The 60,948-nt window shown below is 44.7% G+C and overlaps 1 pseudogene; it reads left to right on the top strand.

The window, feature by feature from the left end:
- The first annotated feature begins 663 nt into the window (after positions 1-663).
- LOC120022299 lies at positions 664-21,938 on the top strand (annotated as a pseudogene).
- The last annotated feature ends 39,010 nt before the right edge of the window (positions 21,939-60,948 follow it).

Raw genomic sequence — 60,948 nt, 5'->3', positions numbered from 1 at the left:
AATTATAAGTGAAATAATCTGTCTGTAAACAATTGTTGGAAAAATGACTTGTGTCATGCACAAAGTAGATGTCCTAACCGACTTGCCAAAACTATAGTTTGTTGACAAGAAATGTGTGGAGTGGTTGAAAAACGAGTTTTAATGACTCCAACCTAATTTAACAGTATAGCTTCCGTCCCTCTCCCCGCCCCTACCTGGGCTTGCAGAGCGTTATCCAAAGACACATTCACCGCTAGAGGACGCTAAAATAAAACATATGCATCTTGAGGTTTGATCATCCAAGTCGAGAGTCAAAGAAAATTCAACTTTCGGGAATAAACAAGGGAACGCTGTTCTGTTCCGTTGAATAACTGTCCTCGTTGTAATATGACTGTAAATTTGCCAAAGCTGCAAATCTACAGAGAGACTTGCTTTTTATGTGAATGAGTATTTATCACGAAAGGACTTGCCTTACATAGTAGCGAACGCGTCGCTTGGCTTGAAGATGTGAGCTCGAGCTAGGAATCACACTACTAATTATAGTTTAATTAGCATTCACCTGTCATACAATCGGCTACCAAGTTGTCTTTAAAAAAAAGTTAAGTAAGTAACCGTCATATACATAGTTACCTAGCTAGGATTCTATATGTATTTGTTTTACGTGTTTCTCTTACCAACGACTTTATGGCGAATCCTTCCCATGTATCGAGAGTTTGCTCATTGTACAAGAGGATTTTGCTGTTGCACTAGTTCCTGCCCATGGATTTGAGAGCGCTGGGAGACCAGTATGTGAAAGATGAATTCAGAAGGAACAAAACGGCGGCGCCCGAGGAGGTTAATGTCTTCATGAGGGAATGGGGGGTACGTTGGCAACAGTACATAATCGCATGTCATTGCAAGTGCACGGTCTTTGAGGAGACAAGGGAGATTTAACCAGTATGGTTGGTCACTTTTATTATAGAAGAACATGTGGCTTTTTCAAACCCTCGCCGAACGATGGCAGTGTTTAACATAATTTCAGAGCCTTAATTAACTGCACCTCTGATTCAAGATTTTAGCACAGCACACAATGAAGATACACAACAAAAGTATGTGGACACCTCGTCGAACATCTCAAAAGTCATGGGCATTAATATGGAATTAGTCCCCCCTTTGCTGCTATAACAGCAACCACTCTTCTGTGAAGGGTTTCCCCAAGATCAAATCAAATTGTGTCACATGCGCCCGAATACAACAGGTGTAGAGTTTAGCGTGAAATGATTACTTACAAACCCGTAACCAACAATGCAGTTTAAGAAAATATTTACTAAATATAAAAAAGTAACACAATAAAATAATAAGGCTATATACAGGGGGTACCCGTATCGAGTCAATGTGCGGGGGTACAGGTTAGTTGAGGTAATTTGTACATGTAGGTAGGGGTATGTGACTATACATAGATAATAAACAGCGAGTAGCAGCAGTGTAAAAACAAAGGGGGTGGGGGGGGGGGGGGGGTCAATGCAAATAATCCGGGTTGCCATTTGATTAATTGTTCAGCAGTCTTCTGGCTTGGGGTAGAAGCTGTTATAAGGAGCCTTTTGGACCTAGATCATGTCCTTTCTCTTGCTCACGTTGAAGGAGAGGTTGTTGTCCTGGCACCACACTGCCATGTCTCTGACCTCCTCCCTATAGGCTGTCTCATCGTTGTCTGTGATCAGGCCTACCACCGATGTGTCGTCAGCAAACTTAATGATGGTGTTGGAGTCGTGCTTGGGCACGCAGTCGTGGATGAACAGGGAGTACAGAAAGGGGAATAAGCACGCACCCCTGAGGGGCCCTCGTGTATAGGATCAGCGTGGCAGATGTGTTGTTGCCTACTCTTTACACCCGGGGGCAGCCTATCAGGAAGTCCAGGATCCAGTTGCAGAGGGAGGTGTTTAGTCCAAGGGTCTTTAGCTTATTGATGAGCTTTGTGGGCAATATGGTGTTGAACGCTGAGCTGTAGTCAATGAACAGCAATCTCACATACAGTACCATTCAAAAGTTTGGACACACCTACTCATTCAAGGTTTTTTTTTTTTTTTTTTTTTCTAAATTGTAGAATAGTGAAGACATAAACTATGAAGTAACTCATATGGAATCATATAGTAACCAAAAAAGTGTCAAACAATTCAAAATATATTTGAGATTCATCAAAGTTGCCACCCTTTGCCTTGATGACAGCTTTGCACACTCTTGGCATTGTCATATTGTTTTCCTTTATTCATCCATATTGTTGTACTTTATTCATTTTTTGGTCCACCACCTGTACCTTTGTAATACAACAATCGAGAGGGAGATTTTAAACTGTCTTCACTCTTCAGGGTCATTCCATGTCATTTCAGTATACGATTAGTATTTCTGCAGCATTATTTTTATGAAATATAATTTGATCTCTGAGAAATTAAGCTAATATTTAGCACCCAAATCAACAGATACAGTACATAACATCCGATTTGGACCAAGCAGTTTTCTAACAATGAGTAAGGCATGAGGAATCCACAGAAATGGTCAAAAGCCGCCCACGGACCCCCTACACCCCACACCAATCCCACCCCAACAACAAGTGTATAGTATCAGTTCTCCATGTCTTACAAATAGTATGGAGCTGCGGCTTGGAGTATTGTCTTTTCATCATATGTAATGTATTCTCAGTGAATTTAATTATAGCAGTATATTTTTTTATGTCTAAACTTATATTTTGGTGGGCTTAATAGGTATAGAAACTCAAATTCAAGTTTGGTTAATGACATTATAAACCTTTGTTGAAAACTAAGCAACATTTTCAATTCATAAATTGAAGTTATACATGTTCTCTGCTTTTCCTCACGGAGAAATACCACAAATTTCAACAGCATAGTTAAGATATCAAGTCAACCAAAGATGAAAACTGCACTATTCAAACGGAACATTTGAAACTCCCACACGGGTTCCCAGGTTCACTCAGTCTTCATTGAGTGGAGCATGACAAATTAAGTGGTGAGAATCATCAGAGCATCTTTCCCCCTATCAATCTGCCATCTGTACGCACACCAGAGACTCTGATGCATTTGATCTGCCAAGCCTCCTTTGTGATGTCCCTGAGGTGGTTCAAAAGTCCTCTGGTTTTCAAAAGCAGTCATAAAGCATGATGTTGTTAGATACACACACAGACACACAAGCAAAAACATAATTACTTTTACGATACGTGTTTTTGGCGTCATGTGCATTAGTAGCACAATTTCTAACTTAATTTACTGACAAATTAATGGAGTGTAACACAGATGGTGCTGTCTGACAGTGGCACTCAGTCCTGTATCTGGAGTGAGACTAGACTACTTATTCTGCCATTCGATATGGGTCTTTTCGGATTCTGCTAGTAAAATGACTTCACAGGCAGACTGGCATAGGCCTGTGTCCTGATAGCTTCCAAGGATTCATTTATCAAACCATTTATGTATTATTTATCCAACCAAGAATGATTATGTAGGCTTTCGACTCTGTCAATCACCGCATTCATATCGGCACACTCAACAGCCTTGGTTTCTCAAATGACTGCCTCGCCTGGTTCACCAACTACTTCTCAGATAGAGTTCAGTGTGTCAAATCGGAGGGCCTGTTGTCCGGACCTCAGGCAGTCTCCACATGGTTCAATTCTCGGGCCGACTCTTTTCTCTGTATTACATCAATGATGTCGCTCTTGCTGCTGGTGATTCTCTGATCCACCTCTACGCAGACGACACCATTCTGTATACTTCTGGCCCTTCTTTGGACACTGTGTTAACAAACCTCCAGACGAGCTTCAATGCCATACAACACTCCTTCCGTGGCCTCCAACTTAAATGAAAGTAAAACTAAATGCATGCTCTTCAACCGATCGCTGCCCGCACCCGCCCGCCCGTCTAGCATCACTACTCTGGACGGTTCTGACTTAGAATATGTGGACAATTACAAATACCTAGGTGTCTGGTTAGACTGTAAACTCTCCTTCCAGACTCACATTAAGCATCTCCGATACAAAATTAAATCTAGAATGGGCTCCCTATTTCGCAACAAAGCATCCTTCACTCATGCTGCCAAACATACCCTCGTAAAACTGACTATCCTACCGATCCTTGACTTCGGCGTTGTCATTTACAAAATAGCCTCCAACACTACTCAGCAAATTGGATGTAGTCTATCACAGTGCCATCCGTTTTGTCACCAAAGCCCCATATACTACCCACCACTGTGACCTGTATGCTCTCGTTGGCTGGCCCTCGCTTCATATTCGTCGCCAAACACACTGGCTCCAGGTCATCTATAAGTCTTTGCCAGGTAAAGCTCCACCTTATCTCAGCTCACTGGTCACCATAGCAGCACCCACCCGTAGCATGCACTCCAGCAGGTATATTTCACTGGTCATCCCCAAAGCCAACTCCCGCTTTGGCTGCCTTTCCTTCCAGTTCTCTGCTGCTAATGACTGGAACGAATTGTAAAAATCACTGAAGCTGGGGTCTTATATCTCCCTAACTAACTTTAAGCATCAGCTGTCAGAGCAGCTTATCGATCATTGCACCTGTACACAGCCCATCTGTAAATAGCCCACCCAACTACCTCATCCCCATATTATAATTTTTTTTGCTCCGTTGCACCCCAGTATCTCTACTTGCACATTCATTTTCTGCACATCTATCACTCCAGTGTTTAATTGCTAAATTGTAATTATTTCACCACTATGGCCTATTTATTGCCTTACCTCCCTAATGTTACTACATTTGCACACACTGTATATAGATTTTTATATTGTGTTATTGACTGTACGTTTGTTTATCCCATGTGTAACTCTGTGTTGTTTGTGTCGCACTGCTTTGCTTTATCTTGGCCAGGTCGCAGTTGTAAATGAGAACTTGTTCTCAACTGGCCTACCTGGTTAAATAAAGGTGAAATGTATATATATATTTTTTAAATGTATTATGTAAAGGTTCTACAGCTGCACCATCGAGAGCATCCTGACTGGTTGCATCACTGCCTGGTATGGCAACTGCTCGGCCTCCGACCGCAAGGCATTACAGAGAGTCGTGTGTTCGGCTTCCTGCCATCCAGGACTTATATACCAGGCGGTGTCAGAGGAAGGCCCTAAAAATGTCAAAGAGTCCAGCCACCCTAGTCATAGACTGTTCTCTCTGCTACCGCACGGCAAGCGGTACCGGAGCGCCAAGTCTACGTCCAGGAGGCTTCTAAACAGCTTCTACCCCCAAGCCATAAGACTCCTGAACGTCTAATCAAATGGCTACCCAGACTATTTGTATTGCCCCCCCCCCCTTTTACGCTGCTGCTAATCTCTGTTATTATCTATGCATAGTCACTTTAATAACTCTACCTACATGTACATTTTACCTCAATTACCTCGACTAACCGGTGCCCCCACACATTGACTCTGCACCGGTACCCCCTGTATATAGCCTCACTATTGTTATTTTGCTGCTGCTCTTTAATTATTTGTTACTTTTATTTCTTATTTTTTGTAGGTATTTTTTTAACCTGCATTGTTGGTTAAGGGCTTGGAAATAAGCATTTCACTGTAAGGAACTAGAAGCACAAGCATTTCGCTACACTCGCATTAACATCTGCTAACCATGTGTATGTGACAAATAAAATTAGATTTTATTTGTATTCGACGCATGTGACAAATACCATTTTATTTGATCTTCCTATTCATGAATTAATCATAATTGATAGGATTGATGTAGCCTTGTTTTTCTACCAGGTGCTCAATATGCTTCACATGATATGGGGCTAAACTGAACCCAGATATGTCCCAGTTTGTATTACTATGGCTTTATGTGAGCAACCTATAGAGTGTTTTTCCAGTGTAATGATGAATTGGAGAGGAAGGGATTCCATCTACCAGCAGTAATGAGTCTAATGATGTAGTGATGGGATGGCAGCTGGATGCCAGAGCAGAGAGAATGTAGTCCTTTTGTCTTTGACCACGGCGGTGGCCCTGACTGACGTAGAATAGGAATCCATGGGGGATGGAGCTGCTGCTTACTATTCTATTCTTCTTTTTCTTCTTCTTATTCTCTCCTGGCTCCATACAAGCCTCTCCTTTACTTGCTGTTGTTTTGGTCCAGATGCTCTTGCGAAATAAAATGTTTCTGATATAATAACCTTGGTTAAATAAAGGTGAAATAAAATGTTTAAAATAATCTGTAGAAACGGCTTATGTTTATCTTTAGGCCTAGGCCAGGGTTCCCCAGCTGGTGATTTTTTTTGGTGGGTGATTTTATCTGTCACCCCAAGTTGTCTGAGCCCCAAAACATATATATATATAATAATGTGTGTGGAATTTTTGTTGTTGGACATAAAAGACTGTAAAAACACCAGGAAATCAGCTCTGTGGTTTTAATTTAAGAAATGTGTTCCCTAGTATTGCCATGCATAATAGAAAGACACATGGTCATATACAAATGTGTGCAAGGTTTTAAATTATTACGTTTTCCTCAAACATTATATCCGTTTGGGCTTCTTGCGTTCAATTTGCAGTCTACAAATTATTTGTAATTATGTTGTCCCCCGACCATCCGCTCCATTAAAAAATTGTCCCGGGCTTAATCTAGTTGATGATCCCTGGCCTAGGCTATGTCAGAGTGGTTTGGAATGTACTCTTGATTGTTGTTTTTTTATAAGGAGCTCATGTGCCACCAATGAAGGAAGAGTGTTTTAATGATAAGAAATTACAAAAAAGTTCAATAATACAATGATTTTGCCGTGTTCCACAATGTTCCCTCAAATATTTAAGTAATTAAGTTGCGACGATGTTCAGCTGCCCCTTTAAGGGCTGGAGGTTGCCGTGGTAACAGTGAAACTCGCATGTCTCTAAGTGAGACTGAATTTCCATTGTATTTTTGCTAGCACTTGCAGCGCATTGAAAAATAACTTAGCCTGTGAACAAAATGATGTAAATAGCCAAGAAACACGAGGACAAAGTTACACTTTAGTAGACTTTCCGGTAAATTAGACCAGCTTCTATGCCTGTGCTGTGAGGTGGGCTTTCAAAAAATGAATCTTTCAGCACTTCATCCAAGATGTTCTCATTTATCTGTGACTTTTCGCTTAGGCACACAGCATAGTCAGTAGCCATGTTTCCATCCAATTGACGACAGATTTTCATGCGAATATTCTCAAATCTGCATAAAAACAATATGTGCATTTTCCCACCAGAGATGTTTCAAAATAAAATTGACTTGTTGCGATTAAAAGGTATGATGACGTAGTGCACATAAAAATACCTTATGCGGTTAAATTCCCATGTACCGAATAAAAAATACAAGTTAAATGGGTTTCCATCACATTTTCAACTCTACTGATGGTTTTCTCACCAATATGTTTGTGTTATGTAGCGAGTGTACCCACTGCTATTGTCACGTGTACTCTAGCCAACAGTGCTAGAGAGTGTGGCTAGAGCGCAGGTATACTAGCCTACATGGTGAGATTATTATTATGGACAAAAGAGTGAGATCTTTTGTATTTGTCAAACGGCCGTCAAGCATCAATCATGATGTCACCAAAATAAAACCCTCAATATTTATTAGAAAGCAGCATCAAGCCCATCACCGTGCACTTTCACCACCCTTTGAAATGTATCATAATTTATTTAATCTGTAGCCTAATAAACTACTGTTGGTTTCCCAAGTCATAGTGGGATGACCACACACCATATCATCGCGTGACTCCAAATTTACTTCGATATGATGGTCATTATATAAATATTTGTGCAGAAAGGCGTTTCCACTGCCATTTCCCGCATAATTTATTTTACCAACACAAAAAGATCCCACCATGTCGAACAAATAAATTATCTGTTGGCATTTATAAAATTTTACCTAAACTTCCTGTTTCCATCAGAGCTGTCGTGATTTATTTTTTATAAGAAGATATGACTTTACTCTGATAAAAACTGTAGATGGAAACGTGGTTACTGATGGCATTATGGGTGGACTGGCAGCCATTGTGAGGAGCAAAGCAGGAATTGTACCCATCAACATGTGCTGTGATTTGTTGATTCAACTCAACTGACATTACAAAATGTTGCATGAAAGTATTGCATGAGCCACATCATTTGAATGAACATTCTACATGTAACTGCCAAAATAAAGGAAACACCAACATAGTGTCTTAATAGGGCGTTGAACAGCTTCAATGCACCTTGGCATAGATTCTACAAGTGTCTGGGACTCTATTGGAGGGATGCGGCACCATTCTTCCACGAGAAATTCCATAATTTTGTGTTTTGTTGATGGTGGTGGAAAACGCTGTCTCAGGCGCCGCTCCAAAATCTCTCATAAGTGTTCAATTGGGTTGAGATCTGGTGACTGAGACGGCCATGGCATATGGTTTGCATCGTTTTCACGCTCATCAAACTATTCAATGACCACTCGTGCCCTGTGGATGGAGGCATTGTCATCCTATGGGGGCATGGCCACGGTAGCCAAAATAATTGCATGCCAAATTCGTATCATATGTTATGAATCCAATTCGTACAATTTACAATTTTGCTACATTTTACTTTTGCAGTTCGCACACATCTATTTTTAGTCGCAAATGCGATTAAAATGGTTGCACTGTAGAGCCTGATGTAACCAATGTGCCAGAACGTAGAATCTCTCTATCTTGGCTCTCTCTCTCTCTCCTTCCCTCTCTCTCTGGTGAATCACCATTCCCTCCCTCCTTCCATGCTGGCTCTGAGAAGTGTAGAAGGGCGGCAGGCAGAGCCCAAAGAACAGACGAGGAGAGAGACTCCTAAATGTGATTAAACACACACACACACACACACTCACATTCTTTCTCATGCGCACACACACACACAAAGCCTCCTAATCTGATTATAAGCTCTACGTGTTCATTCTGATCCAGTTACACAGGCCCCCTTAAAATAGAGGGGGGGGGGGGGAGAGACGCCACAGAAGCAGGGACCAGGCCTGCTTTAATACGGCCGGCATGGTAGGGACTCAGTACACTGAGAGGGTGGAATGGGAATTACCTTGACTTTGACCAAGAGATGCAGAGTAAGGGAGAGAGAGAGAGAGGTGTGTGTGTCATTAGTTGATTGGCAGCCGACCATCTGTTTGAGTCATGTCGAGAGTCAGAGGGAGGTCTTGACCTCAAAGTACCATATTTTGCATATCCAACTCCCAAGTGTAAGGGCAGAACTAACCAAAGCTTCCCTAACAAGACTAGGGAATACTTTACCCAAATTGCTTTGGTAGCAAATCCAGTCATACTAGAGAAAATAGGTTTATTGAAGTGATGCGTTCAAAATGTACCATGAGAAAGTAGAATTGATAGATCAGCTTTATACTGAATTTACAACAAATGTATCTCACCAATGCACAATAAAGTTGTACTGTAACATTGAGAAAGATATTTCTGCATGACAGCCTGAAAAAAAGGGAGAGTATAAATATGACATTGAAATGTCGGTGTCGGGTCTCCACGACAACCCCAAAGTGTTTTTACTAGTGACTTCAGCACACAACTGCTCTCCTCTGTCTCCAAGAAATATGACCGCTTGGCTAACACTCAAAATAATTCCATTATGTACATGACAGGAGAAAGTCTTTTAGACAAATGGCCTGTTATTTCTTTAAATTGAGCCACTTCCAAAACCTTACGATGTGTTTGTGAATTGCTCCTTGCGAGGTCGTAACATTTGTTACAACTCCAGACTGTGATTTTTATTTCCTTTTTTGTTTGAATGAAAACTGATGTTGTGTTTGCTCTTTATCTCCTTGTTGTTGTGATTCAGAAGTGGTCTTGACAGATTTGGCGGGTCTGTCTGGCCAGAGTCAAATGACACACTGTTTCCTAATGTTGTCTTGGACATGGTCCAGCGGAGATGATGCTAGCTTGATGGACGTCATCTGTCCCAGTATCATAGCAAGGAGGATACAAGGGAAAAGGAATCATTGAAATGAAATATATGACTGTTCTGTTACCTGTATTTGCCAGACAGTGCACTCCACGGTTATAGTGATCAACCGCTTATATTGATCAGCTTGACCTGCACAAATGTGATCACTCTGCAGAGTGCACTTACTGCACTGTATTAGTTAAGTGGTTTGGTCCTCTTTATGCAGTAATGTGTGCTTAGAGAGCTGAAAGTGAGAGAGCATACTCTGAAGGGTTGACATTTTAGGCAATAAAAATGGATTCCCGTCGCCCATATCTCTTATAGTCAGCCTCAGCCCAAGACTCTTGCCTTGCCTGATATTGTACAATGTAGTGTGACAGACTGGCATATTGGATGACATCTTTGAATTGTAAAAGTATTTGCTGCTAGCCATGAACAGTTCTGAAAGACAACTCTCTGCAAATACTCTTTAAATTGCTTCTTCGATGCAGCAATCTCTATGTATGACCTGCACTCCATTGCAGGTCAATCTACATTTCTGACCAGGTCTGACTGGCTGTGTTGCAGGTCAGGTGTGGGATATGACCTCTATTAGCCCTTGAAATGAGCTCAGATCTTCTGCCAGTGACCCCTGTAGTGTCCGTGTCAATCCCATGATAGGTTCAGGAATTCCGAGATAAGAATTAGGAAAGACTCCACGGGACCCTCTTATACCCAATCAACCTTACAAGGTGCTATTTAATAGATTCATGCTATAGAATGGGTTGATTCATGCATATCATATTTTCCCCAATGAGGGTGGTACAGCAGGCCAAAAATTTGACTGGAGATATGTGCTTTCCATATTGATGTGATAGGCTATGTATGAATACATGTATATCTGTGTACAGTCGTGGCCAAAAGTTTTGAGAATGCCACAAATATTAATTTTCACAGTCTCCTGCCTCAGTTTGTATGATGGCAATTTGCATATACTCCAGAATGTTATGAAGAGTGATCAGATGAATTGCAATTAATTGCAAAGTCCCTCTTTGCCATGCAAATGAACTGAATCCCCAAACAACATTTCCACTGCCTTTCAGCCCTGCCACAAAAGGACCAGCTGGTATCATGTCAGTGATTCTCTCGTTAACACAGGTGTGAGTGTTGACGAGGACAAGGCTGGAGATCACTCTGTCATGCTGATTTGAGTTCGAATAACAGACTAGAAGCTTCAAAAGGAGGGTGGTGCTTGGAAGGAGGGTGGTGCATTGTTCTTCCTCTTATCATTACTTTGCACAAACAGGACTTCACAGGCAAGGATATTGCTGCTAATAAGATTGCACCTAAATCAACCATTTATCTGATCATCAAGAACTTCAAGGAGAGCGGTTCAATTGTTGTGAACAAGGCTTCAGGGCGCCCAAGAAAGTCCAGCAAGCGCCAGTACCGTCTCCTAAAGTTGATTCAGCTGCGGGATTGGGGCACCACCAGTACAGAGCTTGCTCAGGAATGGCAGCAAGCAGAAGGGGATTCATCAGAGAAAATGACTTTACCCCAGTCCTCAGCAGTCCAATCCATGTACCTTTTGCAGAATATCAGTCTGTCCCTGATGTTTTTCCTGGAGAGAAGTGACTTCTTTGCTGCCCTTCTTGACACCAGGCCATCCAGGGCGCAGTGAAAAACACTTGCCAAACACCCAAAATACACACACGTAACAAAAACAATCCCGCACAAAACAAGGGCGGGTCAAACTCCTAATTATAGGGAAGCTCATTACGAAACAAAAACAACAGGTGCAACTAATAAGACAAAACAAACAGACAAACGAAAAAGGGATCGGTGGCGGCTAGTAGGACGGTGACGACGACCGCCGAGCACCGCCCGAACAGGCAGGGGAGTCAACTTCGGCGGAAGTCGTGACAGTACCCCCCTCCTGACATGCGGCTCGTGCAGCGCGCCGCCACCGGCCTCGAGGACGACCCGGAGGGCGAGGTGCCGGGCGATCCGGGTGGAGGCGGTGGAAGTCTCTCAGTAGAGTAGGATCTAAAATGTCCCCCACCGGAACCCAGCATCTCTCCTCCGGACCATACCCCTCCCAGTCCACGAGGTACTGTAGGCCCCTCACCCGGCGTCTCGAGTCCAGAATGGCACGTACTGTGTACCCCGGGGACCCCTCGATCTCCATAGGGGGTGGAGGGACCTCAGGCACCTCACCTTCTTGCAGGGGACCAGCCACCACCGGCCTGAGGAGAGACACATGAAACGAGGGGTTAATTCGGTAATACCCAGGGAGTTGTAACCTATAACACACCTCGTTTATTCTCCTCAGGACTTTAAACGGCCCCACACACTGCGGCCCCAGCTTCCGACAGGGCAGGCGGAGAGGCAGGTTTCGGGTCGAGAGCCAGACCCTGTCCCCCGGTGTGAACACGGGGGCCTCACTGCGGTGCTGGTCAGCGCTCCTCTTCTGCCGTTGTCCTGCTAACTTTAGCGATTCCTGGACGGCTTTCCAGGTGTCCTTGGAGCGCTGTACCCATTCCTCTACCGCAGGAGCCTCGGTCTGACTCTGGTGCCATGGGGCCAGGACCGGCTGGTAACCTAACACACACTCAAACGGGGACATGTTCGTTGAGGAGTGGCGGAGGGAGTTCTGAGCGAGCTCAGCCCAAGGAACATACCTCGCCCACTCACCAGGCCGGTCCCGGCAATATGACCGCAGAAACCTGCCCACATCCTGGTTTACGCGCTCCACCTGCCCATTACTCTCGGGGTGAAAACCCGAGGTCAAGCTGACCGAGACCCCCAGTCTTTCCATAAACGCCCTCCAAACTCTGGACGTGAATTGGGGGCCCCGATCAGAAACGATGTCCTCAGGCACCCCATAGTGCCGGAAGACATGGGTAAACAAGGCCTCCGCAGTCTGCAGGGCCGTAGGGAGACCGGGCAACGGGATGAGACGGCAGGACTTAGAAAACCGATCCACAACGACCAAAATCGTAGTACTTCCCTGGGACGGGGGAAGATCGGTAAGAAAGTCCACCGATAAATGTGTCCACGGCCGTTGTGGAACGGGGAGGGGCTGTAACTTCCCTCTAGGCAAGTGCCGAGGAGCCTTGCTCTGAGCGCACACCGAGCAGGAGGAGACATAAAATCTCACGTCCTTAGCCAACGTGGGCCACCAGTATCTCCCTCTAAGACTCCGCACTGTCCTCTCGATGCCAGGATGACCCGAGGAGGGGAGAGTATGAGCCCAACGGATCAGCTTATCCCGGACCCCTCCCGGCACGTACTGAACCCCCGCTGGACAGTTAGGAGGGGTCTGCTCTAACCGTGAGGCTCTCTCTATCTCCGCGTCCACCTCCCATACCACCGGTGCCACGAGACATGAAGGTGGAATGATGGGAGTTGGCTCAACGGACCCCTCCTCGGTACCATAGAGACGGGACAGCGCGTCGGCCTTGGTGTTTTGGGAGCCTGGTCGGTACGAGATGGTGAACTGAAACCGGGTGAAAAACATGGCCCATCTAGCCTGACGCGGATTTAGTCTCCTCGCTTCCCGGATGTACTCGAGATTACGATGGTCAGTCCAGATGAGAAAAGGGTGTTTCGCCCCCTCAAGCCAATGTCTCCACACCTTCAGAGCCTTGACTACAGCTAACAACTCCCGGTCCCCCACATCATAGTTTCGCTCCGCCGGACCGAGCTTCCTCGAAAAGAAGGCACAAGGGCGGAGCTTGGGTGGTTCGCCCGAGCGCTGGGACAGCACGGCCCCGACCCCCGCCTCGGACGCGTCCACCTCCACTATGAACGCTAAAGAGGGGTCCGGATGCGCCAACACGGGCGCATTGGTAAACAGCTCCTTCAGACGACTGAAAGCTCTGTCCGCCTCTGCTGACCAACGCAAGCGCACCGGTCCTCCCTTCAGCAGTGAGGTAATGGGAGCAGCCACCTGACCAAAACCCCTCCGGTAGTAATTGGCAAACCCTAAAAACCGCTGCACCTCTTTCACCGTGGTCGGAGTCGGCCAATTACGCACGGCTGTAACGCGGTCATCCTCCATCACCACCCCGTAGGTGGAAATACGATAACCCAGGAAGGAAACGGCCTGTTTGAAGAACTCACATTTCTCCGCCTTGCAATACAGGTCATACTCCAGCAGTCGCCCAAGTACCTTACGCACCAGAGACACATGCGCTGCGCGGGTGGCAGAGTAGATCAAGATGTCATCAATGTACACTACCACTCCCTGCCCGAGCAGGTCTCGGAGAATCTCATCTACGAAGGATTGAAAGACAGCTGGAGCATTTTTCAACCCATATGGCATGACGCGGTACTCATAATGGCCAGATGTAGTACTAAATGCGGTTTTCCACTCATCTCCTCCCCGGATACGCACCAGATTATACGCACTCCTCAGGTCCAATTTTGTGAAGAAGCGTGCCCCGTGAAATGATTCCACCGCCGTAGCGATGAGAGGTAGTGGGTAACTAAACCCCACTGTGATGGAATTTAGACCTCGATAATCAATGCACGGGCGTAAACCGCCATCCTTCTTCTTCACAAAAAAGAAGCTCGAGGAGACAGGTGATGCGGAGGGCCGAATGTATCCCTGTCCCAGTGATTCAGTAACATATGTCTCCATAGCCGCTGTCTCCTCCTGGGACAAAGGATACACGTGACTCCTAGGAAGTGCAGCGTTCTCCAGGAGGTTTATCGCGCAGTCCCCTCGTCGATGGGGTGGTAATTGGGTCGCCTTCTTTTTACTGAAGGCGATAGCCAAATCGGCATATTCAGAGGGAATGCGCACGGTGGAAACCTGGTCTGGACTCTCCACCGTAGTCGCACCAACGGCAACTCCTATACACCTGCCTGAACACTCCTCTGACCACCCCTTAAGAGCCCCCTGTTGCCAGGAAATCACCGGGTTGTGCTGAGCTAGCCAGGGAATTCCCAACACCACTGGAAACGCAGGTGAGTCGATAAGGAACAGACTAATCTGCTCCTTATGACTACCCTGCGTTACCATGTCCAGTGGTACCGTGGCATCCCTGACCATTCCTGACCCGAATGGTCGGCTATCTAAGGAGTGCACGGGGAAAGGTAGGTCTAACGACACAAGGGGAATCCCTAGCCTTAATGCGAGCCCCCGATCAATGAAATTCCCAGCTGCGCCTGAATCGACTAGCGCCTTATGCTGTAGAGAGGGAGAAAACCCGGGGAAATAGGTTAACACATACATATGACTGACAGGAAGCTCTGGGTAAGTCTGGTGCTGACTCACCTGGGGTGATCGAGTAGTGTTCCGCCTGCCCTCCCGACTCCCAGAAGAGTTCCTCCAGCACCGGTCGGCCGTGTGCCCTCGCCGACCACAACTGGTGCAGGAGGACACTCCTCCTCCGGTCCCCCTTGATGCTGCCCCCCCTAACTCCATAGGGATAGGAGCAGGAGGGCTGGGAGGTGGAAACGACAGGACCTGTTCCGAACGTCCGCGGGCAGCCAGCAGGTTGTCGAGACGGATGGCCATGTCAATAAGTTTGTCCAGCGTGAGTGTGGTGTCCCGACACGCTAGCTCCCTGCGGACGTCCTCCCTAAGGCTACATCGGAAATGGTCTATTAAGGCCCTGTCGTTCCACCCTGCTCCTGCAGCCAAGGTCCTGAACTCCAGGGCAAAGTCCTGTACGCTCCTCGTCTCCTGACGCAGGTGGAACAGCCGTTCACCCGCCGCACGACCCTCTGGTGGGTGGTCAAACACAGCTCGGAATCGGCGGGTGAACTCAGGGTAATGATCCCTCGCCGAGTCTGGGCCATTCCACACTGCGTTGGCCCATTCAAGAGCTCGTCCAGTCAAACAGGAGACGAGGGCGCTCACGCTCTCCTCTCCGGAGGGAGTAGGACGAACGGTCGCCAGGTAAAGCTCCAGCTGGAGAAGAAACCCCTGACACCCGGCCGCCGTTCCATCATACTCCCGTGGGAGCGCCAGCCGAAGAGCCCCGGAGCCGGATGCTGTAACAGGAACAGGAGGTGTTGGAGGAGGGGGTGCTGGAGATGAGGTGGGAAGGCCACTCCTCTCCCATCGATCCATCCTCTCCATCATTTGGTCCATAGCCGACCCAATTCTGTGGAGAACACTGGTGTGATGGAGGACCCTTTCCTCCATCGATGGGAGAGGAGACGCGGCTGCTCCTGCTGATTCCATTTTCAGTGGTGCGGGATTCTGTCACGCGGGACTAGGTGAGCGAAAGAACCAGACGCAGAGAGAGAGAGCCGCTTAGGAAAAATATTCCTTATTTTTACTCTTAACAAAAAGAGTAAAAAAAAAAAAAGCCCGAACATCCAGGGCGCAGTGAAAAACACTTGCCAAACACCCAAAATACACACACGTAACAAAAACAATCCCGCACAAAACAAGGGCGGGTCAAACTCCTAATTATAGGGAAGCTCATTACGAAACAAAAACAACAGGTGCAACTAATAAGACAAAACAAACAGACAAACGAAAAAGGGATCGGTGGCGGCTAGTAGGACGGTGACGACGACCGCCGAGCACCGCCCGAACAGGCAGGGGAGTCAACTTCGGCGGAAGTCGTGACAGAAACATGGTGATGCCCCAAAATTGCCCTCGCTAGAAGCCCGTGTTTCAGACATAAGGAAGTGGATGGCTGAAAACTTTCTATTTTTAAACTCGGAGATGCTTATTCTAGGTCCCAAGAAACAAAGAGATCTTCTGTTAAATCTGACAATTAATCTTGATGGTTGTTAAGTCGTCTCAAATAAAACTGTGAAGGACCTCGGCGTTACTCTGGACCCTGATCTCTCTTTTGACGAACATATCAACACTCGTTTCAAGGACAGCTTTTTTCCATCTACGTAACATTGCAAAAATCAGAAATTTTCTGTCCAAAAATGATGCAGAAAAATGTATCCATGCTTTTGTTGCTTCTAGGTTAGACTACTGCAATGCTATACTTTCCGGCTACCTGGATAAAGCACTAAATAAACTTCAGTTAGTGCTAAATACGGCTGCTAGAATCCTGACTAGAACCAAAAAATTTGATCATATTACTCCAGTGCTAGCCTCCCTACACTGGCTTCCTGTTAAGGCAAGGGCTGATTTCAAGGTTTTACTGTTAACCTACAAAGCGTTACATTGGCTTGCTCCTACCTATCTTTCCGAGTTGGTCCTGCCGTACATACCTACACGTACGCTACGGTCACAAGACGCAGGCCTCCTAATTGTCCCTAGAATTTCTAAGCAAACAGCTGGAGGCAGGGCTTTCTCCTATAGATCTCCATTTTTATGGAATGGTCTGCCTACCCATGTGAGAGACGCAGACTCTGTCTCAACCTTTAAGTCTTTATTGAAGACTCATCTCTTCAGTAGGTCCTATGATTGAGTGTAGTCTGGCCCAGGAGTGTGAAATCTCTGGAGCAACGAACCGCCCTTGCTGTCTCTGCCTGGCCGGTTCCCCTCTCTCCACTGGGATTCTCTGCCTCTAACCCTATTACAGGGGCTGAGTCACTGGCTTACTGGTGCTCTTTCATGCCGTCCCTAGGAGGGGTGCGTCACTTGAGTGGGTTGAGTCACTGACGTGATCTTCCTATCTGGGTTGGCGCCCCACCTTGGGTTGTGCTGTGGCGGAGATCTTTGTGGGCTATACTCGGCCTTGTCTCAGGATGGTAAGTTGGTGGTTGAAGATATCCCTCTAGTGGTGTGGGGGCTGTGCCTTGGCAAAGTGGGTGGGGTTATATCCTTCCTGTTTGGCCCTGGGTATCATCAGTATCATCAGATGGGGCCACAGTGTCTCCTGACCCCTCCTGTCTCAGCCTCCAGTATTTATGCTGCATTAGTTTATGTGTCGGGGGGCTAGGGTCAGTTTGTTATATCTGGAGTACTTGTCCTGTCTTATCCGGTGTCCTGTGTGAATTTAAGTATGCTCTCTCTAATTCTCTCTTTTTCTCTTTCTTTCTCTCTCTCGGAGGACCTGAGCCCTAGGACCATGCCTCAGGACGACCTGACATGATGACTCCTTGCTGTCCCCAGTCCACCTGTCCCCAGTCCACCTGGCCAACTGTTCTGCCTGCGGCTATGGAACCCTGACCTGTTCACCGGACGTGCTACCTGTCCCAGACCTGCTGTTTTCAACTCTCTAGAGACCGCAGGAGCGGTAGAGATACTCTTAATGATCGGCTATGAAAAGCCAACTGACATTTACTCCTTAGGTGCTGCACCCTCGACAACTACTGTGATTATTATTATTTGACCATGCTGTTCATTTATGAACATTTGAACATCTTGGCCATGTTCTGTTATAATCTCCACCCGGCACAGCCAGAAGAGGACTGGCCACCCCTCATAGCCTGGTTCCTCTCTAGGTTTCTTCCTAGGTTTTGGCCTTTCTAGGGAGTTTTTCCTAGCCACCGTGCTTCTACACCTGCATTGCTTGCTGTTTGGGGTTTTAGGCTGGGTTTCTGTACAGCACTTTGAGATATCAGCTGATGTACGAATGATGTACGTCTTCTTCACCACACTGTCTGTGTGGGTGAATCATTTCAGTTTGTCCGTGATGTGTACGCAGAGGAACTTAACTTTCCACCTTCTCCACTAGTGTCCCGTCGATGTGGATAGGGGGCTGCTCCCTCTGCTGTTTCCTGAAGTCCACGATCATCTCTTTTGTTTTGTTGACATTGAGTGTGAGGTTATTTTCCTGACACCACACTCTGAGGGCCCTCACCTCCTCCCTGTAGGCCGTCTCGTCGTTGTTGGTAATCAAGCCTATCACTGTAGTGTCGTCTGCAAACTTGATGATTGAGTTGGAGGCGTGCATGGCCACGCAGTTATGGGTGAACAGGGAGTACAGGAGAGGGCTGAGAACGCACCCTTGTGGGGCGCCAGTGTTGAAGATCAGCGGGGTGGAGATGTTGTTCCCTACCCTCACCACCTGGGGGCTGCCCGTCAGGAAGTCCTGGACCCAGTTGCACGGGGCGGGGTCGAGACCCAGGGTCTCGAGCTTAATGACGAGTTTGGAGGGTACTATGGTGTTAAATGCTGAGCTGTAGTCAATGAACAGCATTCTTACATAGATATTCCTCGTGTCCAGATAGGTTAGGGCAGTGTGCAGTGTGATTGCGATTGCGTCGTCTGTGGACCTATTGGGGCGGTAAGCAAATTGGAGTGGGTCTAGGGTGTCAGGTAGGGTGGAGGTGATATGGTCCTTGACTAGTCTCTCAAAGCACTTCATGATGACGGAAGTGAGTGCTACGGGGCGATAGTCATTTAGCTCAGTTACCTTCGCTTTCTTGGGAACAGGAACAATGGTGGCCCTCTTGAAGCATGTGGGAACAGCAGACTGGGATAAGGATTGATTGAATATGTCGGTAAACACACCAGCCAGCTGGTCTGCGCATGCTCTGAGGATGCGGCTGGAGATGCCGTCTGGGCAGGCAGCCTTGCGAGGGTTAACACGTTTAAATGTTTGACTCACGTTGACTGCAGTGAAGGAGAGCCCGTAGCGGGCCGTGTCAGTGGCACTGTGTTGTCCTCAAAGCGAGCAAAGACGTTGTGTAGTTTGTCTGGGAGCAAGACATCATGGTCCGCGACGTGTCTGGTTTTCCTTTTGTAGTCCGTGATTGACTGTAGACCCTGCCACATACCTCTCGTGTCTGAGCCGTTGAATTGCGACTCTTTGTCTCTATACTGACGCTTAGCTTGTTTGATTGCCTTCCGGAGGGAATAGCTACACTGCTTGTATTCGGTCATGTTTCCGGTCACCTTGCCCTGATTAAAAGCAGTGGTTCTCGCTTTCAGTTTCGCGCGAATGCTGCCATCAATCCACGGTTTCTGGTTGGGAAAGGTTTTAATAGACGCTGTGGGTACAACATCACCGATGCACTTGCTAATAAACTCACTCACCGAATCAGCGTATTCATCAATGTTATTGTCCGACGCTATGCGGAACATATCCAGTCCACGTAATCGAAGCAATCTGGAAGCTTGGAATCCGATTGTTCGGACCAGCGTTGAACAGACCTGAGCACGGGCGCTTCCTGTTTTAGTTTCTGTCTATAGGCTGGGAGCAACAAAATGGAGTCATGGTCAGATTTTCCAAAAGGAGGGCGGGGGAGGGCTTTATATGCGTCGCGGAAGTTAGAATAACAATGATCCAGTGTTTTGCCAGCCCGGGTTGCGCATTCGATATGCTGATAAAGTTTAGGGAGCCTTGTTTTCAGATTAGCCTTGTTAAATCCCCAGCTACAATAAATGCAGCCTCAGGATATGTGGTTTCCAGTTTACATTAAGTCAAATGTAGTTCTTTCAGGGCCGTCGATGTGTCTGATTGGGGCGGGATATACACGACTGTGATTATGATCGAAGAGAATTCTCTTGGTAGATAATGCAGTCGGCATTTGATTGTTCTGAAAGGCTCCAGAGTCTGCAACACCACTAAGCAAGGGGCACCACCAAGCAAGCAGCACCATGAAGACCAAGGAGCTCTCCAAACAGGTCAGGGACAAAGTTGTGGAGAAGTACAGATCAGGGTTGGGTTATAAAAAAATATCAGAAACTTTGAACATCCCACGGAGCACCATTTAAATCCAATATAAAAAAATGGAAAGAATATGGCACCACAACAAATCTGCCAAGAGAGGGCTGCCCACCAAAACTCATGGACCAGGCAAGGAGGTCATTAATCAGAGAGGCAACAAAGAGACCAAAGATAACCCTGAAGGAGCTGCAAAGCCTCACAGTGGAGATTGGAGTATCTGTCCATAGGACCACTTTAAGCCGTACACTCCACAGAGCTGGGCTTTACGGAAGAGTGGCCAGAAAAAAGCCATTGCTTAATTAAAGAAAAAAAAAGAAGCAAACACGTTTGGTGTTCGCCAAAAGGCAAGTGGGAGACTCCCCAAAAATATGGAAGAAGGTGCTCTGGTCAGATGAGACTAAAATTGATATTTTTGGCCATCAAGGAAAACACTATGTCTGGTGCAAACCCAACACCTCTCATTACCCTGAGAGATGTTTTTCATCGGCAGGGACTGGGAAACTGGTCAGAATTGAAGGAATGATGGATGGCGCTAAATACAGGGAAATTCTTGATGGAAACCTGTTTCAGTCTTCCAGAGATTTGAGACTGGGACGGAGGTTCACCTTCCAGAAGGACAATGACCCTAAGCATACTGCTAAAGCAACACTCGAGTGGTTTAAAGGGAAACATTTAAATGTCTTGGAATGGCCTAGTCAAAGCCCAGAACTCAATCCAATTGAGAATCTGTGGTGTGACTTAAAGATTGCTGTACACCAGCGGAACCCATCCAACTTGAAGGAGCTGGAGCAGTTTTGCCTTGAAGAATGGGCAAAAATCCCAGTGGCTAGATGTGCCAAGCTTATAGAGACATACATGGGGGGTGAATAGTTATGCATGCTCAAGTTTTCAGTTTTTTGTCTTATTTCTTGTTTGTTTCACAATAAAGTGGTAGGTGTGTTGTGTAAATTAAATGATACAAAGCCCCCCAAAAATCTATTTTAACTCCAGGTTGTAAGTCAACAAAATATGAAAAATGCCAAGGGGGTGTATACTTTCTGAAGCCACTGTATTTCCTTATTAATTCAATGGAATTGACTATTGAAAATCCTCGGTAGGCATAGGTTTGCCAGAGTAATGGATCCAAAGAAGGGGAATGGAAAGGTGAGTTCTTTGATATGTCTAAAGTAGTGGTTCTCTGTGAGTACCTGGCCTAGCCACACGGGGTACTTAGGAAGACATAAGCCAATTGAACATTTGCACATCAGGGGTAATTTGAGCATGTGATTAGGGGTACAGTAACCAGGAACCACTAGTGTAGATAGATCGATAGATGAACACTTAATTGATCCCCATCAGGAATGTCATTGTGTTAATTATCTTTTTATTTCTCCTCTGTGTAGAACTACAGCGACATGAAGAACTGTGTCTAAATGTTGTCGGAGTGGGATCTCAAACTGTTCCAGGACGAGCAGGTGGGACAACTGTATGACCTGATGCTGGAGTCCACCAAGCCCAACAGACAGTTCCACATCCAGGGGGACGGATTCAAGAAGTGAAGAAGTAGACGGGATACTCCCATACTGAACAGAGAGGGAGGTGGTGCATCTCAATAGTTTAAAGTGGCTCTCTTTCCTTGTCTCCTCTCCTTAATCTACTCAATTTTTTCATTGAACCTGTATTTTTACAGGACAGGTTAGTCTCATTTAGTCACTTATTCAGAGAGACGTTTCATTTCCCACAGTGTCCACCCCACAGATATGTCCAATTCATCAGTGTAGATGAGGGAAAGGCGATGAGGAAGGAAGACACTTTAGACCAGGGGTTGGCAACAGGCGGACAAAACCGGCCCGCGATGGATTTAATTTTTGCCCAAAAGTTTTTTGTAAAGTTAAGGATTTTTGTTTTCTGCGAGAAAAGACTAGAATCACCAGGAATTCAGCTAAACATTGTTTTAATCCAGGAAATCTGGAGTATTCCCACAAATAAAAAGAGAGACATATGTGATGGTGTCTCAATATAATCCAGGTATGAATACAATCTGTTTTTGGGCTTGCTTTTGGTCAATTTGCAGTGTACAAATTATTAAAATTATTTTCCGGCCCCTGGCCATCCGCTCGGACAATTATCGGCCTGCGGTTGAATCTAGCGAGAAGGTTAAGAGGTGTGTGCCTCAGACTCGCAGCAGAATCTGGGGCACTCTGCCTGGGATACCTCAGAAGAAACTAACTGTACTCTAACTCAAGGCCTGAATGAAATGGATGCTTTTAGGGAATGTTGTAATTATATTAAAGTACTCTGTTAAATTAAAATACCATTGCTGGTGGCACCTTAATATGGGAGCTTCTGCTCATGGCTGGAGGGGAATAAGTGGAATTTCATTCCAGCCGCTCCAGCCATTATTATGAGCAGTCCTCCCCTCAGCAGCCTCCACTGCACTGCTCAGTATTTTTTTTTTAAATGTAACCTTTATTTAACAAGGCCAGTCAGTTAAGAACAAATTCTTATTTACAATGACGGCCTACACTGGCCAAACCCGGACGACGCTGGGCCAATTGTGCGCCGCCCTATGGGTCTCCGGTTGTGATACAGACTGGATTCGAACCAGAGTGTCTAGTGACACCTCAAGCACTGAGCCTTAGACCACTGCGCCACTCGGAAGCCCCAGTACAGTTAGTATCTATCTCTGTGTTAATTTCCTTTCTCTTTTATTGTTTATGAGGACAACATAGGATAATGGATCCTGAGAGGACCTTAAAGGTGACTAAACTGTCACACTGGTTGCATCCCACATAGCAGTATTTCACCAAATAGTCAACTACTTTTGACCAGGACCCAAGGACACTATAAATAAATACATAGTACATGTACAGTGCATTTGGAAAGTATTCAGACCCCTTGACTTTTTCCACATTTTGTTATGTTACAGCCTTATTCTAAAATGGATTACATTTTTCCTCATCAATCTACACACAATACCCCACAATAACAAAGCAAAACTTTTTCTGTTTGTTGCCAATTTAATAAAAAGCAGAAATACCTTATTTACATAAATATTCAGACCCTTTGCTATGAGACTTGATATTGAGCTCAGGTGCATCCTGTTTCCATTGATCATCCTTGAAATGTTTCTACAACTTGATTGGAGTCCACCTGTGGTCAATTCAATTGATTGGACATGATTTGGAAAGGCACACACCTGTTTATATAAGGTCCCACAATTGACAGTGCACGTCAGAGCATAAACCAAGCCATGAGGTCGAAGGAATTGTCTGTACAGCTCTGAGACAGGATTGTGTCAAGGCACAGATCTGGGGAAGGGTACCAAGAAATGTCTGCACCATTGCAGGTCCCCAAGAACACAGTGGCCTCCATCTTTTTTAAATGGAAAAAGTTTGGAACAACCAAGAGTCTTCCTAGAGCTGGTCGCCCAGCAAAACTGAGCAATCAGGGGAGAAGGGCCTTGGCCAGGGAGATGACCGAGAACCCGATGGTCACTCTGACAGAGCTCCAGAGTTCCTCTGTGGAGATGGGAGAACCTTCCAGAAGGACAACCATCTCTGCAGCACTCCACCAATCAGGCCTTTATGGTAGAGTGGCCAGACGTAAGCCACTCCTCAGTAAAAGGCACATGATAGCCCGCTTGGAGTTTGCCAAAAGGCAACTAAAGGACTCTCAGACCATGAAAAACCAAGATTCTCTGGTCTGATGAAACCAAGATTGAACTCTTTGGCCTGAATGCCTACCGTCACGTCTGGAGGAAACCTGGCACCGTCCCTACAGTGAAGCGTTCCTTTCCTTCCAGTTCTCTGCTGCCAATGACTGGAACGAATTGCAGAAATCACTGAAGCTGGAGACTTATATCTCCCTCACTAACTTTAAGCATCAGCTGTCAGAGCAGCTTACCGATCATTGCACCTGTACATAGCCCATCTGTAAATAGCCCACCAAACTACCTCATCCCCATATTATTATTTTTTTTGCTCCTTTGCACCCTAGTATCTCTACTTGCACATTCATCTTCTGCACACTCCAGTGTTTAATTGCTAAATTGTAATTATTTCACCACTATGGCCTACGTATCGCCTTACCTCCCTAATCTTATTACATTTGCACACACTGTATATAGATTTTTCTATTGTGTTATTGACTGTATGTTTGTTTATCCCATGTGTAACTCTGTGTTGTTTGTGTCGCACTACTTTGCTTTATCTTGGCCAGGTCGCAGTTGTAAATGAGAACATGTTCTCAACTGGCCTATCAGGTTAAATAAAGGTGAAATAAAAAAATAAAAATGGTGGTGGCAGCATCATGCTGTAGTGATGTTTTTCAGTGGCAGAGACTGGGTGACTAGTCAGGTTTGAGGGAAAGATGAACGGAGCAAAGTACAGAGAGATCCTCTATGAAAACCTGCTCAGGACCTCAGACTGGGGGAAGGTTCACCTTCCAACAGGACAACGACACTACGCACACAACCAAGACAATGCAGGACTGGCTTCAGGAAAGTCTCTGAATGTCCTTGAGTGGCCCAGCCAGAACATGGACTTGAACCTAATTTAAACATCTCTGGAGACATCTGAAAATAGATGTGCAGCGACCTTCTCCATCCAACCTGACAGAGCTTGAGAGGATCTATAGAGAAGAATGGGAGAAACTCCCCAAATACAGGTGTGCCAAGCTTGTAGCGTCACACCCAAGAAGACTCGAGGCTGTAATCGCTGCCAAAGGTGCTTCAACAAAGTACTGAGTAAAGGGTCTGAATACTTATGTAAATGTGATATTTCCATTTTTGCTTTGTCATTATGGGATATTGTGTGTAGATTGATGAGGGGGGAAAACAATTTAATACATTTTAGAGTAAGGCTGTAACTTAACAAAATGTGGAAAAAGTCGAGGGTCTGAATACTTTCCGAATGTGCTGTATATGGAATAGGGGGCCATTTTGGATGCAGCCACTGTCAGTAATTAGCTTCATGGGAAACTTCTCGTCGGAGCGTGAAGCAGCGCTCATGTCTCGATATAGAGACGAAGACAAAGACGCTAGCATAGAGAGATTATGCATCTTTCCTCTCCAAAGATGCGAAGAATAATAAAACTGTTGAATCAATAACGCCAGCTTTGTTCGTTCCCCCTGCATAATCTGATCCATTGTCAGGGAATTATGTGTCTCTGTCTTTGTGTGTGTTTGTTTCATTGTCTGTCATGTGGAAATATGAACATGTCTCCCATCACGTAGCACCGAACGCTGGGAACCAAGATAAGTCATTGTGCATCAACAAATGTGATATTGCTCAAAAGCTCACACTATTTATTCTACAATGAAGAGCAATTTGTATGGCATTGCACTTCACAATTATTTTTTGATAAACAAATATACAGTGTACATTGCATCAGGCAGACACTGAATGCTACATGACAGAATGAATGGCTGTTGTCAACAAGATGGACAGTGGACACAGCCTGCTGTCACCGAATGGATCATTCATGTGTTGCTTGATCAAATTGCAATAGGACTGAGAATGTAGTACCTTCCGGTGTCAGTCTGGCACTAGAATAGATACAATGGAATAGATACAATGTTTTTTGGTTGCTAGAATATTGTTTTATCTATAATATTCCATCTGACATTCCATCCTGTTTTTCATTTAGTATATTGCTTGGTCAGCCCTTTAAACTTGGTTTTCATATTACAGTATGATGTGCTCAGTCTTACACATTGATGGCCCACTGCTCTGGTCTATAGTGTATGGCTGTACTGTCTCACACACCTGAAGCACAAAACTTTCCCTCATTGCTTCATTTGAGGGTAAATTGTTTACTTCTCCGCACCTTGTGCTCACACAGTGGGAGGTACAATTGAAGTTGGAAGTTTACATACACCTTTGCCAAATACATTTAAACTCAGTTTTTCACAATTCCTGACATTTAATCCTAGTAACAATTCCCTGTCTTAGGTCAGTTAGGATCACTACTTTATTTTAAGAATGTGAAATGTCAGAATAATAGAAGAGAGAATGATTTATTTCAGCTTTTATTTCTTTCATCACATTCCCAGTGGGTCAGAAGTTTACATACAGTCAATTAGTATTTGGTAGCATTGCCTTTAAATTGTTTAACTTGGGTCAAACGTTTTGGGTAGCCTTCCACAAGCTTCCCACAATACGTTGGGTGAATTTCCTCCTGACAGAGCTGGTGTAACCGAGTCAGGTTTGTAGGCCTCCTTGCTCGCACACGCTTTTTCAGTTCTGCCAACAAATTTTCTATAGGGTTGAGGTCAGGGCTTTGTGATGGCCACACCTTGACTTTGTTGTCCTTAAGCCATTTTGCCATAACTTTGGAAGTATGCTTGGGGTCATTGTTCATTTGGAAGACCCATTTACGACCAAGCTTTAACTTCCTGACTGATGTCTTGAGATGTTGCTTCAATATATCCACATAATTTTCCTTCCACATGATGCCATCTATTTTGTGAAGTGCACCAGTCCCTCCTGCAGCAAAGCACCCCCACAACATGATGCTGCCACCCCCGTGCTTCACGGTTGGGATGGTGTTCTTCGGCTTGCAAGCCTCCCCCTTTTTCCTCCAAACATAACGATGGTCATTATGGCCAAACAGTTATATTTTTGTTTCATCAGACCAGAGGACATTTCTCCAAAAAGTACGATCTTTGTCCCCATGTGCAGTTGCAAACTGTAGTCTGGCTTTTTTATGGAGGTTTTGGAGCAGTGGCTTCTACCTTGCTGAGCGGCCTTTCAGGTAATGTCAATATAGGACTCGTTTTACTGTGGATATAAATACTTTTGTGTCTGTTTCCTCCAGCATCTTCACAAGATCCTTTGCTGTTATTCTGGGATTGATTTGCACTTTTCGCACCAAAGTACGTTCATCTCTAGGAGACAGAACACATCTCCTTCCTGAGCGGTATGCATGGCCCCATGGTGTTTATACTTGCGTACTATTGTTTGTACAGATGAACGTGGTACCTTCAGGCATTTGGAAATTGCTCCCAAGGATGAACCAGACTTGTGGAGGTCTACAAAAAAAATTCTGAGGTCTTGGTGGATTTCTTTTGATTTTCCCATGATCTCAAGCAAGGAGCGCACCGAGTTTGAAGGTAAGCCTTGAAATACATCCACAGCTACACCTCCAATTAACTCAAATGATGTCAATTAGCCTATCAGAAGCTTCTAAAGCCATGACATTTTCTGGAATTTTCCAAGCTGTTTAAAGGCACAGTCAACTTAGTGTATGTAAACTTCTGACCCACTGGAATTGTGATACAGTGAAATAATCTGTCTGTATATCAAATATTGGAAATATTACTTGTGTCATGCACAAAGTAGATGTCCTAACCGACTTGCCAAAACTACAGTTTGTTAACAAGAAATGTGTGGAGTGGTTGAAAAACGAGTTTTAATGACTCCAACCTAAGTTTATGTAAACTTCCCACTTCAACTATAGTTATCAAAACTTCTTAAAGATCACACCCTGCTGAGGAAACGCAAACTGACACACACACATACATAATGTGACACGCACACCATTTAAGAGCAGCGCTCTTTACTTTAACAAGATTCACACACTGAGGGAGTGGGGGATAGATCGATACGGAACCAGACAGCAGAAGAACATGTCACCTGGCTCTGAGCAGTTCTGACAAGCCAGGGGATTAGGAGGTGAGAGGAGCGGCGTATCGGGTAATCTCCCTCTCTCTTTCTCTCTCTCTCTCTCTCTCTGTTTGTCTGTGAGCACTGGGAGAGGAGGAAAAGAGTGATAAACCAGGCTTGGTCTCTGTCAATTTTTCAGACACACTGCTGCTGCTTCTACTGTAGAGAGGAGAAAAGAGGGAGGAGAGGATCTTGGAATAAAGAGACAGAAATCAATGGCCCCAGTACAGCTTTATTTGCTCTCTTCATGTGAGCTGAATGTAAAGGATGGAATGTTCCCTTTATCCCCGCTCGCCACTTGTCAATTCCGGTCAATGTGGTAATACTAACATCTTAATGAGACCAATAGATACCCAAGCACAGACAAACAAGGATGCTCCTGCATCATGATCCCATAGTTTAAAAGCATCATGATACTGGAGTTAAATGGCAATGGTGGAGGGAGACTGGATCAAAAACTGACCTGGATCAAATATGTCAAATAGTAGACTGGCCAGGATTCAAGCCAACACAGATCAACAGCCTGTGCATGGAGATTGATGTGGATATCCCCTTTAAAAGTACATCGCAATGCACAGCTTGTTTATCCGAGTTTGTTGGAATCCCAGCCCCCGTGTCAAAAAGAGAAATGTATCCTCTTCTAGATGGATTGCCAGTTCTTAGTCCATTTTTGTACTATATCTCATACAGTTTCCCCTATAGCCTCCATTAGTATGGTGTGTCTAATCTACCATCGTGATAGAGGCTATCTATCCATATGAGAGCTAGACAGGAAGTAAAGAGACCAACTAGCTCTTAGTCTCACATCAGAATTACAGTGCATTCGGAAAGTATTCAGACCCCTTGACCTTTCTTTTTTGTTACGTTACTTATTCTAAATTGGTTAAATTACTTTTTTCCCTCATCAATCTACACACAATATCTCGTAATGACAAAATGAAAAGATTTTTATTTTTGTTGCAAATTTATTTAAAAAAAAACTGAAATATCACATTTACATAAGTATTCAGACCCTTTACTCAGTACTTTGTTGAATCACCTTCGGCAGCGATTACAGCCTTGAGTCTTGGGTATGACGCTACAAGCTTGGCACACCTGTATTTGGGGAGTTTCTCCCACTCTTCTCTGCAGATTCTCTCAAGCTCTGTCAGGTTGGATGGGGAGCGTCGCTGCACAGCTATTTTCAGGTCTCTCCAGAGATGTTAGATTGGGTTCAAGTCCTGGCTCTGGCTGGGCCACTCAAGGACATTCAGAGACTTGTCTCGAAGCCACTCCTGCATTGTGTTGGCTATGTGTTTAGGGTTGTTGTCCTGTTGGAAGGTGAACCTTCACCCCAGTCTAAGGTCCTGAGCACTCTGGAGTAGGTTTTCATCAAGGATCTCTCTGTACTTTGCTCTGTTCATCCTTCCATCAATCCTGACTAGTCTCCCAGTTCCTGTCGTTGAAAAACATCCCCATAGCATGATGCTGCCACCACCATACTTCACCGTAGGGATGGTGCAAGGTTTCCTCCAGATGTGACACTTGGCATTCAGGCCAAATCTTCGTTTCATCAGACCAGAGAATCTTGTTTCTCATGGTCTCAGAGTCTTTAGATGCCTTTTGGCAAACTCCAAGCGGGCTGTCATATGCATTTTACTGAGGAGTGGCTTCCGTCTTTCCACTCTACCATAAATGCCTGATTGGTGGAGTGCTGCAGAGATGGTTGTCCTTCTGGAAGGTTCTCCCATCTCCACAGAAGAACTCTGGATGTCTGTCAGAGTGACCATCGGGTTATTGATAACCTCCCTGACCAAGGTCCTTCTCCCCCAATTGCTCAGTTTGGCCGTTCGGCCAGCTCTAGGAAAAGTCTTGGTGGTTCCAAACTTCTTCCATTTAAGAATGATGGAGGCCACTGTGTTCTTGGGGAGGTTCAGTGCTGCAGAATTTCTTTGGTACCCTTCCCCAGATCTGTGCCTCAACATAATCCTGTCTCGGAGCTCTACGGACAATTAATTTGACCTCAGGCTTGGTTTATGGTCTGACATGCACTGTAAACTGTGGGACCTTGTATAGACAGGTGTGTGCCTTTCCAAATCATGTCAGATCAATTGAATTGACAACAGGTGGACTCCAATCAAGTTGTAGAAACATTTCAAGGATGATCAATGGAAACAGAATGCACCTGAGCTCAATTTTGAGTCTGAATTCTTATGTAAATATGGTATTTCTGGTTGTCGCTTTGTCATTATGGGATACTGTCTGTGTGTGTGTGTGTGTGTGTGTGTGTGTGTGTGTGTGTGTGTGTGTGTGTGTGTGTGTGTGTGTGTGTGTGTGTGTGTAGATAAGGAAAACAATTAATTTAATGCATTTTAGAATAAGGCAGTAAAGTAACAAAATGTGAAAAAAGTTGTGGGGTCTGAATACCTTCCGAATGCACTGTAGATCTTCATCCACTTTTTTTAGGTTAAGTTTAGGCATTAACTCTGAATGGTTAAGGTAAGGATTAAGATTTAGGATAGGCTTAAAACAAAAATCACAAAAACAACTTTCTATCACTGGATTCCAACTTGTAACCTTTGGAATCAGAGGCAGATGGTTTCACCAATCCACAACCCTAGCTAAACCCAAACCTACTGTTGCCCGTAGTGACCAGTTTCCATGTCCTCTCCTGACATCCTCAGACATGGATTGACGTCGAAACCTGTAATACAAGTCAGTATATCTATCTGCAGGGACACCCTTTCAGATCTAAACTGAACAAAAATATAAATGCAGGCCTCCCGGGTGGCGCAGTGGTCTAGGGCACTGCATCGCAGTGCTAACTGCGCCACCAGAGTCTCTGGGTTCGCGCCCAGGCTCTGTCGCAGCCGGCCGCGACCGGGAGGTCCGTGGGGCGACGCACAATTGGCATAGCGTCGTCCGGGTTAGGGAGGGTTTGGCCGGTAGGGATATCCTTGTCTCATCGCGCTCCAGCGACTCCTGTGGCGGGCCGGGCGCAGTGCGCGCTAACCAAGGGGGCCAGGTACACGGTGTTTCCTCCGACACATTGGTGCGGCTGGCTTCCGGGTTGGAGGCGCGCTGTGTTAAGAAGCAGTGCGGCTTGGTTGGGTTGTGCTTCGGAGGACGCATGGCTTTCGACCTTCGTCTCTCCCGAGCCCGTACGGGAGTTGTAGCGATGAGACAAGATAGTAATTACTAGCGATTGGATACCACGAAAAATTGTGGAGAAAATGGGATAAAATATATATATATATATATAAATGCAACATGCAAAAATATGCTAAGAATTTACTGATTTACAGTTCATATGAGGAAATCAGTCAAATGAAATAAATTCATTAGGCCCTAATCTATGGATTTCACATGAATACAGATATGCATCTTGTAACGGCCTTCATCCGAAGAGGAGGAGCAGGGATTGAACCAAAATGCAGCTTCTTGATATGACATGATTTATTAAATTAAAGACGAAAAAACACGAAAACACTTTAACAAACTACAAAACAACAAACGACGTAGACGCACCTGAACATAAGAACTTACATGACACGAAGAACGCATGAAACAGGAACAGACTACATAAACCGAACAAACGAACAAACAAACCGAAAACAGTCCCGTGTGGCGCAACGTACATAGACACAGACACAGGAGACAACCACCCACAACAAACAATGTGAAAATACCTACCTTAATATGGCTCTCAATCAGAGGAAATGAAAACCACCTGCCTCTAATTGAGAGCCATATCAGGTCACCCTATTACCAACATAGAAACACATAACATAGACTACCCACCCAAACTCACACCCTGACCGTCAAACACATACAAAATAACAGAAAACCGGTCAGGAACGTGACATAACCCCCCCCCTCAAGGTGCGTACTCCGAACGCACCACCAAAAGTCTAGGGGAGGGTCTGGGTGGGCGTCTGACCACGGTGGTGGCTCAGGCTCTGGGCGAGGTCCCCACCCCACCATAGTCAATCCCAGCTTCCGTATTCCCCTCTGAATGCCCACCCTCCTATTCCACCCACTTAATTTAAGGGGTACCGTCGAGATAAGGGGCAGCACCGGGATAAGGTAGCTCAGGACAGAGACGGCTCTGGACGCTCATGGCTGGCTGACGGCTCTGGACGCTCATGGCTGGCGGACGGCTCTGGACGCTCATGGCTCGCTGACGGCTCTGGACGCTCATGGCTCGCTGGCGGCTCTGGCAGATCCTGTCTGGTTGGCGGCTCTGGCAGATCCTGTCTGGTTGGCGGCTCTGGCAGATCCTGTCTGGTTGGCGGCTCTGGCAGATCCTGTCTGGTTGGCGGCTCTGGCAGATCCTGTCTGGTTGGCGGCTCTGGCAGATCCTGTCTGGTTGGCGGCTCTGGCAGATCCTGACTGACGAATGGCTCTAGCGGCTCTTGACTGACTAACGGCTCTGACGGCTCGGGACAGACGGGCGGCTCTAATGGCTCGGGACAGACGGATGGCTCAGACGGCGCTGGGCAGACGGATGGCTCAGATGGCGCTGGGCAGACGGATGGCTCAGATGGTGCTGGGGAGACGGATGGCTCAGATGGCGCTGGGGAGACGGATGGCTCAGATGGCGCTGGGGAGACGGATGGCTCAGATGGCGCTGGGGAGACGGATGGCTCAGATGGCGCTGGGGAGACGGATGGCTCAGATGGCACTGGGCAGACGGATGGCTCTGGCCGGATGAGGCGCACTGTAGGCCTGGTGCGTGGTGCCGGAACTGGTGGTACCGGACTGGGGACACGCATCTCAGGGCTAGTGCGGGGAGCAGCAACAGGACGCACAGGACTCTGGGGATACACAGGAGGCTTGGTGCGTGGTTTAGGCACTGGTGGTAAAGGGCTGGAGACACGCACCATAGGGCTAGTGCGTGGAGGAGGCACTGGTGGTACTGGACTGGGGCGGGGAGGTGGCGCCGGAAATACCGGACCGTTCAGGCGTACTGGTTCCCTTGAACACCGAGCCTGCCCAACCTTACCTGGTTGAATGCTCCCCGTCGCCCGACCAGTGCGGGGAGGTGGAATAACCTGCACCGGGCTATGTAGGCGAACCGGGGACACCATGCGTAAGGCTGGTGCCATGTATGCCGGCCCGAGGAGACGCACTGGAGACCAGACGCGTTGAGCCGGCATCATGGCACCTGGCTCAATGACCAATCTAGCCCTACCAGTGCGGGGAGGTGGAATAACCCGCACCGGGCTATGAACACGTACAGGAGACACCGTGCGCTCTATTGCGTAACACGGTGTCCGCCCGTACTCCCGCTCTCCACGGTTAGCCTGGGAAGTGGGCGCAGGTCTCCTACCTGCCCTCGGCCCACTACCTCTTAGCCCCCCCCCCAAGAAATTTTTGGGTAGTACTCGCGGGCTTCCAGCCTTGCCTCCGTGCTGCCTCCTCATATCGCCTCCTCTCGGCTTTCGCTACCTCCAGCTCTTCACGAGGGAGGCGATATTCTCCCGGTTGTGCCCAAGGTCCCTTTCCATCTAATATCTCCTCCCATGTCCATGAATCCTTGATGCCTTGATCCTGTTGCCGCTTGTCACGCTGCTTGATCCGGGTTGTTCTGTAACGGCGTTCCTCCTCCTCTTCATCCGAAGAGGAGGAGCAGGGATTGAACCAAAATGCAGCTTCTTGATATGACATGATTTATTAAATTAAAGACGAAAAAACACGAAAACACTTTAACAAACTACAAAACAACAAACGACGTAGACGCACCTGAACATAAGAACTTACATGACACGAAGAACGCATGAAACAGGAACAGACTACATAAACCGAACAAACAAACCGAAAACAGTCCCGTGTGGCGCAACGTACATAGACACAGACACAGGAGACAACCACCCACAACAAACAATGTGAAAACACCTACCTTAATATGGCTCTCAATCAGAGGAAATGAAAACCACCTGCCTCTAATTGAGAGCCATATCAGGTCACCCTATTACCAACATAGAAACACATAACATAGACTACCCACCCAAACTCACGCCCTGACCTTCAAACACATACAAAATAACAGAAAACCGGTCAGGAACGTGACACATCTGCTGTTCACAGATACCTTAAAAAAAGGTAGGGGAATTGATCAGCAAACCGGTCAGTATCTGGTGTGACCACCATTTGCCTCATGCAGCGCGACATCTCCTTCACATGGAGTTGATCAGGCTGTTGATTGTGGCCTGTGTATTGTTGTTCCACTCCTCTTCAATGGCTGTTGCTGGATGTTGCCTTACAACCTAGAGTTGAAATAGATTTTGGGGGGTTTTGTATCATTTGATTTACACAAGACGCCTACCACTTTGAAAATGAAATTATTTTAATTGTGAAACAAACAAGAAATAAGACAAAAACAGAAAACTTGACCATGCATGCATTCATGCAATTACAGCTGCAAGTCTCTTGGGGTATGTCTCTAGCAGCTTGGCACATCTAGCCACTGGGATTTTTGCCCATTCTTCAAGGCAAAATTGCTCCAACCTCTTCAAGTTGGATGGGTTCCACTGGTGTATAGCAATCTTTAAGTTATACCACAGATTCTCAATTTGATTGAGTTCTGGGCTTTGACTAGGCCATTCCAAGACATTTAAATGTTTCCCTTTAAACCACTCGAGTGTTGCTTTAGCAGTATGCTTAGGGTCATTGTCCTGCTGGAAAGTGAACCTCCATCCCAGTGTCAAATCTCTGGAAGACTGAAACAGCTTTCCCTCAAGAATTTCCCTGTATTTAGCACCATCCATCATTCCTTCAATTCTGACCAGTTTCCCAGTCCCTGACGATGAAAAACATCCCCACAGCATGATGCTGCCACCACGATGCTTCACTGTGGGGATGGTGTTCTCAGGGTGATGAGAGGTGTTGGGTTTGCACCAGACATAGTGTTTTCCTTGATGGTCAAAAAGCTAAATTTTAGTCTCATCTGACCAGAGCACCTTTTTCCATATTTTTGGGAAGTCTCCCACTTGCCTTTTGGCGAACACCAAACGTGTTTGCTCATTTTTTTCTTTAAGCAATGGCTTTTTTTCTGGCCACTCTTCCGTAAAGCCCAGCTCTGTGGAGTGTACGGCTTAAAGTGGTCCTATGGACAGATACTCCAATCTCCGCTGTGGAGCTTTGCAGCTCCTTCAGGGTTATCTTTGGTCTCTTTGTTGCCTCTCTGATTAATGTTCTCCTTGCCTGGTCCATGAGTTTTGGTGGGCGGCCCTCTCTTGGCAGATTTGTTGTGGTGCCATATTCTTTCAATTTTTTAATAATGGATTTAAATGGTTCTCGGTGGGATGTTCAAAGTTTCTGATATTTTTTTATAACCCAACCCTGATCTGTACTTCTCCACAACTTTGTCCCTGACCGGTTTGGAGAGCTCCTTGGTCTTCATGGTGCCGCTTGCTTGGTGATACCCCTTGCTTAGTGGTTTTGCAGACTCTAGGGCCTGTCAAAACAGGTGTATATATACTGAGATCATGTGACAGATCATGTGACACTTAGATTGCACACAGGTGAACTTTATTTGACTAATTATGTGACTTCTGAAGGTAATTGGTTGCACCAGATCTTATTTAGGGGCTTCATAGCAAAGGGGTGAATACATATGCACGCACCACTTTTCAGTTTTTTATTTTTTAGAATTTTTTGAAATTTCACTTCACCAATTTGGACTATTTTGTGTATGTCCATTACATGAAATCGAAATAAAAATCCATTTCAATTACAGGTTGTAATGCAACAAAATAGGAAAAACGCCAAGGGGGATGAATACTTTTTCAAGGCACTGTACAACAATTACTGTATATTTTGGGATCCCAATGGCAAACAAAATGATATTGGATGCCCAAAGTGTGATAAGGTCTTAAGTTAGTACTACTACAATACAACGTTATGACTCAAGTGTGTAACCATGGTGAATTCATCAAGACCTATAATCAGTTTGTAATTCTATTTCTGTGAAGACAGTCCTTCAACTCGTTTCTAAAGACTCCTTTCATAACTTATTCTAAACTCCAAAAGTATTGTGCAAATTCACTCACAATCTTTGAAGGACGACACAATGACACTTGCTTCCAAAACACAGGCAGTCATTTGGGGATTCAAGGCTTTTCACAGTGCTTTGAAAAGAAAGCCTTGCCTAACTTTTACTTGACATCTCCGCCGACCTTGGATAATTGTTACATTTCTTTAAAGAAACGGCTCAAATGTTAATAGTTTGTGTAACCTTAGAAAGAGGAGTGTGTGAGAGGTTGACTTGGAGGACCATAGGGTGTTAGGGTCATCAGTGACACTATAGACGTGTTGTTGACAGAACAAGGGATGTAGGCTGAAGAGCTCTCTCTCTTCCTTTAATTCCCTCGTTCTTTCTCTCTTTCTCATTTTCTACCTCCTCTTTGTTATTCTGCACTAGTGTTTAACAAACATGTAGGCTAAAGAGCTGCTTCTCTCTCGCTCTCTCTTTCTCTCGCTTTTTCTCTTAAAAAATAAATAAGGGCCTCCTGGGTGGCGCAGTGGTCTAGGGCACTGCATCGCAGCGCAAGCTGCGCCACCAGAGATTCTGGGTTCGTGCCCAGGCTCTGTCGCAGCCGGCCGCGACCGGGAGGTTCGTGGGGGTCCGTGGGGCGACGCACAATTGGCCTAGCGTCGTCCGGGTTAGGGAGGGTTTGGCCGGTAGGGATATCCTTGTCCCATCGCGCACCAGCGACTCCTGTGGCGGGCCGGGCGCAGTGCGAGCTAACCAAGGTTGCCAGGTGCACGGTGTTTCCTCCGACACATTGGTGCGGCTGGCTTCCGGGTTGGATGCGCGCTGTGTTAAGAAGCAGTGCGGCTTGGTTGGGTTGTGCTTCGGAGGACGCATGATTTCGACCTTCGTCTCTCCCGAGCCCGTACGGGAGTTGTAGCGATGAGACAAGATAGTAATTACTAACAATTGGATACCACGAAATTCGGGAGAAAAAGGGGGTAAAATTAAAAATATATATATAAAATAAATAATACACACTGAAGCATGACACACTACCCACAATGCACCATGGAGTTCAAGTGCATTTGAAAGACTTTTTCTTATTATTTCTAAAGCGTTTTATGCAGAAGTTGTATTTAATAATTTCATCAGCAATTGTTAGACAACTAAATACAACAAAAAAGATAAAACATTAATATTATAAAAAATATGGTCATAAACAATGTGATAATTTAAATAATCGTATTATTATCAAGATCCCTGTCACGCCCTGACCTTAGAGATCCTTTTAATTCTCTATTTGGTTAGGTCAGAGTGTGACTAGGGTTGGCAATCTATGTTTTCTATTTCTTTGTTGGCCTGTTATGGTTCCCAATCAGAGGCAGCTGTCTATCGTTGTCTCTGATTGGGGATCATATTTAGGCAGGCTTTTCCCACCTGTTGTTTGTGGGATCTTGTTTTTGTGTAGCTGCCCGTGAGCAGTCCAGAACGTCACGTTTTGTTTTCTTCTGTATTGTTTTTGGTGAGTTTCATATTTATTAAACATGTGGAACTTTAAGTACGTTGCGCCTTGGTCCATTCATTCAGACGATCGTGACAATCCCAGACAAAATTAATCAAGTATTGGCTAAGAACAGCTTGAACATGTTGACTACAATCTACGTTGTACTGCACACACACTGTAACGCTCGTAGGAAGGATGAGACCAAGGTGCAGCGTGGTACGTGTTCATGCTTCTTTATTAAAACCGAACACCAAACAAAACAACAAAAGAACAACGAACGTAACATCTTGAAGGCTACACAGAGCTAACAAAAAACAACATCCCACAACCTAAAGTGGCAAAGCAGGCTGCCTAAGTATGATTCCCAATCAGAGACAACGATAGACAGCTTGAGAACCATACCCAGCCAAAACATAGAATCACAAAACCTAGAAATAAAGAACATAGAATGCCCACCCAAATCACACCCCGACCAAACCAAATAGAGACATAAAAAGGCTCTCTAAGGTCAGGGCGTGACACACACACTACATATCTACAATGCCTTGCGAAACTATTCAGACCCCTTGGACTTCTTCACTTTTTATTGTGTTCAAAAATGGGATTAAAATTGATTTAGTTGCCTTTTTTTGAAATCTACAGAAAATACTCTGTCATAGTGGAAGAAACATTATATATTGTTTTCATTTACACTGCTCAAAAAAATAAAGGGAACACTTAAACAACACAATGTAACTCCAAGTCAATCACACTTCTGTGAAATCAAACTGTCCACTTAGGAAGCAACACTGATTGACAATAAATTTCACATGCTGTTGTGTAAATGGAATAGACAACAGGTGGAAATTATAGGCAATTAGCAAGACACCCCCAATAAAGGAGTGGTTCTGCAGGTGGTGACCACAGACCACTTCTCAGTTCCTATGCTTCCTGGCTGATGTTTTGGTCACTTTTGAATGCTGGCGGTGCTTTCACTCCAGTGGTAGCATGAGACGGAGTCTACAACCCACACAAGTGGCTCAGGTAGTGCAGCTCATCCAGGATGGCACATCAATGCGAGCTGTGGCAAGAAGGTTTGCTGTGTCTGTCAGCGTAGTGTCCAGAGCATGGAGGCGCTACCAGGAGACAGGCCAGTACATCAGGAGACGTGGAGGAGGCCGTAGGAGGGCAACAACCCAGCAGCAGGACCGCTACCTCCGCCTTTGTGCAAGGAGGAGCACTGCCAGAGCCCTGCAAAATGACCTCCAGCAGGCCACAAATGTGCATGTGTCTGGTCAAACGGTCAGAAACAGACTCCATGAGGGTGGTATGAGGGCCCGACGTCCACAGGTGGGGGTTGTGCTTACAGCCCAACACCGTGCAGGACGTTTGGCATTTGCCAGAGAACACCAAGATTGGCAAATTCGCCACTGGCGCCCTGTGCTCTTCACAGATGAAAGCAGGTTCACACTGAGCACATGTGACAGACATGACAGTCTGGAGACACCGTGGAGAACGTTCTGCTGCCTGCAACATCCTCCAGCATGACCGGTTTGGCGGTGGGTCAGTCATGGTGTGGGGTGGCATTTCTTTGGGGGGCCGCACAGCCCTCCATGTGCTCGCCAGAGGTAGCCTGACTGCCATTAGGTACCGAGATGAGATCCTCAGACCCCTTGTGAGACCATATGCTGGTGCGGTTGGCCCTGGGTTCCTCCTAATGCAAGACAATGCTAGACCTCATGTGGCTGGAGTGTGTCAGCAGTTCCTGCAAGAGGAAGGCATTGATGCTATGGACTGGCCCGCCCGTTCCCCAGACCTGAATCCAATTGAGCACATCTCGGACATCATGTCTCGCTCCATCCACCAACGCCACGTTGCACCACAGACTGTCCAGGAGTTGGCGGATGCTTTAGTCCAGGTCTGGGAGGAGATCCCTCAGGAGACCATCCGCCACCTCATCAGGAGCATGCCCAGGCGTTGTAGGGAGGTCATACAGGCACGTGGAGGCCACACAAACTACTGAGCCTCATTTTGACTTGTTTTAAGGACATTACATCAAAGTTGGATCAGCCTGTAGTGTGGTTTTCCACTTTAATTTTGAGTGTGACTCCAAATCCAGACCATGGGTTGCTAAATTTGATTTCCATTGATAATTTTTGTGTGATTTTGTTGTCAGCACATTCAACTATGTAAAGAAAAAAGTATTTAATAAGAATATTTCATTCATTCAGATCTAGGATGTGTTATTTTAGTGTTCCCTTTATTTTTTTGAGCAGCGTATATAAGTAAATAACTAAAATATAGTTGTTGCATAAGTATTCATCTTCCTGAGTCAATAAACGTTAGAAACACCTGTGGCATCGACGACAGCTGTGTCTTCTTAGTTAAGTCTAGAAGAGCTTTGCAGACCGGGATTGTGCAAGATGTTGGGGATCATGGCTAGACAGCAATTTTCAAGTCTTGCCATAGATTTTCAAACATGGCCACTCAGGAACATTCACTCTCTTTAAGGTAAGCAACTCCAGTGTAGATTTGTCCTTGTGTTGTAGGTTATTAGGTTATTGTCCTGCTGAAAGGTGAATTCCTCTTTAGGAATTCCTCTAGCATTTTGCCTGTGCTTATCTCATCCCGTTTTTTATTTATACAGAAAAACTCCCCAGGATTTGCTGATGTCAAACATACCCTTAACATGATGCAGCCACTACTATGCTAGAAAATAAGGAGGAAGTTACTCAGTGATGTGTTTTGTTGGATTTGCTCCAAACAGAAGGCTTTGCATTTAGGCCAAAAAGTGTATTCATTTGCTGTGTTTTGTTTGCACTGTTATTTTAGTGCCTTGTTGCATAAGATGCATGTTTTGGAATATTTATTCTGTATATTTGTATTCTTCTTTTCGCTCTGTCTTTTAGGTCATTATTGTGGAGTCACTAGAATGTTGTTGATCCATCCTCAGTTTTCTTCACAGCCACTGAACTCTGTAGCTGTTTTAAAATCACCACTGGCCTCATGGTAACATCTCTGAGCAGTTTAATTCAATCAAATGTATTTATAATGCACTTTTTACATCAGCTGATGTCACAAAGTACTGTACAGAAACCCAGCCTAAAACCCCAAACAGCAAGCAATGCAGGTGTAGAAGCACGGTGCCTAGGAAAAACTTCCTAGAAAGGCCAGAACCTAGGAAGAAACCTAGAGAGGAACCAGGCTCTGAGGGGTGGCCAGTCCTCTTCTGGCTGCGCCGGATACAGATTATAACAGAACATGGCCAAGATGTTCAAATGTTCATAGATGACCAGCATGGTCAAATAATAATAATCACAGTGGTTGTAGAGGGTGCATCAGGTCAGCACCTCAGGAGTAAATGTCGTAAATGGCTTTTCATTGCTGATCATTCAGAGTATCTCTACCGCTTCTGCTGTCTCTAGAGAGTTGAAAACAGCAGGTCTGGGACAGGTAGCACGTCCGGTGAACAGGTCAGGGTTCCATAGCCGCAGGCAGAACAGTTGAAACTAGAGCAGCAGCACGGCCAGGTTAACTGGGGACAGCAAGGAGTCATCGGGCCAGGTAGTCCTGAGGCATGGTCCTAGGGCTCAAGTCCTCCAAGAGAGAGAGAGAGAAAGAAAGACAAAAAGTAAGAGAGAAGAAGAGAGAGAGAATTAGAGAGAATACTTAAATTCACACAGGACACCGGATAGACAGTAGAAATACTCCAGATATAACAGACTGACCCTAGCCCCCGACACATAAACTATTGCAGCATAAATACTGGAGGCTGAGACAGGAGGGGTCAGGAGACACTGTGGTCCTGTCCGACGATACCCCCGGACAGGGCCAAACAGGCAGGATATAACCCCACCCACTTTTGCCAAAGCACAGCCCCCACACAACTAGAGGGATATCTTCGACCACCAACTTACCATCCTGAGACAAGGTCGAGTATAGCCCACGAAGATCTCCCCCACGGCACAACCCAAGGGGGGGGCGCCAGCCCAGACAGGAAGATCACGACAGTGATCCTGTCCTGCAGCTCAGTTCAGAAGGACGACTGTATCTTTGATGCGTCTGGGTGGTTTAATACATCATCCACAGGATAATTATTATATTTTAGTTATGATTTTTTTTAAATATAAAATAAATATATAAATATTATATAGTATTTTGTGTAGATTGTTGACACAAAAAATGACCAATAAATCCACTGTATTTAGGGTAGGCACTAGTGAGAACAGCATCGTCTGTTATCACTATGTAAAGTTCACGGCAGTTGTCGTCATACTGTACACCCCCTCCTGGTCCTCACACGCTTGTTATTGTCACTCTGCAACAGGGCTCAACCTCTATTCTAGAACGCTGTCCACGCATTTCCATTCAAGATGAATGATGTTCCCTTTCATGCAATGTTGAGTGTAAACAATCAACCACTCTGCCCAAGCATTGAATTTGTTTACAGATGTGTGTTGAAATCCTAAATACACAAAGCTGTCGTGCCTTATATTACATTTGCTTCACTTGCTCCAATGTATTGTAAGCATTAGGTGTTTGGTTGTTTGTGTGTTATGTTGTTTTCTTCTGTCTTTGTCCCAATCCAACAGTGCAGGTGACGCGTCATGTTCTATACTTAATCACAAATACAAGAGGCAGACCTACTGTTTAGCTTAGCTGTGGAGAATACAAGTCATTTGCAGAGTTGCTGCCTGAAATACTTATGGAAACTACTTCTATACTATGCTTTTAGTTTCTTTTCAGATTAGCTTTTTTCCTCAACTCAGCCTGCTACATTTACACGTCTACATTTTTGATGTAAGGAAATCTTTCTTTCTCCCCGTCTCACTCTCTCTCTCTTCCCCCCCTCCCCCAATCTCTCTCTCGTTCTCTCTCACGCGCTCTGACACTCTCTTCTCTATTTCTGAATTCCCTGCATGCATTACTTCTTTCAGACTGAGCAATGATCATAGTTCAGCCTCTTCTCATCCCCTTCTGAGCAGTAACACTTACCCTTCAACAGAATTAATATGTGAAAGATGTATTAATTATTAAAAGTCAATTAATCAAACAGGATTCCTCGGTGGAGTTGCGATTCTTTCAGTTATTTTTACCTTACATGTTGGATAACTATGGTCTCGCTCTCTCTCTTCTCCTTTCTCTCTTTCTCGCTCTTGCTCTCTCTCTCTCTCCCTTTTCCTCTCATTCTACTCATTTTCTCTCTCTCTTTCTCTCTCTCTCTCTCTTTGAGATGTAGAGAGAAATGTTCAGAGGTAAGAGGTGATTCTAATGAAGGCATTGATAATGTCATTGATTTGTTAGTGCCTTGGCATTTATACAAGTAAGTAAGAGTCCCAAGAGATGCTCTCTCTGGAGTGATACACGGCGTCAGCCATCTTGAGACAAAATGTACAACATCCACTTGAAGGATTTTGGAGGAATGACAGTACTAAGACGTAAAAATCAATACACTGATCCAGACAATACTTATTTGCGATAAAATCACCTGTTGGTTGTTTTTGCAAATCAGAAATAAATTATACATAACTATTCCCTTAATTCCAGTATACACATCAATTGCCTAGTTTCATGCCTTGTTAACCTCTACTACACGAAACCCATTTTTGAATATTTATAGTAGGGTTTAAAAAGCATGATTGCTTTGAAGTTCAATGAACAACCACATTTTCCCCCACTGAAAATAACTAAGCAAATTCCAACGTTCCCTTGTTAAAAGAGATAGGAATTGAGAGGGCAATCTTAATGGAGGTTGATTTGTGAAAGCATGGTTTCTAGGGAACAGTGGGTCATCCCATGTTCTCAACAAACATCTCTTCACTAACAATACTTTCTCAGGAATACTCTGCAGGGAAACATCCAAGCCCAGATGAGAGCATCTCTCAATGTAAAAGTGTAGTATTCACACTATCAAAACTCTGAGGAGCAGAGGCGATTTCATTACAGACGCCATCTGTTCAGGAAGGGTGAAAAACTCACGTTTTACTGAGCTAACATTAATTCCTCTGACGGGCCTATTTCTCCGCCCAGCCCACCTTTTCCTCCAGTCCACAGTGTCTCTGCACGCTGTAACAGAGGTGGTTCGGTGAATCACACTCATGATGAGTAAACTTTCCGTGAGACCCAGTGACTTGTGTTAGCTCCCCTGGGCTAGGCTGCCTAGGCTTTAGTTTAGCGGGATAACATAGTCTTGTGGCTAGTAGGAGACCCAGTCGGTCAGCGGTCACAGTGGCCCTATCTCAGATCAGCTGTATAATATAGCAGGTCAGATGAGGGCTTCATGGAAGAGTACAAGGCCACATTTACACTGAAGCATTTAGATATTATAGTGCACTACACTCTTAGATAAAAGGGTTCGAAAAGGGTTCTTTGTCTGTCTTGATAGGATAACTATTTTTGGTTCCATGTAGAACCCTCTGTGGAAAGGGTTCTATATTTAACCCAAAAGGGTTTTATCTAGAACAAAAATGGTTCTTCAAAGGGTTTTCCTATGGGGACAGCCATTTAAGATTCTAAATAGCACCTTTTTTTCCTAAGAGTGTAGGTGTCAGACTAAGAGACACTGACAGTCATTATACAGATTCTGAGCAGCGGCGAGGTAATGACATCTCACTATCCTGAAGTAACCACAAGTGTGTCCATATATAGACAGTATAGAGTTCAGCACCGTGGATAGCTCCGCATTCAGTGTTGTACAGAGAATTTACATCACAGATTCAGCACCACGGACAGCGTTAATTAGTAAGTAATGCAGGGCTCTGTGGGCTCTGCATAGGCGGCACACATACTCTGACCCCCTGATCAAAGGAACAAAGCTGCAATGAGGTCACCATGTTTGTGCCAGAGAGCATCAGAGAAGCTGGGCCATACAGAGACAGGAAGAATGTCTCACCCTGAATGAACACACATGCATACACACACACACTGACCCCGTCACAGAGAGAGGAGAGGAGACAGGGGGCCGAGTGTATCTTCCTGCTGCTAATCAGAAGGCTAATGTGAAGAGGCAGCGGAGAGAATAGAGTCAGCGTTGTGAGTGACACCTCATTGAGGAGGCATGACATTCCATCTATCCCCATGTTTCCGCACACTTGCCTCGGCGACACACAGATGATGAGGCCAGCATCATGGCACACAGACACAGACACAGCACAACGACAACTCAATCAGTACGGAGCCTCAACAACATACCACTCTGAACAGACAGGTTCCAACACTCAAGATTATCTATCTGATAGTCTGACATAGGGTTTGAGAGTTTGAGCGTCTTCATGTTCTCTTTAGTTGTCAGGAAGAATATGGTTATGGTTAGGGGTAGCAATGTAACAATCATGGTACAGCTTTATGTAATGATTGTGGTGACGCTTATACGTCATCACATGTACTGTAGAGACTCAGTCAATGTTTATTCAATCAGGAACTGCTGTCAGGGTGTGACCAGATGTCAAATACGATTTGAACACTATTTTAGCAAATGCCCTATAGTAAGGTTCTGCGAAAGTTATTATCACATGTGCAGACTTGGTCAAGGTCTTTTTTCATGTGATGATTGGACGGAATTCCAGGAAATGTAATTTGGTGTGTGTACATGGACCACAGTATATGAATATTCATAGACATTTTGTAAACAATTAATCAATTTCACTGGAGATGTAAGCCATGGAGCAGCTGTCATTTGGATCAGGTGTTCATCTCTTCCTATTGGATGCACCAAACATCCTTGACTTCCTGGATGCTAGTTCAACAGAGTTGGGGAGTACAGTATTGGACAATGAGTTTACAATTTACAGATTACACGTGTATCAATTCAATATCTGTAACCTTCATCTAACAAGGTTGTAGAAGAGGTAAGAGGAGGGTTTACTTGAATAATTGAATGAAGAAGTTAAATACACACCTTACTGTTGGTCCTTTCCAAATTGCACGGACGATACGACCAAGACGTGAAACAGACATCACAAACAATGACTCAGCTCTGAATAGGCTCTCTTTCTGGCATTTGTTAACAAACTTACTCAAACATCAACAAACAATGACACAACTTTGAATAGGCTCACTTTCTGGCATTTGTTAACAAACCCACTCATGCAAGGTGACAAATGACAAACCAAGATTTTATTTACTGTTATTATAAAAAATGGAGATGATTCAGATACCACACGGTCCTTGAACATGGACATGTTAACATCACTCCAAGGACAAACTGGGGAGAGTAATACAATGAAAGACATAGGAAATGAATTATGATCCTGTAAGATGCTAATGTCTACACATCCAGAAATGCACACATGAGAAACATGATCCATCATGACCTCAGAGCCAGGTCAGATGAGAGGCATGGAAGTGGAGGAATGAATGAATGAATACAAGAAGAGGATCAAGGGGAGGATGGTGACTTGAAGAAGAAAGGGAAGAGAAAGGAAGGAGTGGGAGAGAGGTTTCAGAAGAGGGTCAAATAGGGGCAAGGTATAAGGACTCCTAGAAAAAGAACACTTGGAACGAACGCACACACACTCACTCACAAAGTTAGTCACCTCAGAAGGGAACAGAAGCAATTATCCTATTTCAATGATATTATCATGTCTTGGAGATATCTCCATTTGATGAGGAAAACATTCCTTTTAAAATGGGGAGAATTGCTGTGAGAATACCATGTCCCTTGTCTTGTGATGAAACACCTGGTGCCACCGTCTGCTGAGTCGAGAACAAAAAGTGGGTTTCAAACATTACATTCATATGCCTTTCCACTATTATTGAGCATTAAAATAATATTTGGACACGTTGTTCTTCAACAACAACCAGTGTCTAAAAGTCTTACAAAAAAGGATAGAAGAGAGAAAAATCCCATAAAATGATGCAACTATGACATTTTCATATCCTGGTCTTAGTCAGTGTGTTTTGATGTAAGATGCTGTGTGGGTCACATGGTTTCACTGACCTTTAACACCTATGGTAATACTGTTCTCATGTGTCTGTGTGCATAACCCACTGGGTCTAATCACAGTGCTGGAGGGACCAGACTATTTATCATAAACAAACACACACACACACATTGAGTAATACCTGAGTAATTATCGTTGTGATGGGGAGTGGGTCTCCTCTCCTCCTCTTCTTCTCTCCTCTTTCCCCCCTGTCAGACAGGTCTGAGAGAGATATCACCCGCTGTAACTGAGCACCAGGGATCAATGGAAGAATGCTGCTTAGAATTCTGGACACTCTTATGGTCTCTGCACAGCGCCACGTGTCATCCGATATGGCCCACGTTTCCTACTGTGCACATACGCACGAACACATTGTGAGGTCTCACCACCTCCTCTTCGCCACTTAATTAAGCATGTTCTTCAGAAAAGCTCCTCAAACATCATACTATGGAAGTGGGTGGATCTCCAATTTGGCTCTCGATCATGCATATGTTTAGCTAATGCAGGATACATTTTTGCATTGAATTTCATAATCACATAAATGTATTGTGCGGTTTCAGGGTAATAAGCTGCTACTGGACTGGTGGTTTCAGGGTAATAAGCTGCTACTGGACTGGTGGTTTCAGGGTAATAAGCTGCTACTGGACTGGTGGTTTCAGGGTAATAAGCTGCTACTGGACTGGTGGTTTCAGGGTAATAAGCTGCTACTGGACTGGTGGTTTCAGGGTAATAAGCTGCTACTGGACTGGTGGTTTCAGGGTAATAAGCTGCTACTGGACTGGTGGTTTCAGGGTAATAAGCTGCTACTGGACTGGTGGTTTCAGGGTAATAAGCTGCTACTGGACTGGTGGTTTCAGGGTAATAAGCTGCTACTGGACTGGTGGTTCCAGGGTAATAAGCTGCTACTGGACTGGTGGTTTCAGGGTAATAAGCTGCTAATGGACTGGTGGTTTCAGGGTAATAAGCTGCTATTGGACTGGTGGTTCCAGGGTAATAAGCTGCTACTGGACTGGTGGTTTCAGGGTAATAAGCTGCTACTGGACTGGTGGTTTCAGGGTAATAAAGCTGCTACTGGACTGGTGGTTTCAGGGTAATAAGCTGCTACTGGACTGGTGGTTTCAGGGTAATAAAGCTGCTACTGGACTGGCGGCCATATTGATTGACTGAGAGGAAAACCTTTCAGTGTTGGCCAACTGCAGTTCTATGTATGTGGGATGTATGGATAATGTATAGACATATGCTGTGTATTAATCTATATACGCCTCAATTCTCTCAGCATACCAATCAATTCATTATTCTTTGAGAGGAAAAAGTTACCTTCAAGTTGTTTAACTTTTTAATAAGCAAATACTCAGGACTCTAATTTCTTTCCTTTTTGTTTAGTGCTTATGCTGGGGAATATGAATTACAATGTTGCGTGGTACATTGTATGGAATTATTTTAAATAAAATATCAGTGAAGTGATAAATTAAGAATTTAAAGAATGTAGTATCTTTTTGAATGAATGGATATGAAAATTGGTTGGTTATCATATTATTGTATTATGTTAATACTGTCTATACTTGGTAGTTTCTGTACTGTCAGATAAAGTCTTACAGATGTATTTCTTTACCTTTCATACTCTTACCTGAAGCATACACTCTTAAAAAAAAGGTGCTATCTAGAGGGTTCTTTGGCTGTCCCCATAGGAGAACCCTTTGAAGAACCCTTTTGCTTCGAGGTAGAACCCTTTTGGTTCCAGGAAGAACCCTTTCCACAAAGGGTTCTACATGGAACCCGAAAGGTTTCTACCTGGAACCAAAATAGGTTCTACCTGGAACCAAAAAGTGTTCTCCTATGGGGACGGCCAAAGAACCCTTTTGGAACCCTTTTTTCAAACAGTGTAGCTTTCATTTTCTTAACCAGGTCATAAATTGATCACCTAATCACTAAGTCATTCTAATCACATCTCTAGTTTGATCGAACATCCATGAGAAATTCAGAAGAGACCACAGCAGGTTTAGGTTATTCTAGTTAGTGACATGGCATTTGTCCCACTTTGATAGAAATGCCTGAGAATAAAGCAGCCTGCTCAGTGTGAATTAGATCATTGGTCTCCATGGGGTTTATGAGAGTCAGGCAGACATCAGAGACACTTCCTTCTATTGGATCAGCACCTACTGGGCTATGAGCTTTGGCCCTGCTGGGGGAGATGTTGGATGATCCCTTTATGTCACAATTAGTCATAGATTCAATCAGATCAAGCATTAAGCGGAATAGCTGGGGCCCCGGAGGGGAGGGCTGCAGTTTTACGGGCTCCTAACCAAATGTGCTATTTTGTTTGTTTTTTCGTATCTCTTGTGACTCATTTTGTATATAATGTTGCTGCTACCGTCTCTTATGACCAAAAAGTGCTTCTGGACATCAGAACAGCGATTACTCACCTCGAACTGGACAAAGATTTCTTTGTCAAGACAAGGCCAAAATCCCTGTCATCAGCGTGAAGAAAAGACGGACGAAAAGAGGGAGGAGGGCGGGGTGCCTTGTAAGAATTCGCTGACGAGTAGGTAAACCACCACTTCCCTCCGTATTATTGGCCAACGTAATCATTGGAATACAAACTGGACGATCGACGATGAAGACTATCCTATCAACGGGACATTAAAAACTGTAATATCATATGTTTCACCTAGACTTGGCTGAACGACGACACAGATAATATAGAGCCGGCTGGCTTCTCTGTGTTTCGGCAGGACAGAGCAGCTACGTCTGGTAAGACGAGGGGTGGGGGTGTGTGTCTATTTGTCAATAACTGCTGGTGGGCGATGTCTAATATTAAAGAAGTCTCAAGGTATTGATCGCCTGAGGTAGAATACATAATGATAAGCTGTAGACCCCACTATCTACCAAGAAAGTTATTATCTCTATTATTCGTAGCCATCTATTTACCACCACAAACCGATACTGGCATTAAGACCGCACTCAACAAGCTCTATAAGGCCATAAGCAAACAGCCAATGAACAGCATTCTCACATAGGTGTTCCTTTTGTCCAGGTGGGAAAGGACATTGTGGAAGGCGATTGAGATTGCATCATCTGTGGATCTGTTGGGGCAGTATACAAATTGGAGTGGGTCTAGGGTTTCTGGCATGATGGTGTTTATGTGAGCCTTGACCAGTCTTTCAAAGCACTTCATGGCTACAGACGTGAGTGCTACGGGGTGGTAATCATTTAGGCAGGTTACCTTTGCTTTCTTGGGCACAGGGACTATGGTGGTTTGCTTGAAACATGTAGGTCTTACAGACTTGGTCAGGGAGAGGTTGAAAATTTCAGTGAAGACACTAACCAGTTGGCCCGCACATGCTTTGAGTACACATCCTGGTAATCCGTCTGGCCCCCCGGCCTTGTGAATGTTGGCCTGTTTAAAGGTCTTACTCACATCGGCTACAGAGAGCGTGATCACACAGTCGTCCAGAACAGCTAGTGCTCTCATGCATGCTTCAGTGTTTCTCCTTGAATGTGGAAGCTCTAACCTTTAGCTCGGTGCAGATGTTGCCTGTATTCCATGACTTCTGGTTGGGATGTGTACGTACGGTCACTGTGGGGATGATAAAATATTCTAACTTGTAACAGTAAGTTGAGACCCCGACTGAGAGGGGGGTGGGGGGTTATCTGAGGGCCTTCAAAAGGAGGACGTGACCCACGGGCCACCAGTTGTCCATCCCTGGTGTAGAGTATATTGAAATAATTACACTCAAATGAAAAAATCATTAAACAAAATAATGAGGGTTTCTATCATCCTAATTGAGGTGTAGATTACATCTCACATTCCAGTGTTCCAAGTTGTAAACAAGGCTGCTTGGGATTTCTGTTAATGCGACTTCATGCAGCCAATGGCAAAATCAGCTTTAGGTGTAATGCCAGGAGACACTTGTGGATTTGACAGCTCTAATGCAGTTCCACCTCTGACACCATTAAAACAACCGCTATGCGTATGTCAGCTAAGCGGATCTGATTGAATAGATAGAGCCAATTGTGTCAATGAGGACTGGTGCCAACGTGAGCTTAAAGCACCAGAATGTTGTTGTGTATGTATGTGTGTATATGTGTGTGTGTACGTGTACGTGTCTGTGTACGTGCCTGCATGCATATTTGCGATGATGTGCCTATGTGCGTAGGTACATGCATGGCCCAGCTCTTTACTACTGTGGGTAAAGTTACGGGAGTTCAACACAACATCCCCCTGAGAAAGAAAGGGAGACAAGGACAGAAATGCCTCCATAAACACTGCCTACATGATCTCCATGCAGCCGCAATTATCCTGTCAGATGCACAGCTGGGGGTCATATGACCAGCCAAGAGAAAGAATATCCTACAATCTAACATCATAGAGATAGATAGATACTCATCTTTCTATTTGTGCCGTTATAGTGTCTGTGACAGCATGGGCAGCACCATTGAGGCTATCTCCATTTTGAAGTAGTCCATTTTCTTCTTCGCGATTGGCTGATCCCACCTGACGACCCGGTTGGACATGACTCCAACAGGGTCACCAGGAGGGATCAGCCAATGACGTTGGAAGTCCCACCCAGTTGATTATATTAAAATGGAGGAAGCCCTCAATGGCACTGCCCATGCTAGTACGGCTTTTTGGCCACTTGAGGCTATGGTATCTATGGTCAACATACTAGCAGGACGTCCACTTATTATAATGTCAACATGCTAGTAGCAGGTCCACTTATTATGATGTCAACATGCTAGCAGCAGCTCCACCTATTATGACGTCAACATGCTAGCAGCGGCTCCACTTATTATGATGTCAACATGCTAGCAGCAGCTCCACTTATTATGATGTCAACATGCTAGCAGCAGTTCCACTTATTATGATGTCAACATGCTAGCAGCGGCTCCACTTATTATGATGTCAACATGCTAGCAGCGGCTCCACTTATTATGATGTCAACATGCTAGCAGCGGCTCCACTTATTATGATGTCAACATGCTAGCAGCGGCTCCACTTATTATGATGTCAACATGCTAGCAGCGGCTCCACTTATTATGATGTCAACATGCTAGCAGCAGCTCCACTTATTATGATGTCAACATGCTAGCAGCAGCTCCACTTATTATGATGTCAACATGCTAGCAGCAGCTCCACTTATTATGATGTCAACATGCTAGCAGCAGCTCCACTTATTATGATGTCAACATGTTAGCAGCAGCTCCACTTATTATGATGTCAACATGCTAGCAGGACGTCCACTTATTATGATGTCAACATGCTAGCAGCAGGTCCACTTATTATGATGTCAACATGCTAGCAGCAGGTCCACTTATTATGATGTCAACATGCTAGCAGGACGTCCACTTATTATGACGTCAACATGCTAGCAGCAGGTCCACTTATTATAATGTCAACATGCTAGTAGCAGGTCCACTTATTATGACCTAAAAGCAGGGTACGAATTACGGTGGAGCAAGAAGAGGCTTGGTTCCACTGAATGAGACGTTAGCTCCCCTAAATGCAACAAAGGTCAAACTTTGGGGGATCTCTAAATAATGCTAATTTAGTCATTCTTCTATTTGTTTAAAATGCAGTGGTAAATAGGTTTTACGGTGGTAAATATGAAAATAAAATCTTACAAATGAAATAAACACCCCCACCTCTCTATCATGGTTTAAACCAGGGGTGTCAAACTCATTCCACGGATGGCCTAGTGTCTGCAGATTTTTTCCTTTTTTCTTCAATTAAGCCCTAGATAACCAGGTGTGGGGAGTTTCTTACTAATTAGTGATCTTAATTAATCAATCAAGAAGAGCAAAACCAGACACTCAGCCCTCCATGTAATGAGTTTGACACCTGTGGTTTAAACCATTTATTTCTATGTGGTGGCGCTGTCCACTCAGTAGTGCTGAATTTCCACCTCAGCTGAGCTCCTTTACGCATAGATTTTCCTTTGTACCTCCTCATTTTCACCATTTGTCTGCCATGTGTCCCTTGATAAAAAATAGCCTTTATTCCAATGCATTACATTTATCCTTTGATTTATTATTGTTTGCTTTAGTCAGTTAGCTGTTTAGAGCGCTCATTGCTTTGGTTTTCAGGTGGCCGTGGTTAATGGTGTTGTCCGTGCCATCCGTGGCCAGAAGTGTCCATTTATTTCGCTTTTTTATTTTCTGTCAATATTTGTTTTCTTTCCTGGATCCGTTGATGATGGATGACAATATCACTAGACAACTAGTCTACAGCTAGACACCAATGTGCATCCAATCCATCCATCAAGTATACGTTAATTAAGGACATTAGGCTTATAGTTGACTCTTTCGGTTAGAAGCATTCGATTTTGCAATGGCATAGGCCAACATTATTTTGGATTTGTGTGCCCATGAGAACTGTTTTTACAGTAAAACATCATTAAATGTTACGTAGGTATAGTTACACGTACAGTGCATTTTCCCAGATCTCCAAGATCCACAATCCGTACAGGGTTTAAGTTCAATGCGCTAATTCAAATGTTAAATGCTTAATAATGACAAATAATACTGTCAGAAATGTCATTAATGTAAGGAAAGAAAGGTAGTGTTTTATGTCACACGATCTGTGAAGACTCCAAGTAATAACTCATGAGTTATGGACAACTAGGGTGTAAAACATGTTTTGATTGTGTTCATGTTCATGTGTGTAAAATTGCCTCATCTGAGTGGGCAGGCTATGGGCAGTGGTGTAGGCCTAGTGGAAGGTAAACCACTGGAGGATACTAAGGGGAAGACCATTCATAATAATGGCTGGAATGGAGCAAATGCAATTGCATTAAACATGAATTTGATATCATTCCACTTATTCCCTTCCAGCCATTACCTCGAGCCTGTCCTCCCCAATTAAGGTGCCACAAACCTCCTGTGTTAAACTCAAGTAACCGCCATTTACCCACCCTTTTCATGAAAATGCATTGAAAGTGTAGGGAACCTTACTTTTTTCACCATGACCAGCAATCAGAGTTTACCCACCAATTTTACACTTTACACTACATCACTGACTACCGGTAGGCCTATGTGAGGTTCATGGTAATACCCATTGTAGCCCAGTCTAGTCAGTTGACAGTGTGTATTAGGGTGACCATCCCATTATTCCTCGGACAGATCAGCCCAATTTCATGTGTCCCGTCTTTTCAGGCCACCCAAAAGGAGGGAAAGGGCGTCATATCTCAGTAAAATGTCTCAATAGACGACCCTTTTTGTATTGAAAAGTAATGCTTGTCCTCCTAAGTGGCGCAGCGGTCTAAGGCACTGGTGACGCACTAGATACGTCACTACAGACACGGGTCCGATCCCGTTTCGCAGCCAGCCATGACCGGGAGACCCATGAGGCGGTGCACAATTGGCCTGGGTTAGGGGAGGATTTGACCGGTCGGGATGTCCTTGTCCCATCGCACTCTAGCGACTGTCTCTCTCTCCCTTTACCTTGGGAATCATGGCATTTGACATGCAAGTGCTTTCAGCTGTCAAGGACCTTGCTACCTTCCACCCAAACCCCATCCCTAAAACAACCCTTTATACTGTACATTGTCAGATCGAGAAGCTCCTTCCTTTCAAGAGAAACCGTTTTCATTACTGCCTGTCTCTGGGGTCCGTCCCATATTTATGAAAGAAAACCATATAAAGGACTTTAAGTTAGGGGGATGAAGGGATGAGGGGATGGAGGGATGAGGGGATGAAGGGATGAGGGGATGGAGGGATGAGGGGATGGGGGGATGAGGGGATGAAGGGATGAGGGGATGAAGGGATGAGGGGATGGAGGGATGAGGGGATGAGGGGATGGAGGGATGAGGGGATGAAGGGATGAGGGGATGAAGGGATGAGGGGATGAAGGGATGAGGAGATGAAGGGATGAGGGGATGAAGGGATGAGGGGATGGAGGGATGAGGGGGTGAAGGGATGAGGGGATGGAGGGATGAGGGGATGGAGGGATGAGGGGATGGAGGGATGAGGCGGTGAAGGGATGAGGGGATGGAGGGATGAGGGGGTGAAGGGATGAGGGGATGGAGGGATGAGGGGGTGGAGGGATGCGGGGATGAACGAATGAGGGGATGGAGGGATGAGGGGATGGAGGGATGAGGGGGTGAAGGGATGAGGGGATGAAGGGATGAGGGGATGGAGGGATGAGGGGGTGAAGGGATGAGGGGATGGAGGGATGAGGGGATGGAGGGATGAGGGGATGGAGGGATGAGGGGGTGAAGGGATGAGGGGATGAAGGGATGAGGGGATGGAGGGATGAGGGGGTGAAGGGATGAGGGGATGAAGGGATGAGGGGATGGAGGGATGAGGGGATGGAGGGCTGAGGTAACTGAGTTTCTGTGGTCACACATAGCCTACCACTGAAGGCGACATTCTGTGAGTCACAACGACCCGGCGATCAGGTGGTCAGTGTTGTATAATGACGTTTACCTATGTATGCCTGGAATACAGTACAGAGAACTGAAGTGAAAGAAACAGACTAAAAGTACATAGAGTATGTTTCTGGTGACAGATATTCAGACAGCAACTGTAAATGTGTTATGTTTCACTCTTGGTGAACTTTAAGGTTTTCTTCACAAGGTTGTGAAACATGTTGTGAGTGTATTACATCCTTCTCAGACCCAGAGAAAAAAAGGTTTAGGATTCATTTATTTGTGTTGGGTGAAAAAAACATGTTACAAAGAACAAAATCTGAAAGAATAATTGTATTTATTTGTTATTGTAATGTAGTGCCATATGAAACATTTTACATTACAGTAAAGGAGGACAGTAGGTAGGTAAAAAAAAACATTGTGCATCTTGATGTCTACTGGAGGGGACATTTATTCGATAGGACAAAAATGTATTTCCAGGTCTGAGGAGAAGGTTTATTGTCTTAGTGCAAGGCAGAAGGGCTTGGCACAACTGTCTAGACAAGTAATAATGGACAAATCTGAGCTAGACCACTGCGTAAGATAAGTAATATTTTGATGATTCTTTATTTTACTAACATAGATAAAGGAAATGACATCCCTTCCAAATGTTTGATCACTTTATTTGTTTTAATTTAGATACATGGCTTCTGTATGGGTGACAGACCAGCTCTCTCCATATCTCATTTTCCTCTTGATAAACACAGCAAACCATTGTGCAAACACACCTGCCATTACAACCTATCACTACCCACCAATTAAGTGCTCATTGAATCTAACCTGTTGAGAACTGACTGAGTCAGACACGTCATGAAAGCACGTACTGTACAGTACTGAGGTCAAAATGTCAAATATAGCAAGAATGCTTCAATTCATGAAGCACAAGCAGCTATTGTTCCATAGTGCGTTCGCCACACCACACACACACACATGCACGCACACACCCAAACATGCAATGCACACACATACACACGCACACACTGCAAGCACACACACCTCTGATCAAATAAAATGACAAAACTCCAACATCCCTGCTGGCTCAGGGACGGGAACTTACCTTGAGCATAATGACCCTGATGATAACAGACCTCCCTTTCTAAGGTACATGCCTCTCATTCCAACACACACACATACAAACACACACACACACACACACACCAGAGAACAACTTCCTAACTGCGGCTGAAAACTCTAGCCTTGAATCCTCCACAATACTAGGTCAGTGGAATGTAAGCTGAGGTAAGACTGTCAGTGTGGTCAGAAACAAAAGCCATGTTTCCCACGTTCATTCTGAAGAAGCTCTCAAGGGCACAGAAATGTTTTCAATGCAAAATTAATTGCATTTTGTTGAAGGCTGTAAGGAAGTAAGAGGATTGAGAAAAATGTTGGTCTGAATACAAACATGTTATTGAAAAGGTGATAATGCAAGGAGCAATGCAGGGAGCTATGGCTGAATCCTACCCATATGTTACTCAACTTTCAGCCGCTGATGTTGAGATTGGCATGGCAGTTATGCAACTTTACCTCACATTGGTATTTGGCCCTTGATTGATTGATTTAACTCTTCATCACACCCTACCCTTCATCACAAACTACTTTTTCCTGTCACATCTGAAGTGGGGATGAAGCACTGTCGAAGTGTGTCACAGCCACAGCAGTGATGGCTCACCTAATAATCTTGGACATAAATCTAGAGAGAGAGAGAGAGAGAGAGAGCGGGAGAGAGCGAGAGAGAGAGAGAGAGAGAGAGAGAGAGAGAGAGAGAGAGAGAGAGAGAGAGAGAGAGAGAGAGAGGAGGCTCCTGCTCTCTGCTCGGCCAAACCAGGCTGATGAATTACATGAGAGACACATAGCGGGCACTGGCATTTTACTGAACATCTCCTGGGAATAGGCATTTAAAGGGAAATATTCACTTCTGTTGGACAGAGTTCTGGGGTAGAGAGAGGGGGAAGAAAGAGAAGGAGAGAGAAAGGGAGATGGGAAGGGAGATCAAGCTATGGAGAGAGAGAAAAAGGGAGAGAGGATAAGGGATAGAGAGGGAGGGAGAACAAGAGAGCAGGATGAAGAGAGAGAGTTTAGAGGGCCAGTTGAGTGGTTGCGGTTAAACTGTCTGAGACTCTGTGAAGGATGTCTGTCCGAAAGGCCAAACAGAAAATGTTCACCCTCAAGGCAGGCGAGGATCATTTCCTTAATCATCACAGTAAAAATGTGACCATTTAAAAGCATTAAATAACTAAATGACTGTACAATGACTGTAAACACTGTGTCCCATGGCAGTACAAGGATGTCTGGTATAGCTGTGAAGATTAATAATAATATCTACTATAATTATTGTTTTCTGGAGGGCGAGGGTCTGAAATATTAATCGGTGCTAAACCTTATTTTCAGCAGGGCACACAATGCACCATTCACACACACACACACACACACACACACACACACACACACACACACACACACACACACACACACACACACACACACACACACACACACACACACACACACACACACACACACACACACACACAATGCACCATTCACACACACACACACACACCCACACACAATGCACCATTCACACACACACACACACACACACACACACACACACACACACACACACACACACACACACACACACACACACACACACACACACACACACACACACACCACACACACACACACACACACACACACACACACACACACACACACGTCAACAGTACACGTCAACACAAATACACGTCAACAGTTCTCCAGAGGAAACTTTAGACAACAATTTACTGAGCCCTTGAGTAAAGCAGGGTTGTAAAGTTGGGGCGAGGACTTGGCTTACATCCATTTATCTATCAATCCTGAAACAATGGTCTTTAAAATATAAGAAGGCGTGCTCTGAGGGGGAAAAAGACATGTCCAGATGACAATGTTTTACACTAGGTCATGTGGCACAAAATATTTGAGCAAAAGAACTCACAAGATCTATCGACTCCAGTAAAAAGAAAAAGGGAGGATAGAAAGCAAATACATTTCCCGAGACACAGTTAATCATTTTGCTTTAGTGAGGGAGAGGAAAGGAGAGGATACACCGCATGCCAGTGTGCACTAAGTAATGAGAATATTCACTCTCGCTCCTTCTGCCTCGATGCTCGGCTTAAATTGTTTGGTGGATGACACTGTCTATGGCGATGCCAATGATTTATACCAACAACATTAGTGTAACAATGAAAAGATAGGATGGGGAGAATGGATGCAAAAAACTGCTCAGATGCGGCTTCGCTTCGTAAGGGAATAACATTACTCAGAAATTGGAAAAACTGTATTAAAGATGTCTGCATTCCAAATGGCACCCTATTCCCTATGTCGTTCTGTAAATTTAGTGCGTATATGGAATAGGATGCCATTTGGGACACAACCTATGTGTCAGGTGCTTCGTGACTAACTAGCTGTGCTCAGACTTGCAGCACTCAAATTGGGTGAAGCTCAAAATCGTCTCTTGAAAGCAACATGCAATCATTCTTAGTCACTGCTTCTCTGAACTCCATTGGTAGTGATACATTGCTGTATAATGAAAAATCCTTGTTCAAGATGATATTGTATTGTAGGCCACATCCCACTTTATTGTAAGTGTAACATATTTCATATACTTGCATATGTTATGTTAACGTCCATGGTGTCACATCTGCCACAGTACTGGGTATACCATCAACAAGCATTACACGTATTCTGGGAATGCATAACACTGTAGCATTTTGACACATACCCCATGTCCCTGTCCAATCCATTACAAGCAGCTAAAGCTCTTCATACCATCCCCCTTCCACCCTCCCAAACGAGACAAATCTTTATTTACAACAGCCATCCATCACAGAACACTAAAACATTTCATTAAAGGGATGAGAAGAGGTCACATCAAAGCCATGATCAACAGCATACGTTTAGCATTATCCTAACCTATTGTACTGATCCATATTAATGTGACTCTGATGAACGATAGAGTCGTTGGGTTTCTTTACAGGCCAATGTACGTACGTGTCAAATAACCAAGTCAAATAGTATGAGGAGAAAGAGGCCTCTTTAGACACAGCTATCCCAGGTTAATCCCTGCCACCTTTACAAACGATGGATCGTTGACTCACAGAACACAGAGGTGTACAAGGGATCAGACTTGCAACCTTTCTTGAAGTGTGACCAATGATGTATAATGTGTTGTGACGTTAGGCAATAGAGGAGGTTGTGACATTGACTTTGGTCATAGGACTTATCTTCAAATTGGAACAGAACATGTGTTTGACTTATGGAGAACTTGAAGGTTAAGATGTCACATGATCACAGATCACAAACCCTTCTCTGTGTAGTAGTTGGCGCAGGTGCATTGTAGCTTAGTTGTCTGCACTGCTGTTCACTTCATCTACACGGTTGAGTTCTAAGAAAACTGGAAATAACCTTTCAGATAAAACACTTTTCCAAACACCTGAGCTATTAAAACAGAGTGAGGTCTTCAACACACAACTCATAGGCTAATGCTGTAAAAGGGATATTGTGTGCTGTCTGCACTGATATTGTGTACTGACTGTCACATGTAAATTATTTTGTACTCTGTCAGCTAAAGTGGGGGGGGGGGGGGGGTTACTTCCACATCAGATAATGAACACTGATGTGAAGAAGGGTCTGTCAAACTGTACATACACCTCTGATACCTCTTAATAAAGAACTAAAACATGACCTTATTTGTAGAGCTGTTTAAACCATGCCAATAACATGTCAAGTATCTTACTCATATCTTAATAGTCTACCGTTTATGGTTTGGTATATAGAACAATATGTGGCTTACATTGTGGCTGTAGACAGGGGTATACAGTCTAGACTAAACAGTAACGAGACACGTCCGCAAATACAGTAAACCAGTAAAGTACTGTAAAGTAAATACAGTAATACAGGTAATTTCCGTTGACAGACTCACAATCTTTCAACAATAAGATCAAATAACTTTCTATAAGTAGTACATTTAATGCCGAGCCCCATTAAAAAAAACGTTTTTCAATAGTTTAATCTCTTGCCCTAAAATCTGCCAATATCAATTGAATGACTCTGGCTCAGCTTTGTGTGTACAATGTGAGTTTGTGTGTACAATGTCAGCAACCAGGAAATTTGATATTTTATGTGGACACAGGAGGAAGATATGGCCTGTGCTAAAGATAGCTGTGTGTGTGTGTGTGTGTGTGTGTGTGTGTGTGTGTGTGTGTGTGTGTGTGTGTGTGTGTGTGTGTGTGTGTGTGTGTGTGTATGTGTGTGTGTGTGTGTGTGTGTGTGTGTGTGTGTGTGTGTGTGTGTGTGTGTGTGTGTGTGTGTGTGTGTGTATGTGTGTGTGTGTGTGTGTGTGTGTGTGTGTGTGTGTGTGTGTGTGTGTGTGTGTGTGTGTGTGTGTGTGTGTGTTCATGGATTTAATTCTAATACTACATTATTGCCTACCTGTAGGCCTATGTAGCTGGGATTAAAAAAAAAAAATCATAAACAGAGAGGTCTATTTTGAACAATTCTAAAGTTCGGTTTTGTAAAGTCAATATCTGGCTGAATAGAAAACAGATGTTTGTAGGGGAGCCGTCCTCTTTCAGGCTTTTGGACATTCCTGGATTGATCTCCAGGGCTCCTTTCTCCCAGTGGGGATTGGCTGCAGGGTACACCTGACCTGGACTGTCGTGTCGCTGTCCAGTGTCATGTGGTGAGTTTCAGAAATCCGACTCCATCGCTGTCCGCTTTAATGGTGCTGAATCTCCTATTGTCGCTATTACAGTTTAAACAACATCGGAAGTTTTACTCTTGAGACAAATGTCACTACAGCTCATTTCATAAACGTATTAGACCACGAATTCAATTCAATGAAGTTGAAATTCTACTTCATTACAACATGGATGTTGATGTTGATACTCAGAGAAACCTTAACAAACATTTCACTGGACATGTTTGCCATTATCTTTTATCAATAGGCATATATTTCCTTATTGGAATTCCTGGAAAAGTCATGACCTAAGAAAAACAATTTTTTCACAGAATACCCTTTTCAAGGTCCTTTTCAAAAGAAAACTTTCACTCTTACTTATGATTTTTCTTCCTTCTTCAGTCGATTTATCAT

Source organism: Salvelinus namaycush, chromosome 27 (assembly GCF_016432855.1).
Source record: "Salvelinus namaycush isolate Seneca chromosome 27, SaNama_1.0, whole genome shotgun sequence".
NCBI classification, from domain to species: domain Eukaryota; kingdom Metazoa; phylum Chordata; class Actinopteri; order Salmoniformes; family Salmonidae; genus Salvelinus; species Salvelinus namaycush.
This window is presented reverse-complemented; position numbering and strand designations above follow the sequence as displayed.